Source organism: Mytilus californianus, unplaced genomic scaffold (genome assembly GCF_021869535.1).
Source record: "Mytilus californianus isolate M0D057914Y unplaced genomic scaffold, xbMytCali1.0.p SCAF_9, whole genome shotgun sequence".
Taxonomy (NCBI): Eukaryota; Metazoa; Mollusca; class Bivalvia; order Mytilida; family Mytilidae; genus Mytilus; species Mytilus californianus.
In genome coordinates, this window is record NW_026262745.1 from 51,025,876 (window position 1) to 51,094,660 (window position 68,785).

Consider the following 68,785-nt stretch of genomic DNA (forward strand, 5'->3'; position numbering starts at 1 on the left):
TCATATAAATGAGCTAGGCGATCAATATCTTTACTTTTACATACATAAATAAAAATAAAAATAGAATTAATACCACAAACGATAAGACATAAAACAACATCCAACCAGAATTACAAATGGAACATATTAACTAAATACATGAATGTTGGATGTATAAATATCGAGACACGTCTAATAGCTATGCGAATTTACACTCAGCAAAACAGTCATATCCGGGAATAGGTCACGTTTGGTACTTAGAAGACCTGACGACGTAGATGGTAAACCACAATCTAAGACGTGGTAATAATGTCGTTAGTTAGTTAAGACACAAATACATCGAATAGATCAACCAATTCGTGATGGTGTCCATAAAATCTACGGAGTGTCATTTTAAATCTTTCCTCCTCATAACTCTGTTGGAACAGTTTCTGCGTAAGGAGCACACTCCTGTATATGAAGTCCGTATAGTGTGAACATGCACGAGCATAACGTATCATTCGCGACAAATACTTCAAAATGTAACTTTTTATTCAAATTGATGAATAAACCCTTATTTTACAACTGTTTCACCTTACTTGTTGCCAATTTTCAATCTGTATAACAGTTACATGCAAAAACGCTGACAGAAAATGTAATGTATAGGTGTACTGTGGTTTCAGGTAGCCAAAACATTTGTAGTGTTTGTGATTTGTAGATCAATAAAGAGACAAAACGTAAGATTAACCAAAGTTGACCACCTACAATTGGTTTAAAACCTTTGCAACACAAAAACCAATTTGATCTTTCCACATGTTAGCTCCAAAAGGGTAATTGTTTTGCGCTGCTATTTCTTTCTTTATGAGTTGCTGAAATGAACTTAACTCCACGACACCCATTCACAATTCATGTATTCTTTAGGTTTTGTACAATCTGCTGATGAAAATGTCAAGAAGAAGGTAACTTTAGCGAGAAAAAACGCAGGAACAAGAAATACACACAAAGAACAATAACGGCCAACTATACAAAACTAAACACCAAAAACTGATGACAAAGGAAAATCACAAACCCATATAAACTTGGAGAACTCAGTTTTTCTGGTTTTTAAATTATTCTAGAAATGTGAAACCAATTTGACATTTTTATATTGTCATTAAGGAGAGAGATTTTAAGAATATTGTGAATTCATTTTACATCGTTTTTCATCACATATTTCCTACATTTGACTCTCCTCTGAGAGGGAATGAAAAGCAGAACTGGAAATCGGGAGAGGAAACAAAGCCAGGTCTTGCCTCGAAGGTGCCAAGCCAACTCTTGCTACGCGATATATATGAATCATTGTTCCTTCCGCACAAGAGAATTGGGTGGAAGATAGAAAAATAAATTAACATTAAATGGTTAATTTATTGTTCTATCTATTACATGGTGTCGTTGTTTTTCGTATTTTTGCCATGACATTGTCAGTTTGTTTTCGACTTATGAGTTTGAATACCCATTTGGTATCTTTCGCCTTTGTTTTAGCATTGCATTCAGACTTGTTATTGCATAGAGCTTATAATATATAATATAAAAGCTAGGTAGTGTCCATATGACAATGAACATTTTCATTTAGATGAGTTTGTTTGAGAATAGTCTTCTCCGTTGAATCTGCGCTCAATTGTTTGCAAATAGTCTTCCATTTTGAATCTGCGCTCAAAATGTTTGTCATATTCTAAATTTATAAGGTCGCCATGTATGTCAGATGATTAAGTTTATAATAAATGCAAACAGAACCACAGCAGACATGTCCATGTATGTCAGATGATTAAGTTAATAATAAATGCAAACAGAACCACAGCAGACATGTCCATATATGTCAGATGATTAAGTTTATAATAAATGCAAACAGAACCACAGCAGACATGTCCATGTATGTTAGATGATTAAGTTTATAATAAATGCAAACAGAACCACAGCAGACATGTCCATAAAATTGAGAATGGAAATGGGGAATGTGTCAAAGAGACAACAACCCGACCATAGGACAGACAACAGCAGAAGGTCACCAACAGGTCTTCAATGCAGCGAGAAATTCCCGCACCCGCAGGCGTCCTTCAGCTGGCCCCTAAACAAATATATATACTAGTTCAGTGATAATGAACGCCATACTAAACTCCAAATTGTACACAAGAAACTAAAATTAAAAATAATACAAGACTAACAAAGGCTAGAGGCTTTAGTCTTCCATTTTGAATCTGCGCTCAAAATGTTTGTCATATTCTAAATTTATAAGGTCGCCATGTATGTCAGATGATTAAGTTTATAATAAATGCAAACAGAACCACAGCAGACATGTCCATGTATGTCAGATGATTAAGTTTATAATAAATGCTAACAGAACCACAACAGACATGTCCATTTACTGTAAAGGTTAACATAAATTACTTCAGACATTTTTTTGTATTATATAAATAACATTAACAATGTCAATTGTATTGCACCAGATGCTCAATTCGTCAATAAGCGTCTCCTCAGTGATGTTCGAGACAAAACAAGTCTAAATCAGTCTGTCTTTTCTAGTTTCCAAGGGTCACGATCGTACAAATCGTATTAAATCCTTACGATCAGTTAAGGCCTCGTCAATTCAATCAATTGTCTTTTCTTGTTTTTCATGGTCATGATCGTATCGATCGTATGAAATAGTTAAATCGTTTAAGAGTTGATGAATTCTATCAATGTTGTCATCTGGTTTTCGAAGAGTGACGATCGTATCAATCGTATTTAATTGTGTCGATCGTTTAAGCTATGTTCACACTGCCGATCAGATCAACTCGAAGATCCCGATTGCCCAAATTTTCACGACCAAGCGTAACCAAATTCTTGATAGGGGCTGTTTACGACTTCTATCCGACCACTATCAGACCGTACACGACTCAAACTCGACCATTTACGCCTCCTTAATGACTCCTTCACGACCACTAATTGAATATCAATTCGATGAACCCGGCCAATTCACAATCTCTACATGATTTTTACTCGACTAGCTAGACTAAATTAACTATACTCAATCTCAACCCGATCTCGACCAGACCAGATCGACCTGATCGTGTAGGGATAGTCGGCAATTGGTCTGGTATGTGCAATTTCAGTATATAAACATCTGATGTTTATGCCTCCGCCGCAGCGGAGGGGACCTTAAGTGTTACCCTTGTCCGTCTGTACGTCCGTCCGTACGTACGTCCCGAAATTGGTTTCCGTTCTCTAACTTTAGTTTGCCTCAACCAAATGTGCCCAAAGGACTCTGGTACACTGTACTACAACTACAAAGAATTTTTCACAATCATACTACAGGCCCTCATCGACGCAGACTACAAGTTCATATATGTCAGTGTTGGTTCTAATGGAAGTGCGTCCGACCCCTAGCTCTTCAACCAATCTGAATTAAGGACTTTGTTTGAGGATAACAACCTGGGTATGCCACGCCGTCATCTTACTCACAGCCCGGCGATGACAAAAACAACCAATACTTCTTGATTGGAGATGATACTTTCCCACTGAGAACCTGGATGATGAACCCATACTCCAAACGTAACCTAACCGACGAAGAGCGCATATTCAGTTATAGTTTATTCTTTAATAACAAAGTAAGGAACTGCCTTTAGCAAAATTAAGTAAGTTAAAAAATATCTTAATCCTAACGTATATCTTTTGCTGTTTGAGGGTATCAATTTATCATTTTTTTTTCAAAACAATTTTTTCATCATGGTATTCCCTTTTTAGTCTGTACCGTTACTGATGAATTGCAAAAGAGAAGCAATTGTATTGATTTTTGATATAACAACGAAATTGCAATTGTTTTATTGTTATTAATTTGCCAAAAAAAATCATTTAATTATAATCACACATTTTGTTTTTACTTTGCAGACTTTCCCGTGCAAGGAGAGTGGTGTAAAACATATTTGGTATTCTTGCCATGCGGTTTCAAAGCCTGCTTGAATCAGTCTCCAGAAACCATTAATTTCATCATTCTTGCATGTATTACACAGCATAATCTTCACAGAAATTGGAATCCTTCTATCGTACGCCAGGCCATCGACCATGAGGATGAGCACAATCAATTACAACCTGGTGAATGGCGTCAGGGAAGGCAGATGGCAGATGGTGATCATACCCATGGAAGGAATGCTGTGACATACGCTGAGGTCCGTCTTAGAGACTATCTTAAGAACTATTTCAATTCACTAGCAAGTTCTGAAAGAGAGTACTTATTTAGTTCAGCAGGGTAATTATGCAGTTACTTGTAGTTTCACCGTGAAACCGCCGATGTAGATATTGTTGTAAGACGTCTTGTTCTCATGTGTTATAAAATTGCCAAGATTGTTTAAAAATAAAGGTAATTATGTTCTGCTTTATTCAAAAGTTTAACGTTAGCTTTGGTATATTTTTTGTCTTTTTTGCGTTTTAAAAAAAATGTAGTTTCTTGATTGCACGTTTATCTGGAGATCCTTAGAGTTAAAGAAATCCTTAAAATAATAATAATGATTATAATTTGAACCGTTTGTATTTTCTTATTTATAAAAGTAACTCTTCTTTTCTTGAAAATGACACAACCAGATGAGACTTGTCACCGAATTGGTACCTATGTTAAGCAATACGACGGGTGCAACGTGTAGTGCAGGATCTGCTTACCCTTCCGGAGCACCTGAGATTACCCTAACAAGTTATGAGAGTTAATCAGATCTGCACACCCTTTTGTAGAATCTTGTAGCAGTCATGTGAACTCGTGTATGACCGAGTAGAAATCGAAAAGTGGTCGAATTTGATCCAGTAGAGATTGGGTATTGGTCGAGTTGGTCTGGAATCAAAAACAATAGTAGTCGCAGTGATCAGGAAGCGATCGGGCATTGGTCGAGTTAATCTGAACCACAGGTGAAAGAGGATGGTGTTGGTCGGGGAGCGATCGGATATTAGTCGAGAAAAGGTCGAGATGATAGAGTACTGATCGGGTAAATATTTGTATTCCGATCAAACTCGATCTCTACACGATCTTTTCTCGATCAATTCGACCACTACTCGACGAATTCCCGATCTCTTCCCGAGTGATTGGCTTCTCGATCCCTACTAGAACTTTTTTGACATGTCAAAAATTGTCGGATAGAAAGTCAGAGCGATGCCGAGCAAGGTAGACCACCCCGAACATTCTTGTCGAACGAGTCAGACCAGTCTCCCGATCGCTTAATCTGTCTTGATCGGGCTTGATCGTGTTAATCTGATCGGCAGTGTGAACCTAGTTTTAAGGACTGATCAATTCAATTAACTGTCTGGCTCATCCGGTGTTCGTGGGTCACGATCGTACTGATCGTACTCAATCGTTACTATTGTTTAAGAGTTGATCAATTCAATAAAATGTCTCATTTGGTTTTCAAGGGTCACGATCCTATCATTAATAAATCACAAACATCATAACTCATTTCTTCCTATTAGTACCAACAAAACAATCAGTTTCAACTCAAAGGTTATGTGAAGACAAACTGATCTTGTAATATTTGTTCGAAAAAGGTACAGGAATTCTATTTGTGTAAGTAAAATTGTAAAACTACATTTGTTTCTAAACACTTTATTCAGTTGAATGAGTTATTATTTGTCAATTAATCTTGTTCAACTGTTTCTTAGCGTAACGATCGAGGGTTTGCGATTTTAATTGAGTTAAAGACTTATAAGTTTGAATGTCCCTTTTGTATCTTTCGCATTCCTTTGAAAAAAAAATTTCAATTGCTGCTACATTGATTCATAAATATTGATTGTTTCAAAATACAACAGGCTTGATAATGCAGAGAATAATGCTTTACTTGGTTCCAATCCATTTTGACTTTTAGTATAAATAAGAGGCACTTATACTCAAACTAAACAATCTACAATACAACAAATAGATAAAAACATTACAAAATAACTTAAAAATAAGTTAAAAAGAAACATATATTGCAGGTGTTCTGAATAATTTTTTTTCACGTTATCGTTACAATATTATACTCAAGACAAAACCAACTATTCTGTGAATATAGGTTCGTTTTCACTGTTTTGGCTTTCAGGCGGTTGATATACAGCATTCACATAACTATAATCGGCTTTCTCTGCTAATTCTGTTTTTTTCTTTAATTTGAAGACGATGAATATGACGATACAGAGCACGACTAGGCCGATACTACCGCCGACAATTGTTGATACATGTACCTTAGTTAATCCAGACGAATCATCTGAAAATATAAGAAACCGCATATATTGATAACATATACTGCTACTCATATTAATTTGTTTTACAGTAACATGGTTTGAGATGAACGTGATGACAAGTATGATGGAAAATACTAATTAAAAAAATTGACTTTCTCCTTTTTTATATATATCGTACGGTAAAATACACTTGCATTTTTTAAGTAAATAGTTCTCAATTTAATTGTTTCACCGACTAGGCTTGTATATTTTTATTTTCCCATGATAAAACATTAAAAGAATGATGATATTTTAAATATATGCATACGCCTAAAAAGTGTACAAAACAACACCAATATTAAAAAAAGGAAACATTAAATATAAGTATCTATAAATATTTCGGCTAACAGATATCCGTCATCAGTTTGATTGCCATGATGTAAAATGAATCGTATCAAACTATTCTGATTTAACTGAAACAATCTTTACAGTTATTCAATTAAAAACTAAACAACGCTTGTATAATGCTAAAATTTAAAAAATGACGTAGGTTAATTATTAACAACAGAGACTGTATAGATATGCTTCTAAAAAGGATCATCATGTGCGACATGAACTAGTACAATTCTATAATTTCACAGGCACAACGTGACTGCGTACTTATACATCCCATATTAAACTGGTATAATTCTAGATTTTCAGAGATGATGAAGGCAAAGGAATAAACCCCTTTCGAGTTATGTCCTTTACCGGAAAAGCGCGCCTTTATGACGTCATTTACCAGATAGAGGGGATTGCCTGTAACCCTGCACTATTAAAATTCATCAATCGGCTTCGTGATTGTCATTATGCAGGTAAAACTAGAAACAATGTTCCATAGGTACTTAATCACAATTCCCAAATGACAGCAGTTCTGATAAGCAATTATAAGAATTTAATTTGGCGAATAATTCGTGCAATATTGCATCATATTTTTTTCAACCACTCACTCAACATGGAAAGGAAGTGACGATGCCCCTAAACGCATGAACGATCTTCACTAAAACCAAAGTTTTTGACGGGAATGCAACGAACTCAAAAGTTGTCTATTACAACAGAGACCGCGTAGTAATACAACCCAAATCTTTCCCGAGTGAGTCTGTCTTTCCTAGACCAAGCAGTGGTGTGGTCTATGATTGTAATAGTGAGTCGATTGAGATCTGCTTTAGTATGCTCTATGGATTTCAAATGTCGACTAAGAGGAAGTTCTTGTTTGCATTCACTTCAATGGCAGTGATTTGAAGTGACTGTTAAAAGTCTGGATATTCAGTATTTGCTTGCAAGTCAGACATCGTTTGTGTCCATACACCCTCTTGTAACAGCCAAATGACAAAGAGCCTGATCTAAAGCATAGATCAACTCCACCAGCAAGTCTTTGGCGCTTTTCGGCCTACGGAAAGCTAGTACATGTGTACGGGTGGGTCGAGTAGATTTTGGAGAGTTTAGGAGAGTTTAGAATGTTTTTCGATTTCTTTCCAATTTTAGCAAATAAGGTGTTATAGCTGGTCAAATTTAGGAGTAAGTCAGCACCAACGTGATTCCCTTTAAATTGTAAATTCATCTGGACTGATGTAAGCACGAGAGAAACCTCCATTAACGGCTTTTCTCCTAAAACCTTGCGTTTTAGCTCACCAGACCACTCATTATTAGAGTTATTTCCCTTTGATGACGATTTTAACAAATTTGCAGTTTTTGCCTATTATCTTAAAAACTATGATAATAGATAGATAGAAACAATACTAAGCATAAATGACCAACAAGACAAGATCTACAAATGAGCCAAAATGACCGAAATCTTTAGAATAGTCGCTTTGGAGATATTGCCCTTTGATGATAATTTTTTTACATTTCCCCCTTTTTTTTGCTTATTATCTTGATAACTATAATAGATAATTGGAAACTTTGAATAGGAAAAAAATATCAGCAGGATAAGATCTACAAATATGTCAACTTTACTGAAATTGTCAGTTGACTCTTAATAGAGTTGTTCCCCTTTAATATTGAATATAGTTTCTGTGACCGCGAAGTTCTAATAATCGACTTTTTGCAATTTCATTGGTTGAGCAAATCCGCTTTTTTCGGATGGCCTGACTGTAGGGAGTGCTCTTGGTGCAATGTTTAGAATGTTTAGGTTTAACTATGGGGAGAAAGATGTTGATGTTTGTCTATGGGCTTGCATAGAGGCAGAGATTTGGATGAGCGTCATTGGTATATTGAATGGACACAATGAGTTCTTGCTCAGTATTATCCCACTTCATGTCAATATCTTCGATAAATCGGAAACAAAAGGGAGGTTGATAATGAGAAGAATTGACAATCTGTGTGCTAATTTGCCCATATATATGTATATATAGTTACAATCTTTACCTACAATAATCAAATACCATAACGATACATTTGAAATACTAGTATCTAACCATGTTTTAGACTGTGAGCGATTTACAGCTTTACAGATACCATCGACACCTTCTCATATAATTATACACATTGCAATGTTGATGTTTTTGTGTCGTTGAAATGCTGTCTCTTTGGCATATAGAACACACCTGATTTAATTTACACTTAACAAGTATAATACGACATCCGTAAGCTTATTGTGAAAATAGATCTATGGTTCTTGTCAATTACAAAACTTTCCCAACCCAAATATACATCTTCTGGCTTTTCCTTTTGGCATTCAGTAGAATATTTTGCCTAGCAAACCCTAAATTTTAATGTTTTTTTCTAAACAACACGTACATCTTTTTTACGATTCTAGAAAAAAAAAATTACAATCGTTGTTTTTAAAATATTTTTTGAAACAGATAGACATTTCTATATTTTAACAATTTTTGTCCAAAAAAAAATATATATTTTTTTAAGAATATACACCAAAGGTTTGGCCTCTCTTTGTTTTTCTTTATGATAAACTATTTGACGTTACATTTTTTGATAAAACGTCATTTAATGAATACGTTTTTATTTTGAAATTAAACATTGAATATTTTAATGCATCATTGCCATGTTGTACGAGTAATTTTATAGAATTCAATGCATAAGCCATTGTCAGGAAATAAACTGTCACCTGGTATACTGTTTCTGGAGTTTGTCGAAGAAATATGTCATATAATATGTATCAACATCGGGCTATTCGCATTATGGGGCCATCATACCCACTTGTTTATGCCGCATTATTGTACATAACAAGTGGTATACTCTATTGTCATTTTCAAATTCAAATGTCGAGTTTGGGGGAAAACAGTATGTTTTACTGCCTTGAATAAAACGAAAGATTTATGAACAGCCTTCATTAGGTAACGATTGGAAATAAAACACATAAAACCCGTTAGAACATGAAAACAGAAGGATCCTAACATGTGCATGAGCTGCAGCATTGTTTAAAGCAACTATAGACGCATTTATTATCGTGGATACCAATTTTCTCGGGTTGAGGAAACATGCTATTTTCGTAGATATATGAGTTCGTGGTTTTGCCCAATTCTGCGTACAAGCCTTTAGAAAAGTAACATTTTGTTGAATATCTACGTTCGTGGTTCCTCTCATATCAACGAAACCCACAAAAACGAATACACAATGAATACAAATGTATACACGGTAATTACCCATACTCCTATCTGTGCCTTTGTCTGTGTAGGACTTGGCAGTTGTATCTTCCTTTGTCCGTGTAAGATATAACTCTCCTTTGGTTTCATTAGCCTGTGTTACTAAAAAAAATATGAATGCTGAACATTACTACATTTTGAACATAAAGAAAACGGCTCCTTATAAGTACATGTATTATTATTATTATTATTATAGTGAGATTGGATATTAGAGAATTATTGATATCTGACATAACAAATGTATAAAATTATTTATATATATTCGAATAAAACATGAATAGGGATACCAGGAATCCTCCAAAAATACCACATAGCTCAACATACCACCACAACCACACCTTACTCTTCCAAAAAAAAACCCCTAGATTAACAACAACCAACAAAGCATAACATAGTCTAATTCTCGACTGTATTTTCTGTAGAAAGAGAGACAACTGTCTTTCCCTTTTGTTTACAGTTATACCGAATTGACTTTTTATGTTTACAATTGATTATTACTTTGCTTAAAATTTTAACTCTATAAAAAAAACGGAAAAAAATACAAACAAACATTGAATGAAACAAATTTCAGAATTAATAATTTAAACAAAATAACGTTATGATCAATTGAATGTTTCAAATGTCACAACAAGCTACAAATATATAAAGTTTCTGCTGTAATGACATCTAACGAAAGTATGTAAACACATATACATGTTAAATTTGTATAAATTTTAGATGAGAATGCTTCCTTTACCAGGAAAAATTACGATATTCATGTTCGTTAGGTCTTCTGAAATCACAGCTTGAAGACAAAATGAGTTACTAGTACCTGAATAAAGGTATCAAAAGATGTAATGTAATATCTTTTGACACAAAGATATGTGTTGCTTGTACAATATGAAAAATATGCAAAAGTTTTAAAGTCAAAGTACCATGACAAGCGGGTTGAACTTAATCCTCTCCATTGAAATGAAAGTCCCCATGATACAACAACTGCCTACAAAATATCAGTGACCCCCTTAAACTAACTATACATATTTTAATCATAAATTTAACAATGTTTTGACGCAACCAACGTGGATGCCGCTAACATCACACCTAAGTATCGCGTCTATTTAGCGTAAAGGTGAGAGAAAACAGCATACAAAGCGAGAGAGAGTCATTGTCTGTAGTGTTGACGTATTGACTGCCATTTGTAAATGATTCTTCATTAGATTCACTGCTCAGAGAAGTTGTCATTTGTTTACTCGGCTCTTTTCTGTATGTACTGCTGACTGAAAGTAATAAAAATAATGCTAAAAGTAAATACAAATTGACTGTTTATTATTATTTTGAATCTACTTGCATTTTTGCAAAGCGTAATTATAGAGTGGACAATTTCTCCAGTACTAATTTTTGTTGTGCGTTCCTTTGTGTTGATGTCGTTTTTGCTTATGGACTAAACGGTTGTGTTCAGATCTAAAAACGTAAATAATCTGTCATACAACTTTGGGGATATATAATTAGAGGGATTGAGAAACTTCGTGATTTTTGTTGACACTTGATTTGTTGCTTTCAATGGTTCGTGCCGATCATTTGAATTATTTAAAATTTACCATCTCTTCTTGCATTTACGAATAGTTTTGCGATCTTTATACGTTTCATGAAGATTGAAGATTTAGCTAGGTATTAAACCATGTTGAATCCACAATTAACTTCGGAAAATGCCTCGACCAAGTCAAGAAAATTACAGTTTTCAAGCCGAGTGTTTGGTTTTGTGGTCAAAATTTGTTTGTTCATCAAATACGTATTTTTTTATGATAGATAAAATATGGTCAGGAATTCGTTCAATATATCTCGCCTTATCTTATCCGTTTTTTTTTTCACTTCGTGGTTTCGATTGTGTATAAACGAACTGATATTTGCAAGAAAGAAAAACATTATAAAAGAGGGAATCAAAAACGATAAAAGAAGTTAACTCGACAACATCATGGACAAAAATACTATTAACTGTTACTGCTTAAAAAAAGGTGAGAAGAGAAGTAAAAGTATAGAAACAAATAATTAAGGGAAAATTAACAGACCAATATAAAATTATCTTTTGTGTCAATATGTTCTCTTGTATAGGTTTCAGTCACAGATTCTACTATTATAATTTCATTTGTAGTATTCGTTTGGTGAACTGTTACGGAAGCCGATAAGGGTCATTCGAAAAAAATAATTTATGTCGTAATTACGACATAGCATGTCGTAATAACGACATAACTATGTCGTAATTTCGACATAGCATGTCGTGATAACGACATCACTATGTCGTAATAACGACATCCTTATGTCGTTATAACGACATCGCTATATATATAAACAAAGAGTATGTATTATGATTGCCAAGAGACTAAATGACACAGAAATTAACAACTATAGGTCATCATAATGCCTTCAATAATGAGCAAAGCCCCCGCATAGTCAGCTATAAAAGGCCCCGAAATGACAAATGTTAAACAATTTAATTCAAACGAGAAGACTAACGGCTTTATTAATATACAAAAAATGAACAAAAAACAAATATGTAACACAGCAACAAACGACAACCACTGAATTACAGGCTTCGATCGCTATGTCATAATTACGACAACCTTAGCGTTGTCACTTTTCGAGGCGATAAAAAATTCAAAATGGTCGTCAGTGAGGGCAAAGTTTGTAGCGTAAACAAATTCATCTTTTTTTGGAGAATAATTAACACTAAATGCAATCAAGCTTAATTAAAGTTATTTACTTGCACATACTTTATAATCAAGTCAAATGAGACCCAGTTGAACAGGGGAGCGATTCAGGCTCCTTGGAGCCTCTAGTTATGTTTGGTATGTACAGATTCGTGTAAAATATGACTGCATTTCCATTGCAGATTCTGAAAAAGATGAATTTTAAGCTTTTCCAAATAAAGATTATGTTAAACTTTGGACTCCTAGTGCTCAGACCCATGGACCTATGTACCTTCATTTGTGCACAATTGCATCTTAATGGCCTACTGATGCTTGGTGCAAATTATAACTGTATTGCTACTGTTAGTTCTTAATGAGATTCTTACAGCGTCCTCCCCATTGAAGCCTGTATTAAACTTTGGACCCAAAGTTCTTTAAACCAATGTTCCCCAGGACAACTACATGTATTCCTACAAACTTAGGGGGAGGGTTAGGATCCCGTTAACATGTTTAACCCCGCCACATTCTGTATGTATGTGCCTGTCCCAAGTCAGGAGCCTGTAATTCAGTGGTTGTTACTTGTTGGTGTGTTACATATTTGTTTTTCGTTTATTTTTTTGTACATAAATTAGGCCATTAGTTTTCTCGTTTGAACTGTTTTACATTTGTTATTTCGGAGCCTTTTATAGCTGACTATGTGGTATGGGCTTTGCTCATTGTTGAAGGCTGTACGGTGACCTATAGTTGTTAATGTCTGTGTCATTTGGTTTCTTGTGGCAATCATACCACATCTTTCTTTTTTTATATTTAATCCTCATCATATAAGGATCATCCATTCTCTAAGATTGATCCAATATGGCCTGGTAGTTCTTAAGGAGAAGATTTTCAAAGCTTTTTCCATTGGGGCCTATGTTAAACTTTGGACCCCTAATAATCGAGCCTAATGGATCCCCTGACCTTCACCTATCACCTAAGGAAGTTGTGTCTCGTACTCGAAGTGGTATGCGAGCGATTGCCATCGTTTGTTGTCCGTCGTCGTCTCTCGTAAGCGTGTTTTAAAAATCTCCTTTGAAACTAATGTTCAAATTCTTTAAAAGTTAGTTTAATTTTTCCTTGTTAAATGTTTCCTTCACAAAAGGCGTGCTTTGATTTTCGATTCCTTAAAAACACAGCCGCTGTTATTAACTTGAAAAAATAGGACATAATGGTCACACATTAGTTTTTTGATAATGTCTCGAATATCGTTACATTTTTCTAAGATCTGTTGAGGGTTCATCATGACAAAATGGACCTATGCCGAAAATTTCAGAAAGATCAGTTTGACCCATACCTGAGTTGTGTTCTCTAAAACATTTTTTGGGATAGCTACATGTATTGTCATCACTTGAAGTCCGTCGATTTTGACCGGCAACCAACAGCATGGACACTGTTACTAAATAAAGGTAACAGTAGTATACCGGTGTTCAAAGGTCATAAATCGATTGAGAGAAAACAGTCCGGGTTACACACTAAAACCGAGGGAAACTTATCAACTTTAGGAGGAAAATAAACGAACAACAGGAACACTAAAACGAACAAAAATAAACCCTTAACATACATGGAACTAACTATTTGATAACAACTGTCATATTCCTGAATTGGTACAGGACATTTTAGGAACAAATGGTGGGTTGAACTTGGTTTAATGGCTAGCCAAACCTCCCGCTTTATGACAATGTTAAAAATGTCGCTGAAATGATAACACTACGTGACGGAAATACAGATCAAACACACGCAAGAACATTCATCACAGAGAAACGCACAAACAAATAATATACTACAGTGTAGTAATAGTCGCAAAACATGTAAACTGCAGAACAACAACGAACATATTTCATCAACGACAAACACCACAGGATATAAAAAAACAGTTACGCGCTTACGTAACTCACATGCAATCTCGAACTTTATGCAATTATTTCCACAATGCTATACAAATAGACCACATAGCGAAATAACAGATTTTTGCCTCGCCTGTGATGAACGTCAAAAATAACAAAACAAAGGAATTAATTTTTCGGCGACGGCGGCTAAACTTTTATCAACATTTTGTGATTTTTGTAATCTTTAATAAAAGTTTAACGGTAACTACAGACGACGACGGACGACAAGCGATTGCAATAGCACACATAGTCCTTCGGGTACTAAACACATCTTCTTGATGTGATCTACATACATGCCAAATATAAATAGAGGCTCAAAGGAGCCTGAATCGTTCACCATTTCAATGGGTCCCATTAGACTTGATCATGAAATAAAGTTCTATTATGTGCAGACATATGGAGTAACTTACTTTAATATTAATTAAGCTTGATTAAATTCAGTGGTTATCATTCTCAAAAATGAATATGTTTACGATAGGGTTTTGATACAAACTTTGCCCTCACTGGTGGCCATTTTTAACTTCGGATCAGCTAAAAACGTAAAAACTCTTTTTAAGGACCTGGATACTAGGTACACATTGTATATTAATACTAAGTTTAAACTCAGTCATTTCAGCGATCTTGAGAAGAAGATTTTGAACAATGTTTTTTTCAAAGTCCCTTGGCGGTCATGTTTTTTAACCAATGGGTAACTAAGAAACAACACTTAAATAGGACCTTATAGTGCACACGTATATCAAGTTTGATTCAATTATGATAAGTGGTTCTTAAAATAAAGATGCAAATGTTGTTTCCCATAGTGTGTCGATGCTCACAAAGTAGCAATTCTAAGGTTGTCGTTATAGATGATATAGCGATGTCGTAATTACGATATGGAAGTCGTTATAACGACATCCTTATGTTGTTATTACGACATAAGGATGTCGTTATTTCCACATAATATGTCGTTATTACGACATAGCGATGTCGTTATTTCCACATAATATGTCGTTATTTCCACATAATATGTCGTTATTACGACATAGCGATGTCGTTATTACGACATACTATGTCGTAATTACGACATAAATTAATTTTTTTGAAATCCCTTATCGGCTTCCGTAAACTGTCGTTCCCTTGTCATTGCTTAATTCACCTTCTGTAGACTGGTCTTGTGTTTCATTGTTTAATCCTAAATGTAATAAATTCATTCTTGTTTATAATATAGACTAAAAAAATAAAGGTAATGTTCAGTTTTCTAATAAATGAAGCCTTCCTCAATTATGGTGCCGGAATGTTATCCCTAATGACGACTTTGCTTTTTTAGGTACATTTTATTGTATTGAAAAAAAATGTCTCGATGTTTCTATATATATGAATAAAAATGTGAGATATTTTGATGCGTACTCTCCGAGTCGCACATAATGACCAATCATATTTATTGATACATCACATAAATATAGTTAATAAAGATTCGAGAAAAAAATGACCTAGTACGCAATTCTTTAAAGTGAGCATATGACCGATGAATCAAGTGTACAAACTGCCATTGAGACGTCAGTTTTGAATAACTTATGATATTCGTAAGTTATACTTAATCAATAACTGATTGTCATACAAATTTGTCGATGGGCACTTTACGATCTGATAGTACAGAATGAATAAAATAAGATGTCATTAAGACAGTTACTACAAAATAAAGACAACTATAAAGACAACAGAAGGTCAACTTGCAGCTTCAACAAAATAACGGTTACTAAACAATGTGTCAAAATCTATATCGACACGGTTAGAAATCACATGTCTAGAAAAGCTGCAAACAATTTAAACTAAAACTTTCAAAAATCTGCATCCGCAACAAATTATACAAAGAAGAAAAATAAGAATTTAAGATATGTCATTTAACACATTCTTACGATGTTCCTTACATGAAACTGTTTCATATTTCGATCTTTTTCCTTGATATTGACACAGATGGACAACTTTAAACTAGAATCTACGACAAAGTTGATAATTTCAAATTTCGTATTGTTAACTTTTCATTTCACATCAGATACACACCTGCTGCTTAATCGTATGATGTTAACATATCTTAATTGATATAAAATGCTCGTACATGTTTCCGTAACATTGACTTCATAATAACCTGACTTCCTGACACAAAACAAATCTTCAACAGAGCTCCAAGGAAAAACGAATAAAATCGTAATTTCATAAGTTTTACAATCACCTACACGAATTTGTTGACTGGAACAATGTCTGTGTTCCATTTCCGATAAACATTAAGACTGAGTGTGGACTGCTTGGTGGGATATGCATGTAAAACAGAAGTCGCTAACCCTAGTTGCAAATTAAAGATAACTTTGCTTAACAAATGAAAGAAAAGACGAAAACCGATGGTAAAAAACTAAGAGTATAGACAGTCAAATTTATAGTTACTTTTTGTTTCTGTTATTTTACCTGCATAGCCTTCAGTACCATATTTGGCTTTTATGACATAATTTCGAGTATACGATTGAAGAGTTGTCGTTTCCTCCGCAGTGCTATATCCGCCAACTGTTTAATCGTTAAAGAGATAGATTTAGTCTTTGTCGTTCAAAGTATTTTCAAAATTATAATTTTACATGGGGAATGGTGGTATACAGGGTTGAAAATCAAAAGTTTTTGTTAGAACTAATTTCAGAAAAAGACCAAGATTTAAAATTATCCAGAAGTTCTTTAGAATTTTTAAGAATCCACATATGGTTAATACCACTACGCGAGTAAAATAATTTTGTCGTTCAAAGTATTTTCAAAATTATAATAGAACAATAACATAATGGTATTATAATAGAAAAATAATAAAATGGTGGGATCTTTAAAAGTACAGAGCCACGTCATATGTACCAAAGAAACATATAAAGTCACACGTACAAAACAAACCAGCAAAGATGAAAGATAATACAAACACATTGACGGGATGTTTAAGTACCGAGCCACGTCAAATAAATATCACAGAAAACAGACCTAACAGTAAAAGTGATATTAATAATAGAACAAAGACAAATAAAAGAACAATATAACACGTTATTAAGATGATAAGCAACGTCAGTACGCAGAATTGGAAATGGGAAACAATCGGATTTCAAATGCAAACAAAACAAAACGTATCTGATAGTTGTCAAAATCTTGACATTTTAAATGTACTTAGAGTGTAGAATGGCAATTTTATAGTCGATTGTATTTTTAACTTTGTCGTAAATTAACTCTGATTTGAATGTTCTCAATGGATTTATGAGATAAACATCTGTAAATTATTCTTTAACGGATGACCTGAAATCTTCCAATCATACACTCTTAGTGCACGTCAAATCTTCGGATTTGACAATCAGATATATTATTTTTTTAAAAGAACACTCGACTGCAGAATTCTGAAACGGTCTTAAGATCTAACCTGGTCAAAATCACGCGTTCTTTAATTTGTTGTTCGTAAATTTATAAACAAACGTGCTTTTAGTGCGAAATAAAGAGAACATGATAGACTGTTCTTGTTAACAAAGTAAGAGAAAGAAATTGTATTTAAAAACTGAGAGAACAATACAGAACAGTCAAATTTAAAATTATTTTATGTTTCTGTTATTTCACCTGCATATCTTTTAGTCAGGGATTTGGTTTCACAATCACCTACACGAATTTGTTGACTGGAACAATGTCTCGAGTCCCATTTCCAATTGTACATTAAGACTGAGTGTTGACTGCTTGGTGGGTGATGCATGTAAAATATAAGTCGCTAACTCTGGTTGCAAATTAAAGATAACTTTGCTTAACAAATGAAAGAAAAGACGAAAACCGATGGTGAAACACTAAGAGTATAGACAGTCAAATTTATAGTTACTTTTTGTTTCTGTTATTTTACCCGCATAGCCTTCAGTACCATATTTGGCTTTTATGACATCATTTCGAGTATACGATTGAAGAGTTGTCGTTTCCTCCACAGTGCTATATCCGCCAACTGTTTAATCATTAAAGAGATAGATTTAGTCTTTTATATGTCATTAATTAATGGCATATAGGAAAGGTTCAGTTTCTATGTAATGAAACAAAAGTTACAAAAAGTTCGAGGAATAACTCAATGATATTATTCTTTAAAGTATATATTTGGTTAATGAACCAACCAAGAACACAGACTGCCATTTAGACATCGACATTGACTAATTGAACCTGTATCAATAACTGACTGTCTTTTCTGTCATTTGCCACTTCTCGATATGTTCAAAAAATATTAATTAAAGGAGATATGGAGCACACAATAATAAGACAGTAACCGAACAACACAAACACCCAAAAGACAACAGAATGTCAACTTGTAATTTCAACAAAACACTGGTTTCTAAACAATAAGTCCAGCTCTATATCAATAGTGTTAGAAAGACGAGTCTATAAAAGGTGTAAACAATTTAAACTTAAACTTTGAAAACCAAACGGAGAGAATCGCACGGACTTTCAATGGAGCGATTAAGATGCGTCGACAGGTAAAACTAATTGTATCTGTTTATGTTCATGTTTTTGTTTTTTTAAGAACAAAGGACATGCTAGACAATTTTACAAATACAGTTTATCAGCCGCACATATTCATGCGACTGTCAAACATTCTACCGATGTTCAAATCGCAGACATCTATTAAGAACAAAGCAAGTTTTAAACCAAAACTGGTAGAATCGTATGAACTTCAAAAAAAGCAAATCCGGGTGTTTCGACAAGATAATCAACGACTAATATGCATGCATCATCCGACATGCGAATCCACACTTAGTGAAAATGTTTAAATTGGGAGTGGGAAAGATTCAAATGCCAGCAAAACAGGGACTATCTAATAAATGTTTATATCTTGACATTGTAAATGCACTTAGAGTTTAGGATGGCAATTTTATTACTGAATGTATTTTTATGTCGTAAATTAACTCTGATTTGGATGTCCTCAATGGATTAGAGAATAAAATAGAGAATGGAAACGGGGAATGTGTCAAAGAGACAACAACCCGACCAAAGAGTAAAAAACACAGCCGAAGGCCACCAATGGGTCTTCAACGCAGCGAGAAAATCCCTCACCCGGAGGTGGTCCTCAGCTGGCCCCTAAACAAATATGTGTACTAGTTCCGTGAAAATGGACGTCATACTAAACTCTAAACATATAAATGAACTAAAATTAAAAACCATACAAGACTAACAAAGGCCAGAGGCTCCTGACTTGGAACAGGCCCAAAAATGGGGCAGGGTTAAACATGTTTATTGAGATCTCAACCATCCCCCTATACCTCTAGAAAATGTAGACTAAACAAACACACAGCACTACGTGCATAACATCTGTATACTACCCTTTAATGGATGACTTGAAATCTTCCCATCATTCACTCTTAGTGCACGTACAATTGTTGAATTCAGAGTTTTGAAACGGTCTTAAGATCTTACAATGCCAAAATGACGCGTTCTTAAATTTGTTGTTCGTAAATATATAAACGGACGTTTTAGTGCAAAAAAAAGAGAACATGATGGATTGTTTTTGCTTGTCAAAAGTAAGAGAAACATATGGTATAAACAAAATGAGAGAACAATACAGAACAGTCAAATATAAAATTATTTTATGTTTCTGAAAATTCACCTGCATTACCTTCAGTCACATATTTTTTTTTCATATTTTCATGTGTAGCATACGATTGAAGAGTTCTCGTTTTCTTTACAGTGCTATGTCCTACCTCTGTAGACATATCTTGTGTTGCATTGTTGAATCCTAACAGAAGATAAATTCGTTTTATATAAATAATAGTTAATAGCATGAAGGAAATGTTCAGCTGCTTAGAATGAAGCAAAAAAGGATAAACAAAAATACCGACCTCCAGGGTAAATTAAAAAAAGGGGAAATCCATAAAAACTGACAAAACCAAATGCTCGACTATATACACAAACGGCGGATCGAATGGAAAACAACTGTCAAATTCCTGACTTGGCACATGCATTTTCAGGAGAAATTACAAAATTTACAAAAACCTAGAAAAATACCGACTGACGTAATTTGTTTAAGTATGATTCTCACTGAACCACATAGGTACAAAGACTGTCATTTAGACGTCGACATTGGATAATTGGTGATATTCCTAAACTGGACAAAGGCAAGAAGATGTGTCTAAACAAGATGTAACCAACTGAATCAAAATGTTCAAAGATCTGCAATCCGTAACCAATTTTCTAGATAAGAAAAATAAAAAAGATTGCTATGACAAACGATTCTCTTTGACGATGTTTGACTTGGAACTACGCCATATTTTGATCTTTTCCTTGACATTAACACAGTTTGAAGACTACAAACTAAAACCTATGACAAGCATGATGATTTCGGCATTTTTGTTGTTTTACTTTTTTCCAATCGTCAAATTCCAATTTATTAGAGGTAACATACCATCTGCATAATCCTATTGGATGAACATCTTTGAATTGATCAATATTGCTCGTGCATGTGCAAATTATATTGACTGCATTTACAAAGGTGTGTTCTTTTCAGAAAACGTGTGTAGGAGAAGAAATCAAATTAAAATTTCATAAATTTTACGGTCATCATTACGAATTTGTTGAACCGATACGAAATTTGGTTTGTATGTTCTTAATTGGTTTTTGATATTTAAACATAGGAAATATACTGTTAACTCAAATTTAGGACAAACACACGAACATGGATGATACACTTTTTTTCTTAAATTGTCAACCCTACCTTGATATATCTCGAAGATTGGGCTTAACAAATGTACATAAACAATGATTGCAAATCAATACTAACAAGAAAAACACAACTCTATAATAAGGTTGCTATCAATAACCATACTCAAAGTAATAGGAAAACGGTATTTCATCATATTTTTCTTTTCGGAGAAATTGAGTTCAGAATTAAGATCGTACTTGGTCCAAAAAAGCAGTCTGAAAGAAACTTTTGATCAAATTCTAAACAAACATTTTATTGATTGATTGTTATCAAAGATGAAAGAGAAGAAAACAGGATAGAAAGTACTGTAGTAGTATTTTTTTTTAAATAGTCGTCTGATCAGTAAAATAACCGATAGTGTCTTATTTTCGCTTTTAACATTTTGACTGAGTATAGATTCACATATCGGTCGAAATACTCATAGTAGAATGTGCTTACCCTGTCGATGCACCATCTCTCGTTCTGTTCATTCAATTTTCAGTTTTATTTTCATTTGTATGTTTTTTATACATTGATAAAATTTCAACATCGTTAAGCTCTTGTTGCCTCAAATTTTGGAAAGACACATAAATATGTGTCTGGTTATAAATCTTTTTTCGATTACTCTTTCTTTTTTATCCCCGCGATACAACTAAAGCGACAAAGATAAAACATGAAATAAATATCGGTACTAACAGGAAAAATTTCAATACTAAAATATGGTTTCAATACATAAAGAAATCATAAACATAACTGCATGCAAACAAAATTATAGGGAAACGGTATCATGACGTTTTTTGAAGCAAGCGCAAGCTCAAAGCACTTGATGGATTTACTGATAAATGTCCGGATTGTGACAATCGGAGATGATTGTTTTTATTGAAGCAGCTGAGTTCAGAATTTAAAAATGTCCCCATGATCGATATAGGTCAAAATGAAGAGTTCTAAAATTGACTGTGGATAACATTGCAAACAGACGTGTTTTGTTTCAAACTAAAGATCGTCTGATTGGTTGCTGGTTCTCAAGTTACCAAAGATGAAAAAGAATAAAAAGAATGGAGAGAAAAAACCTAAAAAATCGTCCTATTTCAAATTATCTTTTGTTTCAGTAATGTTACCTGCATAGCCTTCAGTCACAGATCTGGCCTTTATGTCTTCATTTGTACTATAAATTTGGTGAACTGTCGTTTCATCGAGAGTGCTTAATCCTTCGTTCACAAATCGATTTTTTGTTTCGTTGTTTACTCCTGAAAGAGATCAACTTATCATTTCAATATATCATTGATAAATTGTATAAAAGGAATTTTCAATAAAAGAGAGGCGCAAGATACCAAAGGGACATTCAAACTCATGAAAGGAAAATAAACTCGTTTCCGATGAGAACGCCACGTTTTCCATTCATACAGAGTACAGTAGCATGGTTTTGTTCAAGTAAGCAAATCAATAATAACTAGAAACTTAGTATGAAACATCCCTGGAAAATCTCAAAGACCAAGTTCTAGTTGTTATCCATTCGTTTGATGTGTTTGAGCTTTTGATTTTGTCATTTGATTAGGGACTTTCCTTTTTGAATTTTCCTCGGCGTTCGATATTTTTGCTATTTTCTATTTTCTAACGTCATCAAATGTTGTTCATATAACAAGCCCAGAAATATCGCTTCTATTTTTATCGAAATGTCAAGAGTTAATATTATTATTTTGACCATTGCCCCTCATATATAAGTAAAGTGATGATTTATGGTATAGATATGTTGTCTAAAAAACCGTTGATGTAAATTGATCTTCCGCGTAATCATTTTGGTGTACCGTGCCTATTGTTATACGTTCATGAAAAGTCATCTTCCTTTTGATGGGATATTAAAGAAATATTCACGGTACTTTTATTTTCGCATTTCTGTTCTTTCCACAAACACAAGATTTCACACGCTGAAATGTCTCGCCTGTCTTACTTATCACTGAAAGTCTGTAACAAGTCTGAGAAACGGACCTAATCATGTAACTTTAACCTTGATCACTGATCCATGAAATGAGGTCGAGGTCAGGGGAACCCTGTCTGACACACATATACCAAATATAGTTATCCTACTACTCACAATAAGTGGGAAATTTACATGACAATACAAATTGTAATTTTTTTAAGCAGTCGCTGAATCATGAAAATGAAGTCAAGGACAATGGACATATGACGTACGGCTACTTTGTAACATAAGCTATCTGCACACAAGGTATGAAGCATCCAGGTATTCTCCCTTCTGAAATATAAAGCTTTACACAAATAGGTTTACGCCGCTGCCTCCGCTACTGGATAGTATTATCTATGTTTCGGATCCAGCAACTTTCGTCGCAAGAGGTTAAAACTGAAGACAAATTTTCCTAGTAGATTTTCATAATTATCCTGGATCAAGCTGATGGCCTGCTTGGCATGATCAGCCATACCCAGACAATGTTTGAATATTGACATTTATTCATTCTTTGAAGTTGTTAAAAGCGGAAGCGTTGTTATTTCTATATTTGATTGAAAGAAATCAAAAGGTTGAGACACTTGACACATCGTATCGGGCTACCAATTGTGATGGTTACCGTAAAATGTATGTAGTGTCGTTTTCAATCGTTCTACCTAATAACTCTGTTTGGCGAAGTTTTCATGAGAGGAGCGCTCGTGTAAATTAAGTCGTAAAGTGTGACCCCACACAAGCGTAACATTTTAATGTAGATATGCAAATGCTATAAGATAGGGTGAGTGTTTTAATTTTTCAAATATTTTTGCATCGCACCACACAGAAGAGACATTAATTGTTGAAATGCGTATCTGGTGCAGTAACATTGAAACCATTAATGTTGTTACTACAACTGTTTTTTTAACTCTTCTGAAAGATGTTTAGCCCCCGAAAGCTTCAGCAAGCTAATCGCTTAGTACGTCGGTACTTGCAAGAAAACAACATCGTTCTAAATTTAGAAATGCGTCTTACTCATGCATAGGTCTAGATTCCCTTTCCGGTTTTTTTTTACTGTCAGCTCTTCAACGTTTGCATAATGGTTTTCATTTTCAAATAATTGGCCCCGAACATCATTGATGAGACAACGATTGTCCAAATGGAGATCTGTTGCAGTAATTTGTTACGGTTCGTGTTAGGTTAAGTTGACTTGTATTTTTCCAATAGAGCTTACTGTCTTTAAAAACTTACTGTATAGACAGCAACAACGATCAGTAAGGCAAGATACAAAAAAGGTCACAAGACTGGAAATGTCACTCGATTGTAGGTTTGAATAATTGTCATTGATAAAAATGTCATGAACTTTTAATGTTTTTTTTTTAAAACAATATTTTAAAATAATTGTTAACAACAAAATGGATAAGCAAGCACGCTACAAATAAAAAATTACAAATCATTTCACACTTAAATATGGCGAGGACAACTTTAAGGTGGCTACGTTTACTATGTCATTGTCTTTGAATTTCATTGTCAGCAACACGTTGTGAAATTTTTCAATCCTGTCATAATCATGCTCATTGTATAATATTGTGAATTTCAATGTAATATTTTTTTTTTCTTTTAGTAATTAAATGTCAATTGTAATGTCAAAACAGTCAAATTTTTACCTGAAATGACAATTTGTACACTATTCTTAGCAGAAAAAAATATAGGCCAATGTCATACATAAAAAGATATTTCATCTACATTAACATTTTTGTTTACGACCCATATATTATCATGATATATAAAATCTCAAAATAAGCTATATAGGCTATTTTTTTGTATAGTTAATATACAGTTTCTAATTAAATTCAAGAAGTCTGACGCTCTATAGCAAATATGTTCATGTAAAAAATATAATGAATATATGTATTATATATGACAAACTTATACCTTGTGAACCAGACCTGGGGGTATTTAGAATGAACTGGTAATTTCCTTACAAATAAAATAGAAATTCAAAATAAAGTGTAATTGATCATTTTTAAATTACAACGAATTTGAAGTAATGAGTTAATAATTTTTTTCGTGTACTTGTGCAATACTTGTTTATCACTTTCAAACACATTAGCCGGGTATTTGCTTGGAAGTCCAAATATAAAAATAAGAAGATGTGGTATGATTGCCAATTAGACATCTCTCCACAAGAGACGAAATGACACAGAAATTAACGACTATAGGTCACCATACGGTCTTAAACAATGAGTAAAACCCATACCACAAAGTCGGCTATCAAAGCCCCCGAAATGATAAATGTAAAACAATTCCGTGAAAAACTGAAATATCTATATCTAGGAAAGGACAGTTATTACCGTTTATATTTGATTTATAGCATGTTCTTTAATGTACAAACACATGTAAACTGCATTTTCCTTAAATCATTCAGAATCACCTGATATTTTGAATTGTTTTATACATGTTATACTTTGATTGGAAATAATTATTATTAATGAAAATCGAAAATCAAAACATAATTTTGCTAAAAATTGCAAATTTTATTAACATGTTTAATAATCTTTCTTTTTTGTTTCTTAACATTTGAATAAAAAAATATCAAAAACATACTAATTTATTGACATTATATTTTATAAATTTGTTTTTCTAACCATTAACGATAATCATATCCTCTAAATAAATTATTTAACAGAACTAGTTAACCACGAACATGTCCCTTGATTATTGTGTCAAAGACATTATACTTCGTGCTTACAAACTAATTCATGAATTTACATATGAACATAAAATAATTGGTGCAACTGATTTGTAGCCTTATAAATACCTCGCAATGTCAAATACTTATGTTTGTTTGGATAAATAAAGGATTTTCAGAGTAGAAGTAATGAAAAGTGATAAAAACAACGAAAACACTTGTGAATCGGAATAAACTAAGGAAAAAAATCACCAGGTTTCAAAAATGGCATGAAATACAATTAGTTGATGTGAGGCAAATTAAAATAACAGATACCTTTGAAACATATACCTATTAATGTTTAAATGTTACCAATCAGAAAAAAATATATTTCATAACTTACAACAATTCCAGTACAATGGTTTTAATATCAAACAATGTATGCACTATAATTATAATACTGGTTGGTTCACATATGATGCTATTATAAAGTCCTTAGTACAAACGTAATTGACGTGTACTTGCAACATTATTAATTACATTTCAAAGTTGTAATTAATTGAAAAAAATCAATATGTAATTGAAATGTATTTTAAAAACATACTTTTTTTATATAATTGACCCCAGGTCTGTTGTGAACAACTGACTGTGTTATAATAAGTTATAATAAGGTATATGTATAAAACATATCTCATTTATGGTAATCAAGAACTGAAGAACATAGCCTTATTAAACCTTCTCCTTTGTTATAAAGCATTTTTGACAATTCAAAAAACATTTTAAATCAAATGTTCACATTAAATTTTCCTTGGCTATTTGTCCTCTATATTACAAAATCAATCTGTGGTAGTTAAATTTTGACCACGATTCACTTGCATTTCCTGTGATTTATTCCCCTGTGCTCGTGGAATCATCTGGAAAAATAAGAATTATTGAAACAAGAAGACGCAGGAGTAATTACTACAAAATGGTATTGGGTTATTAAGGCTATTTTCAATAGTCGCATTGATATCATATGAAGTCAGTGATGGATAAACGGGAACTGTTTGAACTTTCGACTTCGTTATTGTGATTTTGTTTTTGATATTTTTTGTGGCTCTCATTTTACCGAAAGATAACGATGCATGAGGAAAAAATACATATAAATAGTACGGTATTTTTTTTCAAACAGCAAATGAAGACTTTATTCTAAATGAAGTGAAATGATTATAAACCTATGTCGTATAACACATGTGCATTGCCAACTATCACAAATTCAGAGCACATGTAGCCAATAAAATCCATTCCCTAAATTTTCAAGCTATCACAAATTCAGAGCACATGCTGCCAATAAAATCCATTCCCTTAATTTTGTAAATGGATGTCATGTCTTAATCCTGAAAAAAATTCATACTGAACGAAAACGGATCGTTTTTAGCGCCGCAATATACGAAAAAGTAAATAAACAAAAATACCGAACTCCAAGGAAAATTCCAAACGGAACGTTCCTTATCAAATGGCAAAAGAAAAATCTCAAACACATCAAACGAATGGAAAACAGCTGTCATATTTCTGACTTGATACAGGCCTTTCCTTATGTAGAAAATAGTGGATTAAACCTGGTTTCGTAGCTAGCTTAAACTCTCACTAGTATGACAGTCGCATAAAATTCCATTATATTGACAACAATATACCCTCTTTAACGGAACCTCTTTAAATGATAGCTTGAGAATAATACATGGCACTACTTGACATGCCCATTGGTAATTATATATAATTTGTATTCATGAAAAGGAATTAATGTTTAAAGTCACTTACGTGTTACACGAAGAACCAATGATTGTGACAATTCGTTAAAAATTGTTCCAGGCTGGCTTACAACACATGTACATCGCTTGCCCTCATGAGCTGCAGTTGGAATAAATGACATCAGTGCTATTACGGCGTCTGGTGATCTAATTAAAAAAAATGTTTGCAATTCGCCATCACAAAACCATTTTGCATCTGGCTTTGGATTACCACCAGCAACCCGGCAAATGAGATAAGATCGGAGTCCAGCCAAGAGGTCAGTGGAAGACACTGTCACCTCATTTACTGAATCTGTAATACAGAAAAAAGATTAAGATGTGCAAACTGTATGCATTAGAACGACATGTTTACCCAAGAGCCAAACATGAAGTAAATAAAGGGGACTTTTTTCGATTTCCACAAAATATATTCGTGAACCAGCAGAAACTTTATCTACACACTATCATTTCCATTAACATACAAAACAAGTGACAGAGAAATAAAATTTTAACGATTGTTTTAAGTTTAGCATGCTAAATAAATGCAACAGTAGTATACCGCTGTTCAATAATCATAAATCGATTAAGCGAAAACAAATTCGGGTCACAAACCAAAACCGAGATAAACACATCAACTGAAAGAGGAAAACAACGGAACAAGAGAAACACTGAACTACAACAAAAACAAACGCCAACATAATTTGTTAACATCTGCCATATTCCTGACTTGGTACAGGACATTTTAAGAACAAATGGTGGGTTGAACCTGGTTTTATGGCAGGTCAAAACCTCCCGCTTATATGACAATGTTCATCTAAGAAAGAGTACAACACAACACATTGATTGACTAATTAATGAAAGACATCAAAGCGAAATGAAATGGGCTTTTGTTTACTCTTAACAGTAACCAAATCAATCAAATATGAATAACAATTACAATATCAATCTCATATGAATTTACTCAGTTTAGATTATTTAAAGCTGACAAGTTGATTGATTCATTTATTTTCATTGGTACAAATTTCGTAGATATATGATTTCATGTTTTTTTTTAAATTCTGAATACAGGCCTATAGAAAATTGTACTTTGTTTAACATTTTTTGTGCTTCACTTTTATCCACGACATCCATAAAAATTGGTATCCTACGAATAATGATGAATCCATGGTACATTTTTTGAATGAACACAGATAAAAATAAAAGAATAATATGTCAATGGGACACAGATGAACCCGCTTGTAAATATGCAAGAGTAAATGTACTTTATGTTTTTTCTGAAACTGATTAACACGACAAACTTGGCAATTTTCGATTTATAAAGGGTGTGAACAAGGTTGGTGAAAGTGACGCCACCCAAATTCACACTTGGTCAGTGTTTTGTAGTAAAAAGTATTGTGAATACGTTTCATACCATTTGGTTAAAGTGAACTGAAGTCTGTTTCAGAGCATTTGGTTGGGTCAAACCTAAGTTAGAAAACAGAAACCAATAAATCAAAACCTAAAGGAATAGCATGAGTTCCATTAGGAACGAGATTGATTGCGTCCACAGGGTTAGCATCTCTTCCATACATGTTTCACCCGTCGTGCAAATCAACACTCAGTCACATTAGAAAAATGTAGTTTCAGACACAGAAATATAGAATCGGTCAACCAAATAATGGTGATGACCATAAGGCTTATTTTTGACGATTGCATTTGTTCTTCCTCATAACCCTGTTGGGGCAGTTTTTGTAAGGGCACACCCCTGTATGTATAGTCCATTGAATTTAAACATGCATGAGGGACGTAATAATTCAAATAATTATGTAAACTCCAGACGATAGGGAAAATCCACAATGGTATCAAACTGGATAAAATGTTAAGTTAACAGGGGCAAAGCTAAAACTGTCACGTTTGTCATCTTGTTTGAACTTGTTCATTAGCGTCGCTATCAATCAAAAACTTAAGATTTGAAGCAGGCCTGCTTAGTCTCGGTAGTATCTTTCATTAAAAAATTCACAGGGATTTTTTAGATTCAAATTCTCCTTTAAATGTGGGTCACTACAAGACAGGATATCATCAATATATCTTAAATTAAATTTTAAAAATTTGGCAACGCTTGGCAAGATGATTATTTTTCTGTTTGTCGTTTACTTACCATGCTAACAGAAGGTTTTGAATAATGTCTCATTTAAGTAAAAAACAGAAAGAAGGGGTGCAAAATTACTACTCATTTGAAAACAGACTTCCTGTTGAAATACTAATCCATTACCATCATATTTTTTGTTTTTGTGATCTCGTCCTAAACATGCAATGCATATTTTCTGCTCAACGATACGCAAACACCATCTAACCAATTGCAATTCTCAAGTGACAAATAAATATTTAAAAATAAGCATAATAAGTACATTTTTATATATCATACCGTTTTATCTTTTTAAAATCGTGCTGCATGCTTGTTATATTAGCCAAAGAGGCTAATAAATATAGCTTCATCGTTATCATATTAGTAAATAGCAATTTGGATTTCATAATAAAAATTTCATTGACTTCAAACACTTGTTTTGAACAATAATTAAAGGCAAACCGCTCTTTTAGGATACATTACAAATTAGAAAGGGAACTGAACATCTAAAATCTTGCCAAAGCTATGGGAAAATAGCCGGATAGATTGGAGAAGGAATAACTCCAAAATCAAATCGGTTAGATAAGGCTCGTAAATTTTGGTAGACAGCTTATCTAGTTGAATGAGACATAGAGAACAAAATTCCTGGCCCTCCAATTTGGGGATTGAGCGCAAGAGCGACTATCTTGCCTTGTAAAAAAATACATTTACAGAAACATTGTCATCTAAAGATGGAGCATACACTCAGTAAGTGAGACATTTACCTGATATTTAAAAATGTGATGTGGTGTGAATGCCAAAATAACGTGGATATAAGCAATTATAGGTCATCATACCTGTATATTAAAAATATTAAAAAGACAGTTACTCACATAACACATGCAACACTGCTGGTTTGGATATTTCTTCAAACGTTGTGTTAATTTGCCTCCCGATACAGGTACACGTTTTATTGTGGTAATCAGCAGTGGGTGTCAAATACAAGATCGAAGTAGATGAATTGTGTGTGACAACCGATGTGACATTATCATATGGCATTCCGCTGCATGTCCACCAAATATCTGGCAAAGGATTTCCGTCAAAAACCTCACATGTCAAAATGTCTTGATGATGTTCAATAAGAATTGGAACTGTTACATTCAAATCACCTCTTACAGGATCTAAAATTTAAAACAAAATCAAATTTCTATGAAACTTAAAATCTTTAAATTTTTAAAGAATTCCGTTTTTTTTTAAGTAAATGAAATTCCGATTGTTAACACAAAAACATATCATAGGAAACTCAAAGGTGATTTCAATTTGGTTTGATGTGTAATACATTACATAAACGAAGATACTTTCCCATTTTCCCTCCTTTCGGAGTTAATGTTATTCTGAATTTGTTTCATATCCGATTTGGTTTTCAAGATAGATAACTTTTAATGATTTGTACTTATCTTTTATAAAGTTCGGAGTTCAGTATTTTTGTTATTATACTTTTTTTTATAAAGCTTTTCGAATATCAAAAAATTTAGTACACATGTGTTGCTACAGGGTATTTGGTATCTGTTAACGAATTTATTTTAATTATTGTTCTATTGTAAATACAGCTGAAGGCAGGTTTTGCGTGTAATACCTTTGAAGCATATCATAGACCGCGTATTAAACATCTTTTGGAGATTGAAAACCCGTTCGCCTCTTTTTACTTACTCACAACATGGAAGCTGTAAAGGCACCCTGACACAGACGATGTTCACTGTGGTGCACAACTTCAGGAGTTCGGGTGTCAATTTTTGTACGAAACCCTACACTATGGAACTATAATATAGTTTACACCGTATTAGAGATCGTAACAGATTCTGTAAAATGCTGTGATTACCACCTTGCTTCAGAGCGAACCACACATTTTAAGATATGTGAAGTTTGATACGGGGAAACAAAATTTATTTGAAAATAACTTATTTCCCTTAGAAAACATCAGTTGACAAATCTAAGCATTTTGCCTATTACCATGATATATAGACAGAAAATATGTAGTAAAGAAGTAATAATTAGTGCTAACGTCAATCACGAGTTGGTCGTCGTTACCGAGTTAACTTTTTTTTAAGTTTTAACATGGTTAATTCATATTGTTACTATAGGGTATTTGTATGGAGTTCTTACACGAATGTTTTCATAATTGTTTGGATTGTAAAAACTTTCAAATATCTTTCATGTATTAACCATTTCATGTGTCATGAATTAGATGATATATGAAGACAGGAAATTGTCCTCAGCATGTGATACAAGGTAAAGAGGCTGAAGCTTCATATTCCATTGTGTACAAGTGAAGCAGGATCTGCTTACACTTCCGTGGCACCTGAGATAACACCGGTTTGGGTGGGGTTCGTGTTGCTCAGTCTTAAGTTTTCTTTAATGAGTTTTGTGTTCTGTTAGTCTTTTCGTCGTTTCTAGTATTTGTCATGACATAGTCAGTTTGTTTACGATTTATGAGTTTAAATATCCCTTGGGTATCTTTCACCTCTCGTTTTTGATCTCACATTCAAAATTTAGTGACATGAAAAAATTGACACCTGTCTATAGATAAAGTCCTTTAATGACCTCTTAGTGTCATTTGAGTTTTTTGTGTTGTTTGGTTGCTGGCTTATTGACGTTTACCCTACATCTTTTATCATTCATATTACGCTGTATATATTTATAAGAACAGTTTTCGGCTAGGAAGATTATTTACGTCCCTGTGATGAAACAACCCTTTGTTATTTTTTTTGCATTTTTTTTTAATATATAAACCATCCAAACACTTACAATACACTACAAGGTTTTCTGCTTTTTGAATTTCAGGAAACGTCGTCTCAGAATGATGAACAAAACACGTACATGTCTCTGCATTACATTCTCTGGAAGGCATAAATTCTAAAACTGACAATATCTGATTCTCAGACAATACCACATGTGTAGCGTTGTCATCATTACAACAGTTCCACCAAATGTCAGGCACTGGACTACCACCGGTGGCAGAGCATGTTATATTCACAGGTTTATTAACTATCATAGGGGATGGTACTTCTAACTCCACTGAAGAATGTGTTGGATCTAGGGATATATAAAGTGGTTTAACAAATAAGTTAAATATTCCTTGGGTAGCTTTCGCCTCTCGTTTTTTTATCGGACATTCAAAATTTAGTGACACCTGTCTATAGATTAAGTCATTAAATGACCTCATAGTGTCATTTGAGTTTTTTGTGTAAATATTTATATAGCAACTTCAATACAAAAAATGCTGAAACCGTATGATGATTTGTAATTCGATAAGATAAAAAATTTAGGCCGTTAGTTTTTCTCAATTGAATTGTTTCATATTTTCCATGTATGGGCCTTTTATAGCCGACTACTAGTATACGGTATGGGTCTTTCTCATTGTTGAAGGTCATACGGTTGCCTATAATTGCTTACATCCACTTCATTTGAAGCTTGGTGGTCCGTTGTCTCACTGTCAATCATAACACATTTCCTTATTTTTACATGTAAATAATGGAAATTAAATGGAAGAATACTTTCTTTCATATCACATATATCAGTTTTTTTTTAAAATATAAAAGTATCTCTGTAGAAAATGTAAATGCAACAGAACCATTTAAATTGCAAGAAAAGATGCATTAAAATTGAAAACAAAAGAATGATAATATAGTTAAGATCAGTTAAGGACAAATGAAGTGTGAATTACATCTTAGTGTTGGCATCATACACTTTGTCATAGTTACAATATATTTAATTGTTTAAGACTAGAGAACTTTCCAATATTTTTATTCGGCACAATCCTGGACCAGAGCATACTTGAGGTTGTAAAATATGGAATTTTGTAGACAAATTGAAGTCCTACATGTATAAATAAAAAAAAGTTTAAAATTTAAAACATTTATTTTTCGAGATGTCGAGTGTTTGTGGTTGTAGTCCAAGTTGATACAATATTCAAACTTGCAATGTGACATGTATGAAGGACTCCATCACGAGTTGGTTGACCGTTATTGAATATCTGTTTCATGGATGACGACTGTTATGTTCCGATTGTCGTTCCTATGAATTAGACTTATCACTGGGCATGTACTTACACGAGCAACAAGACTGGTGCCACATGTGCAGCAAGATATATTTACCCTTCCAGATCACCTGAGATTACCCACGGTTTTTTAGTGTGGTTCGTGTTGTTCAGACTTTATTTTTCTATGTTGTATTTTGTTTACTGTTTCTCTTTTGGTCGTTTTTTGTTTTAAGCAATGGCCTTGTCAGTTTTTTCTCGACTTATGACTTTGAATATACCTTTGGTATCCTCCGAATTTTTTGTACTGTTCAATGTTTTCCTTATATCACTATATATTTTACGTTTTTTTAAATCACCAACGTTAATCCATGTTTTACTTTATTCTGTCATTGCTTGCTTTCCGGGATCAGACATAGAAAATTAACGGTGTCTTAAGTAAAATCCCTTGTTGTTTTTTGTAGTATTGCAATCATTTAGCGCAGCCACTGCTGTTGGTCCGAGGTCAAAGTATACACACACCCTACTGATACATTAGATGAACTACTTAGACATAGAAAAACATGTCAAGTTATGAAAATATATACTATACCACAGACGATAGCTGCTTTCGATTCACTTGGACATCTTACAGAATAACGTGGACAGAGTACAAGCTTTGTTTCATTTCCAGTACAGTTGAAACTTTCTTGATATATGTCGTCTGATGATGTATTGCATGTATGCCTTGATACTACTACAACATGTCTTCAAGAGATAAAAATATATGATATAAACCTGAAATAGGACTGTCAATTGGCTTCTTTCGACAAGCGCCAAACGTTGGTTTAAAATGCATAGGATAAAAAGTTAAACGATTTCAACGTCAATAATACGGTCGATTTGATATTAATTTGCCATGCACATACATTTAATATTTCAAATTTCAAAGTCACACGCTCCGAAAAATCAAAGAGCTGAAAGCTCTGGGGAAAAATGACGCCATTGTCTCTAATATTGGAATATTTTTCACATAATTTACCTACTGAATCTTAGGAGATTTTTCAGTTCATGGTAGGTAGGCTGACTGACAATAGAATATATATGAATTGTTTTCAATGTCTATGGCTTTTTTATTTGTTTGTCAAGATATATATATATATATATATATATATATATATATATATATATATATATGTGTGAAGTGATTATGACTACTGGTTGTTCTTTTGTACAAAGAAATAGATCAAGACTACCTAAAAGATCTACAATATTCAAAGTAATATGTGAATTTGTTTCTTGCAATTTCATTATTCTTAGTTAAGGATACATTAACAGACTATCCCCTTCTTTGTAGAATTATTTAACAAAATGATTATGAAGAGCCTGTAGTAAGCAAGCTCTTATACCCCACATAGTCCTTATTTAAGAGATAAGTTACAAGTAACCTAGTGGCATTGTTATTTCTGTTACTTGAAGCATGATCCATTTGTGTAGATTTAGACAATAGTATTGTTATACTAGTTTGACAATTACTAACATAGTGACACCATTTATACAACCAAATTTTATTGTTGATATATATATAAACTGAAATCTTAAAATGACAACATAAATTATTGCAGAAATGTTTTTTTTTCAAATGATTTAATGTTTGTTAGTCATTTATTTCAAATAATTAACCTGTACTAAAATAAGGAGATGCGGTATGATTGCCAATGCGATAACAGTCTGATAACTATCCACCAGAGTCCAAATAATGCGGATGTTGACAGTTATAAGTCACTTTACAGACCTCAACAATGAACAAAACCGGTTCATTGTTTTCAGGCACCATAGGAAAAAGAGGAGTTGTGGCTTGGTGGCTTACAAGAAAATATAAGAAATATAATAATAATAATATAAATACGAAAATAAAAAAAACAGGACTAAGCCACTGGACTATATAAAATTGCTACATTACTAATCCTTAGAGGAGCTGCTGATCTATACTTAGATAAGAAAGATGTTTAGGACTTAGGAACAACAGAATAGATGTGGGGACACCACATATACAGGCCAATCTGTCCTATTTGCTGCCACCTATTACAATTAATGCCAAGGATGGTAATTAAACCGATGTGCATTTAATCTGTTGTTCTCTATGAACATATATGATATATATTAAATGCAAAAAAATGCAGCTGTAATGTAAATATGGTAATTTACATCATTATAGCCTCATTTTTTTTATAAGGACCTAGCTAGACCTATTTCTTAGGCAAGGTGTATTATATAACTCTGAAAGCAATACAATCCCTTTGTAAATACTAATTATATCTGATGTTAAACAATAATAACAAAATAGTGGTTATTTCTAAGTATGCAGTAACAACAATGTGTATTTTAAGTAAACAAACATCAATGAACGACCACGTGTTTGTCTGCAATGCTTGAATTATAAAACAACCCATCAGCTTTATTTACACAAATTTTCGCTAAGACAGACGGTTAAACATGTCTGTTTACATTATAAGTCTTATAAACAATTATTTGTTGTTATGACTTGTGTATGCATGGAAATATCATGAAGATAATATTGATTTTTACCGTAAAAAATTGAATACACAACATTCCAGAGATGTACACACCAACCACATCCTACTTTTGTAACGATGGATGGTAACGTATAGCCACTTATATAACAGTACATGTAATTGGATAAGCTACCCGAAACAATAAATAATTTGCATATTCATGGCCGGCACGCAAACTGTGTCAGCTTTTGTTTTGATGGGAAAATGTAAACATTGGAATCCGCCATTTTGACGTAGGAAACAAACTTATTTTCAATCTTGGATTAAAGGACATTGCGCACATTGCCAGCATATCATGCTTAATCAGTCATGTAAAGATATATCTTTTAATTTGTTTTCTACACTTACTATTCTATGTTTAAGTTAATTAAATGTTTTAATTTCCAACAGAACAGAACATCGTTCTCAAAGACGATGAAGAAAAAAATATAGGTAGCGCTGTTTATGGGCGTGAACATTTTACATGCGGGTACTTTTGTGTCGACCTGTCTGCAGCTATAACTTTGTAAACGAAATACATACGCACCGCGTGGGTTTAACCGTATTACTAATTTTCGATTCTTAAAAACTTCGTAAATCTTGATAAAGAGCAGCATTATCTTTCGTAAGGATATCAAGATGATTCCGATTATTATTTTTTTTAATGATTTTAAAGTTCAACTGACAAGAAAGGTTGACATTCTTTCATGAACTATTTTGTCTAGCGATTGGTGATCATTGGTATGTAAAAAGTCCAAAACCATAACAAAACAAATCTATTTATATTATGATTTTTTTTACGGATTGTAAAGACATCCACATAAAAGCGAAAGTTCGTATAGATATGAAAAATATACCAAAGGGATAGCTCAAAATACCATTTAATAACAATAAACATATGGACAGGTTAATAATGACATTCTGTATAGTACATAAGGATGTAAAATACGGAACCGAGTTCGGAAAGCGGCTTGGAAGCGGTAAATGACTTCTGGTCACCGGTATAGGAAAATTGACTGCGTCATTTTCCAAAAATTATACATTACAATAAACAACTGTCATACAATTGGGAGGTTTAGCTAGCTATAAAACCTGGTTTAACCCACCATTCTCTTCGAAAAAATATCTGTACCAAGTCAGGAATATAACAGCTATTTTCCATTCTTCTTCCGTTGGTTGATAAAGTGTGACCTTTGATTTTGTCAGTTTTTATGGACTTCCTCTTTTTGAATTTACCTTGGAGTCGGTATTTTTGTTTTAATTTTTATCGTATAATACGTTATAAAATTCCCCGCCTGACATAATGAGAAACAATTCGAAGACAAAGTGTTTTCCTCTCTTGTAAGAGGTTTGGGCATTTGTTCCCTTGCCAAACCCTTGTCCGATGCTTATTGAATTGAACACAATAATAAATTACCTAAAAAGTTTGGAATACTAGTAGTGCAAAAGCAAATCCACTTGGCTTTCAATAATGCAGGTAATACGCTTTGCTTCATGCATGTTTAAAAAAAATAATATGACAAAATAAAGAATAGTGGGGACTTGCGAAAAATTGAAATTGGATTTTTTACATATACTGTTATATTTTTGACCATTTTGTAGACGAGGAGAATAATAGTTTTGTTCCTGTTCTAGATTTAAAGCAATATAATAGCTTCATAAACTACTGTTGACTTACCGGTAATTACCGTTAAATTCCCGACAAAAGACGATGGCATCTTTTTTATCGAATCCCAAGCTGCATATATTGGTTCTCTGTTTCCCTAACATAATCTGAGCTATTCCTTCATTCGGCTTATTGCCACCTTCAAGTGTAAGAGCCATTTCATCTGGTGAGCCTATATTAGATTAACGGTTAAAATATAAATAGACCTGGGCACTATTCTGACATCGGACTCGGACTTCTCTTAAACTGATTTTTACTGTGCGTACTGTTGTACGTTTGTTTTTTCTACATTGGCTAGAGGTATAGGGGGTGGGTTGAGATCTCAAAAAACATGTTTAACCCCGCCGCATTTTTGCACCTGTCCCAAGTCAGGAGCCTCTGGCCTTTGTTAGTCTTGTATCATTTTTAATTTTAGTTTCTTGTGTATAATTTGGAGTTTAGTATGACGTCCATTATCACTGAACTAGTATACATATTTGTTTAGGGGCCAGCTGAAGGACGCCTCCGGGTGCGGGAGTTTCTCGCTGCATTGAAGACCCATTGGTGGCCTTCGGCTGTTGTCTGCTCTATGGTCGGGTTGTTGTCTCTTTGACACATTCCCCATTTCCGTTCTCAATTTTACTGGTTAATAGATAATCGTCAATTAAACAGCAACCAAGCGAAACCAAGGAAAAACAAGACATCAAGATATCAAGAACAATAAACAGGCGTCTATACAATATTATAATCTTGTTTACTCCCCCTCCATCCGCAACAAAGAGTTGTGAAGGCATATACCAAAGACTGTTAAATATCCACCAAAAGATTCGTATTTTACTAATGAAAAACACATTAAGGACCACTGAGGAAGTCGCAGGAATAACCGCATGTATTGATGTTGCATTATTTGTTAGACCTTTAATCACCTCTTTCATCTGTTGATTGATTGACTGATTGTTGCTTGTCTAACGTCTAGTGACGAGAATTACATACATATCCAGGTTAAGACGAAACGAAAGTAATAAAGCAGCCAACAGAGTTAATATATAATGGTCACTACATAGTGGTGGCGTCCGTAGAACTTACAAAGATATATCTTCAACTAGTACTTATCCGTTTATAATCTTTTGTTGAATAGCTTCTAATTCATTTCATCCTATATCATGGAATCTGCGATTGGATGCGCAAGACTTTCAATAGCGTAACAATTGTATGAAATATACTCCTATGCAGGAGTATCAAGAATGTTGCGTCTTAGAAATGGGAATTTTACCATTAGAAATCTCGTTAGGCGAGTTCTCAATCGGCCCTCACTTACGATTTTGTTTATGTTAGTTTAGATATAAAGCAAACCTAACTCATAAGAATGGATGCAATTACAATGGTAACAAAATCTTTACTTATTCAGAGAGAATGAGAAGACCTTAACAACAAGGCGGGCGCTAAGTTTAGGAGCAACGCATTTTGTTTAATTGTTCCTGAATAACCTCTGTATAAAGTCAACGAGTAGAGGAATGTTTATGCTACTAAAAGGTAAGCCTACTGTCTGTTTTGTCTGTTAAAGCTCACAAAACGTATCAAATATATGGTGTAGAAAGAAAGGAATACTATATTTGTTTGCATCAGAGTGGTTCTTTTTTGTCTACAGTATTATCACGCCCACTAAGTGTAACCAATATAAAAAAGGCAATCTTTTCTGTAAATCATAAAGGTTTTAACACAATTTTTATCTTTTCTTTCCTAAAACAAGATAATAAATACTTATGTAATATAGGTATCCAGTAACTAGTTCTTCTTTGATTAATAGTCCAAGGAACATATCCGAAATGTTTTCTTAAGATTTGTTAGAGTATATTTTAGGTTTTAAAATGAATTGCCACTACCTAATTCCAGTATCGATTAGTTGATACATGTAGTATACTGTTTTCACGAGAAATAAAAAGGATATTGTTACGGGCTTTGGCAGCGGGACATAAACTTATCTCTTTTAGAATATACGACAGGTATTTTGAAACATTTGGAATTTTTTTTTAATCTAATTCTGTTTTATATTGAGTTCAGTATCTATGATAAGTTATCCTAATATACCATTATTTATTTTAAAAAAAACTCAATATATAAAAACAACCAAGTTTGCAAGTTTAACTTTGTTTTTCTCGTTGTCGTTTAAGGTGGAAAATGCAGAAAATATTTCATTTAGATCAACACATGATTTGATGTGAAAATTACGTTAAATATAAGCAATATGATTTTAAGACAATTTTAAAATATTTGAACTTATATATGTTGCAGATTAAAAGAATACATGTTTAGCCTTTAAAGAATGATGGGAAATAACAATAAACGATCATTAAAGCTGCAAAACTATATTTAGAGGTGTGGTTTATCACACCAGTTACATTCACAGAGTGCGACAATAAATGTACAATGTAGATACTTGATTATTCTAAATAATCTATTTCATGAATTTCTTCACAAAATTTGTGTAAATTGATTACAAATTATGTTCTTACATTGAATACCAACATCTTCTCTGTGTGTGGTGTCACAGTTGTGAGTATTCCAGGACGTGTGTCTGCATTTTACTATACTTGATTCTCTTCCGGTACAGACAATGTCGTCTAGTAGGTAGTTTGAACCGGCACTCCAATCTTTAAACTCGTAGGAAAACCGTCCATTCCTGAAGTGTTGCAATGACAAGGATTACAAATTCAAAGTTCATGGCCAGATAGGTCCAATTAAGCGGGTTATTTTTTCCCTCGTTAATGGTAACATTGAATGTGAGTTATCACAGGGTTTGTATATGCCATTGTCATCGCAACGTTGCCTCTAGAGAGGCATATACAGCTGCTTACCCCTTTGCGCATCTAAGTCGGGTTATTGCTGGCAAATCGTTAGATTTTGGGATGGTGTTTGTGGATCATTTTACTTTTTCGACATAATATAATATTTTCGAACCTACTTTTATCTAGATAATCTAAAAATTAGAGTGGTATGAAAGCGCGTACTATAGAATCCGTATTGATAAAGATTTCTGTATAAAAGCACAAGTACAAACAAAACAATAACAATTTTTACCATATTAAAGAATCCTCGAATTTACTAAAACCAAACTCAAAGTAAACTCAACTTGCGAATATTAAATCATCAGATCAATGTCATCAAAAGAACTTCAAGACATCATTTTATGACATGTTTATGGTTTTACATGAGAAATAAGAACTTAACTGACCAAGATAGTTCTAAATATCTGCAAACTACAGATGCCTGGTCATCGCCGAAACCATCATCACAAACAGTTCCCCACTGTCCGTCATGATGAAGCTCTAATCGTCCATTGTAAGGTGTATTACCGTGTGTCAGTCTCTGCCCAAAGCCTGAAAGGTAAAACATATACAACGGAAAATAATCTTTTGATTTTGGAACTAATCTTTTTTAAAGTTATTTAATTATACTTATATACATTATATAACAACTAGAGCTGTAAGCTCTTTCTCACTAATAATATTCCCGCTTTAAGTTATCGGTAATCAGAAAGCTGAAAAGGAAAGAGTATGAAATCACATTACACTGTCGAACATGTTCACATGAAGCCTGATAACAAATTTCAATTAGCTTTTATTTGTAGTTCCCGAGAAAATGCGACGAAATTGCATACATGACCATAATGTTTAGAACATATAAGCATCCGATAAATAGGAAGTTGATGAGCTATGAATCTGAAAACGCGTCACACGGTATTGCATGTTGAAATGATTCCATATAACAAATTTCAGGAAGCTATTATTTGTTGTTTCCAATAGCTAGAAAAATGCTACACAAATGTCATGCATGGCCATTATTTTCAAAATATTTAACTATTCGAAAAACAGGATGTTGATGAGTAAGTAATCTGAATCTGCATTACACTGTACAGCATGCTGACATAAAGCTATATAACATATTTCAGGAATCTTTGATTAACAGTTTCTGAGAAAAAAGAAACAGAAATTTCATGGGACGGGCAGACAAATTGATGGACAGACCGTGGTAATACTGTATCTCCATTCTCCTTTGTAGCGGGGGTATAATTATAGATGTCTTATAATTTTCGAAATAAGAGGGTTTTGTTACCAGAAAGTATAAACTGCATAGATTATTAAATGTTTTTCAAGATTGATATTTGAGTTTGGTTTTTATTGAAGTGACCTACGAATAAGCATCATTAATAAATGATTGTACACCGAGATTGCTTTTAGCTGAACTCTTTCGATATCACATACAAAAGAGGCTGAAGATACCAAGGAGACATAATCAATATATGTACTATATATTGCTGCAAAATCATTTGACATTGCACAGACAACAATGTCATTTACAACACTTTAGTTCATGTAATCAAACTGTACTGGTTTAATTTGGCGTTTGTGGTCCCATTAATTTCTATCGGATGACTGAGTGTTAACATGCATTCTAAAACTCATTCTTTTTTGAAATATTAATCATTACATTAGATTACATATCTGAACAAAATAGAGGTTAATATATGCAGTATTGTATAAGTAAACATAACTATTATTTTGTGCAATGGTATGGCATAGTTATTTTACCCCATTAGTGACTAGATGAAGTAACATTTTATTTATAGTTGAAGATAACTTAAGGTGTATTTACTATTAGTGGAAGATCACGTGTTGCATACTTGATTAGAGGCAACATATGTCTCCAGATATGCAAATCTCATAAATCCATTAAGAAAATACAAAACAATTAATCTCACATCTAAAAGCATTCGACCTAGCCTTGCATTCACCCAGTAAATGAATCGTTCTTTTGCACTGTGATAACAGCATTTCGGTTCCCTTACAGTTCAAATCCACAAAGCGTCGAGCTTTCTGGGATGAAGGAATGACATCGATGGCAAAATCTTTGCTGAAAAAAGGAGGTTGGAATTATTGAATAAATGAAAATTGGGCTGTTTATAAAACTGCTTCATGCACTTCTGTTAATAGGAACGCAGTAAAAGGATGTAAAAAGAGTTGCTTGTTTGATAAAATATGATATCATATATACAAACGAAGAAAAAAATATTATTCGTGGCTTTCTTATAAAATCTAACGTAATACATGTCTATTACGTAACTAGTAACCCTCGTGTTACCAATCAAGGGAAATATTCAACATCAAATCTTTTGTTTTTTCAATACGCAATCTTAAATCGGTAGATTTTTACATTTTATATCAATTATATCAGTAACATTTTGATTTCTTTTATATAGGTTTATCCTGTTATCGTTTTGTAGAAAGTGTAACGAAAATACCTGTTTTGTTATGGTATACAATAATTCCGGGGAGTGAAAATGGTTAAAGCATGTCAAGCTGTTCATTTGTTACATTTAGTTCCTCCTAAATAAGGAGCACACTTCGTTAAGTACTGAAACACCCCTTTTATTGATAATAGACTTGTTAACAGTCATGTGATAAGTATACCTTCTTGACAACCCTTAAATTGGGACTTGGACTCGTCCATTTAGGTAGTATATAAGACCGGAGAGAGAGCAGTTCAGTGTCAGTGTATAGACCATTCTTAACGGATATATTTATATATAGTGAATAGTGAGTATAATTTGTTCTTTGGATTAAAATAGTGAATTCCAAGTGAAGTGTGGATTATTAGTAATAATTCTAAGATTCGGAATTCTAATAATATATCCAGGGAATAAATAAGTGATAGCTATTTGACAATGAAAATATATAGTGTTCAATTTGCTACTTTATTTGGTATAGTTGGGTTAATTGATTTGAATAGTGTATAGTATAAATAATTCATTTAGCAAAGTTGGAGTATTCTGTTATTGTTGTATTAAAGTGATTATAGGCTATTGTGTTCATTTTGCTACCTAGTGATCTATTTGACAGATAGTGCAAATTGATAGTGAGGTTGACTTGTTTTGTTCCATTGTGCTGTGCAGATTGACAGTGCCGTATGACTTGTTTTTCTTTCATTGTGCTGTACAAAGATATATTTGAAAAGTGTGTTTGTTATCTAAATTCTACTTGGCTGTGGTATAAATCAACCGTTTTATAGTGCGCTTGCAAGTGTTTCTTGTGTCATAGTTATATATATGTGTTTTGGTTATCATTGTTTAATATTGGAGTGACTTGCAAATAACGATTCTGATTGATATTTCGGGATATACTTTGGAAACTAGAATTTGTCTATTTCGGTACGAAACCATTTGATCGCTCGGGTTTACACGTTACAAATTGGTTGCAGCAGGGTGGGATTCTAAATTCTTTAGAAATATATCTTTCATTTGAATTGTGTTTTCTGATTTTTGTGTTCGTTTAATATCATTGCTATAGTATATATAATTTGATTGTGTTTTGTAGTTAGAGAGACTACGTTGTGTGTCAACAGTTTAAAGACCGAACGAGTTATAAAGCTGGTGAGTAAATTTATTAAACATGTCTGATTTAAATAGTGAAATAGGAAATATTAACATCAGCTATTGAACACCTTGAAAATAGTTTAAAAGAAAGAAAAAGTTTTATGCATTCAACACCTAAAATTGGTACTAATGCACAGGAAAGTGATTCTGGGGTTGAAACAGCCATACAAACAAACCCATTGAGATCTGATGAAGCGGGGCGCACAGTCATATTTGGTGCATGGTCTAAGGTCACATCAGAAAATGGCATTTCAACAAATTCAGAAACTCTCCCTTATAGTAATAGTTTAGATAGAAACTCTGGTGACAAGCAAGGTCATATTAGTCAGCCCCTGAGTACAAATATGCCACTTAGTAATTCGAGAAATTCGAATTGGGGTATTCTAGTAGAGGAGAAACAAAAGTCTACAAGGGACAATTCTAGTGAAATGAAAAATCCTAACCAAGGTGTTAAAATTAAACCCGCTACGTATGATGGGGGTAATTCTTGGATCGATTATAAATCTCATTTTGATATGGTTTCAAAAGTCAATGATTGGTCACATGAACAAATGGGTTTGTACTTAGCAGTGTCATTACGAGGCAAAGCACAAGGAATATTAGGTGATTTATCAACAGAAGTTCGAAGTGATTATGATAGTCTTGTGGTTGCATTGGAAGAAAGGTTTGCACCACCAAGTTAAACGGAACTATACAGGGTTCAGTTTCGGGAGCGTAGAAAAAAGGCAACAGAGTCTTTGCCTGAATTAGGCCAAGTGTTTCGAAGGCTTTCAAACTTAGCATATCCAACGGCACCTAGGGACGTATGTGAAACGCTTGCTCTAGAGCAGTTCATAGATTCCTTGTACGACTCTGATATGAGATTAAAAATAAAACAATCAAGACCCAAAAGTCTAGATGAAGCAGTTAAACTATCTGTAGAATTAGAAGCTTTCAATAAAACCGAAGAATCAAACAGAGCTCATCGTGGTTATTTGCGATCCGCCGATTATAATAGTAAAGAAGAGGGGAATGAGCTCATCCCTGTTGCAGCCCCAGATACAGATACTGCTGTAGAAAAACTAGAGCAGGGCATGCAATCAATTCAAAATATGATTAAGGAACTTACAATTGAAAGGGGTAAGTTAAAAGATGGAGAACGCTTGCGGGGAAATCTCACAAATGACAAAAAATGTTACATTTTTGGTAAAAGTGGTCACTTTGTGAGAGAATGCCCACAACGAAAACCACACGACAATTCATTCCATAGAGGCCGAGGTGGTGGATATAATAGACGTGGACGAGGGGATAGATACCAAACCCCTCGATCAAATGACAACGGATCGTCTAGTGTCATTAGTAGAATGAATAATGGCAGAAAACCAAACGTATCTATAGTTGACGAGGCTTGAATGTACATTGAAGTGCATATGAATAATAAAGATGCAAAGTTTCTAGTTGATACAGGAGCGACTCTTTCAATTATTTCTTCTAGTTTCTATTACCAGCTAAATAGAAAGCCTAATCTTGAAGAGTGCAACAAACAAATAACCTCGGCAAATGGAGGTCTCTTATCTGTGAAAGGGAAAGGAATTTTAATGTGTGAATCGGGAATACTTTCTTTCGGTTAGAAGCTGTTGTAGCTGATATTCGCGCCGATGGTATTCTAGGCTTAGATTTTCTCAAAGACAATGATTGTGTTATTGATGTGGTAGCAAAGAAATTGATTGTTAGTGGGAAAGACTATCCTGTTCAATTTGAGGGTAAGCTTGGATGTTATAGAATTGTCGCATCAGAAACGATTAGTATGCCACCTGTACGTGAAATGGTTATTTCTTGTGTAGTATGCGTACCGAAGGGACAAACAATGAAACACTTCGAAGGGATAGTAGAACCTTTGGAGAACAAACTGGAACAGGATGGACCATTAGTTGCTCGAACACTGGTAAATACCGATGATCAAGTGCCTATCCGACTTATGAATTTGTGCAAGGAAGTGCAAGTTATTCACAAAGGGACAAGTATAGGACAAGTGCATGAAGTCATAAGTATTTCAGATCAGAAGCAACATAATTCAGATCCGGAAATTTCTCTCAGGCCGGATTTACAGAACTTGCTGGAAAAATCAAGTAAACACCTCAATAGTGACCAAGAAAGACAGCTACGAAAACTAATTCTTAGATATAAAAAATCATTTGCCGAGACTGATAAAGATCTTGGAAGAACTAAAAGAGGGACGAAAGATACCAGAGGGACAGTCAAACTCATAGATCGAAAACAAACTGACAACGTCATGGCCAACTAACCTTATCAAACACAAAATAAATACAGGAGATGCGCCTGCTTTCAAAGAACCACCCAGGCGTACGCCGGTACATCTACAATGTGAATTAGACAAAAATATTTATGAAATGCTAGAGAAGGATGTAGTTGAGCCATCCAATAGTCCTTGGGCATCAGGAGTGGTGCTTGTCAAGAAGAAGGACGAGACATATCGATTTTGTGTTGACTATAGACGACTTAATAAGGTAACTCCCAAGGATCGACGATTCTCTGGAACAACTCTCAGGGAATGCTTGGTTTTCCACTCTTGATTTGTGTAGTGGTTATTGGCAGGTAGAGTTAGACCCAGCAGATCGTTACAAGATAGCCTTTGCAACCAGGAAAGGTTTGTTTCAGTTTAAAACAATGCCATTTGGATTATGTTGTGCACCCAGCACGTTTGAGCGGCTAATGGAGACCGTGCTTGCTGGACTACAATGGAATATTTGCTTGATATATTTAGATGATATCATAGTTATGGGAAAAACATTCAGCGGCATGATTCAGAACCTGGAAAAGGTGTTTGGACGCCTTCAAAAGGCTGGTCTGAAATTGAAAGCCAAAAAGTGTTGCTTGTGTGTCAAAGAAGTTCTTTTCTTAGGACATGTCATTTCTGAAACTGGGATTGCCACGGACCTTTCAAAAATAGAGGCTACAAAGAATTGGCAAACGCCATTAAATGTTTCTGAATTAAGATCCTTTCTAGGGTTATGTGGCTATTATCGGAGATTCATAAAAGATTTTTCAGCTGTGGCTAAATGTCTCCACAGATTAACTGAGAAAGGTAGGGATTTTGTTTGGAAACAAGAATGCGAAGATTCGTTTAAATTCCTTAAGATTAAATTGACCAGTGCACCTATTCTAGGGCATCCCGATTTTTCACGTCCATTTATACTTGATACTGACGCCAGCAACCAAGCTATCGGTTCTGTACTTTCTCAAGTTGGTGAAGATGGAAAAGAAGTCGTCATTAGCTATGCAAGTAAAAACATTGAATAAAGCCGAAAGACACTATTGTGTGACAAGAAAAGAACTTTTGGCTGTGGTTTATTTTGTGAAACACTTTAAACATTATCTTTATGGGAAAAAGTTTACTGTCCGTACTGTCCATGGTTCCCTTCGCTGGTTCATGCAGTTCAAGAATCCAGAGGGTCAAATTGCTCGGTGGCTTGAGGTTTTGAGTGAGTTTGATTTTGAAATTTTCCATCGACCCGGCCAAAGACATAATAGTGCTGATGCTTTAAGTCGGATACCATGTAAACAATGTGGATACAACTATAATTGGGAAAAGAAATTGCAAAACGAAAAGGGCATCGTCCGAGCAGTCAACGATAATCTCTCTAATGAGCTTTCGCAAGTCGAACAACTTACTTTGAAGGAATTGCAAGAAAACGATAAAGACATTCAATTTATTAAAGAGTCTTTTCTGAATAAGAAGAGACCCCAATTCTTAGAGATATCGGGAAGGAGTTTGTCTGTTAGATGTTTGTGGTCTCAATGGGATATTCTCGAAATCATTGAAGGTATACTTTACCGACGATTTAAAACCTCTGACAAATCGAAAAATCGGTTACAAGCGATAGTGCCATATAATGAGAGGAGAAATGTACTCTTTCAGTGCCATGATAATAAAACTTCTGCACATTTGGGAGTTCGAAAGACAATTGAGAGAATTCGTCAGAAGTATTACTGGACTGGATTACAAGCTGATGTTCGTAGATACATTATAGGATGCGAATTTTGTAACCGAAGGAAAAATCCTTGCCGAACCAATAAAGCTCCCATGCAATTGGTTCAAAGTTGTCATCAAATGGAACGAATTGCTGCTGATATTTTGGGAGAACTTCCAGAAACGGATAACGGCAACCGGTATATTCTGGTAGTCTCAGACTATTTTTCTAAGTGGACTGAAAGTTTCGCCATGCTGAACATGGAAGCCGTAACCGTGGCAAATCTAATTGTTGAACAGGTAGTGGCACGGTTTGGCGTCCCATCATACCTACACTCAGATCAAGGACGACAATTTGAGAGCAATTTATTCAGTGAAATGTGTCGTTTGTTAAATATCAAGAAAACAAGAACAACATCTTATCATCCTCAGTCGGACGGACAAGTTGAGCGTTTCAATAAAACATTGGATACCATGCTTAGTACATATGTGAACGAGCATCACAAAGATTGGGACAAACACCTTCCGTATGTGATGATGGCGTATCGAAGTGCAGAACACGAGACCACTGGTTTTACTCCAAACTATCTCATGTTGGGTAGGGAAGTTTCTAAGCCAATTGACTTGATGTATGAGATTCCTGTTGATGTACAGAGTTTTCTAGGTAATCAATGGGCGTTGGAGTTGAAAGAACGTATGGAAGAAGCCCATGAGAAAGTAAGACAAAATACCAAATCTTCCATGTTAAGGCAGAAGAGGTATCATGATTTGAAACTGTCATGGCAGGATTTTCGGAAAGATGACGAAGCCTATGTTTATTTTCAGGTAAAGAAGGTCGGACTGTCATCGAAATTAACCTCTTATTAGAGAGGTCCATTTAAGGTACTCGAGAAGTGTACCGATGTGACATATAAATTTAATTGTGGTCAAAGAGGGAAAACTCTGATCATTCATGTAGACCGTATGCGAAAACGGAATCCTCAAATACTTGAGGGAGAGAGTGTGTAACCATTAGAACCACCCGAAACTCTAAGTGATACAAATGAGATAATTGTAGAAAGAGAGCCTGAGGTATTAGAGCATGCTGAGAGTGTCCCTGTTGAGGGTGGTGAACAGCACACTATAGAGGATGTACCACTGGGAAAAATAGGAACAAGTTCAAATTTTTTCAAACTGGAGTGGAAGAAGGAGACAGCCACCCGTTTGGATGAAAGATTACAGTGATTAGATGTTTAAGTTTTAATTTGTAAATAGCTATGTGATTTTGCCTCTTTTATTGTTACATCATTTTTATTTGTGCCAATTTAGTATCAGTGTTTTTCTTTATCATTGCAGTTCAAGATGCCAAAGACAAAAGTGACGCCCAGAAGGGGGAATATTCCTATCTCAATGGAAGTTGACGCTAGTGAGCGGATGCTTTGTCCTTTCTGCCCTCCACCTTTAGGACCAAGGAACAAAGAAACAAGCATATAATTGAATGCACAGATTCAAGATTATTTTGTGACTTGTGCTCGTATAACACCACCAAACGGGTATATCTTAATAAGCATATCAAGAACATTCATTGCTCAGCTGAACCCGGAAAGGAAGGTACGGAAATCGAGAATAACGATAAGGCTGACAATAATAATAACAATGTGACTCAATCTTCAGAAGAAAAGAGAATTGACAAAGACCACAATAAGATAGATCAGAAGTACCCCGAGAAGGTTGATAATAATAGTGAGTCTTCAAGCTCGGAAGAAGATACCGGCAAAGAAGAAGTGGACAATTCAAAAAGTCTATTTGAGGACATTTCAAGTGATGAAGATATTGTTGAGATTAGTGTTGACAAAGTTAGCCGGAGGCGGCTAATATGGCTGATAAGCCAACAACTTCAACTGTAGAGATTGGACGAATAATAAGAAAGGTTACGAGACCAACTCCGGTGCACACGCCAAGAGGAAAAGTACAGGATCTTAGGCAGAAATTGGCAAAGACTTTGGCCCCTCAATTAGTGAATACACCTAAGATTCACACTATAAGGGGAATGGAAACGGTTGGTGCAAAGGAGCAGTCTGCAAAGGAACCAAGACTAGTGACCAAGTACATCAAAATAATAATAGATTATGAAGAAAATGGCAAAAAAGATCAGAATCATTGAGAAGAAAGTGCCAGCTGATTCAATATAGACAGTTTACAGTGTACTGACATTCATTTTGTTTCGTTAAATAAAGTCAACAAGAGTTTGATTGTATAGATAATGTACTCTTTGTGTTTTATTGTGTTGTCCAGCCCTTTTATGTTCTGGAGTCCGTCGGATGGGGACGTTAAATCCGAGGCCCCATGTACAGGAACATGTCACGCCCTGTGCATGTAAAAGACCCCTCCTGCAGATTTCGTTAAGAGTAGGCTCCTTGGGGCCGCTGCTGAGGCAAAATTTGTTAGGGACCTTTTAAATTTATTCTTTGGCAGTGACGCTCAAAATTACAGACGTTAATAGGAAAGAGGTTAATGTTAGAAACAGGGATATTTTGAAGTAGGAAGTTTTAAAAAGTTTTTTCGGACAAAAAGAGAAATCCTGTCAATAGTGTTTGTGCATAAGAAGAAAGTTCAATATGGTTGATATGGCTGACTGGAATTTGGACATATAGGTAGACTTTGTATCTACGGGTTGTGTCTTGTGATGTCATCAGTTTTGATCTGATGGACAAAAGGGTAGCCTGACATTATTGTCGGATGTAATGGTGCCTGACGTTGTGGTCAGAAGATATATATATAGTTGAAGATATATATGGTCAGAATCTAACCAAAGTTGTTTTGGTATTGTGAAGTGGCAAAGCGGGAAAAGTCTTTGTCTTGATGTATATATGTCCAATGGAAATAGTGCCTGCACTATGGTAGCGTTTGGGTATGAAAAATGACCACTTTGATAGATGATTTCTCAGCATGTCAAATGTATTCAAGGAGTCATGCGAGGACGCATGGTTTTTGAGGCGTGGGTAATGTAACGAAAATACCTGTTTTGTTATGGTATACAATAATTCCGGCGAGTGAAAATGGTTAAAGCATGTCAACCTGTTCATTTGTTACATTTAGTTCCTCCTAAATAAGGAGCACACTTTGTTAATTACTGAAACACCCCTTTTATTGATAATAGACTTGTTAACAGTCATGTGATAAGTATACCTTCTTGACAACCCTTCAATTGGGACTTGGACTCGTCCATTTAGGTAGTATATAAGACCGGAGAGAGAGCAGTTCAGTGTCAGTGTATAGACCATTCTTAACGGATATATTTATATATAGTGAATAGTGAGTATAATTTGTTCTTTGGATTAAAATAGTGAATTCCAAGTGAAGTGTGGATTATTAGTAATAATTCTAAGATTCGGAATTCTAATAATATATCCAGGGAATAAATAAGTGATAGCTATTTGACAGTGAAAATATATAGTGTTCAATTTGCTACTTTATTTGGTATAGTTGGGTTAATTGATTTGAATAGTGTATAGTATAAATAATTCATTTAGCAAAGTTGGAGTATTCTGTTATTGTTGTATTAAAGTGATTATAGGCTATTGTGTTCATTTTGCTACCTAGTGATCTATTTGACAGATAGTGCAAATTGATAGTGCCGTTGACTTGTTTTATTCCATTGTGCTGTGCAGATTGACAGTGCCGTATGACTTGTTTTTCTTTCATTGTGCTGTACAAAGATATATTTGAAAAGTGTGTTTGTTATCTAAATTCTACTTGGCTGTGGTATAAATCAACCGTTTTATAGTGCGCTTGCAAGTGTTTCTTGTGTCATAGTTATATATATGTGTTTTGGTTATCATTGTTTAATATTGGAGTGACTTGCAAATAACGATTCTGATTGATATTTCGGGATATACTTTGGAAACTAGAATTTGTCTATTTCGGTACGAAACCATTTAATCGCTCGGGTTTACACGTTAATTACAATAGAAAGCTTGGACACAATCAGAAATAGTTTTAAAAAATTCACTCCATAACAACCCACATAACGTTTTAATACATCCGGTCAAAGCCTAAAATATCTAATGTAACATTTTATGAATTACATGCATTTGCAATGTATATGCATCTAGCTGTTTAACATTACAGAAAGGATTATAGAAAGGTACGTATACAATACTACACACCGATATGATTTTTTCTACGCGATTGAGTTATTCGTATGATAGTTCCATTTTGAGGGAGAGCCTAACTTTATAGAAAACATGTTGACTTATTTATTCGAACATATATATAAGAGTCTATAGAAAACAACCAACCAGTAAATTTAATACATACTGGACAGTCTAACGACTGTACAGCACAAACAAACACACACAATTATAAATGTTTAAAGTCTTTAGATTCTTGCAACGATACTAATAAAAGATGAAATTATACAAGCAAGATGAAATAAATAAAGCTCTTTAAAAAAGACAAAGACTTCATTGTTTTGTCACATTTTGAAAAGGGACCGACACTTTGTTGGGCCGAAATATCTACGATATAATATAAGTATGTTAAGCATTACACATGTCGTTTACTTTAATCTAAACCTATCAATGTATGTAAAATTTAAATATTAAATTGACAATAAATTCGAACAGATATTTGGGATATTTTATGAAGAAATTGCTGTTAGACACGAGGCATTTGCTTTAGTCTTTCAGATAATATCTATGACGGCGAGGTGCAAAATATCACTGTTTCTTTTTTTTTTAATTTTGGTATTTCACGGAAATATTTTCTCATTACCCAACCTTTTCCCCCACTACCTAGCAGGTTTGTCTTCGAAATTCAGTTGATTAATGTTTAGTACCTTTCAATACCAAGCATTTGGCACACCTTTTCGTCAGCAACATTTGTGTTACACACTTGCACATAGGAATTATTCATGAAAAACTCAAGTACTACGTCTTCTTTAAATCTGCTTATTCTCCACATCTGCTCTGTAAAATAATTTTGATTATAAACATTTTTTATCTATCATTTCAATCAGAACTATTGTAATGGCGATGATATACCCCCAAAGATAAAACGTCTTGTAAGTTTTAATGATACTGTAAGCCTTCCCATTACGAATAGATATGAAGACAAATTATGAATGAGATATACGCTTCCTTTTCAAATAAAATGGAAGACTCATTGGTCAATATTATAAAGAAAAGATAAAAACATAGAGGCAGAAAAAATTTTACCACATCGAACGCCTACATCCTCTTCGTGATTGCAGTTATGAGTTCGCCAGGTTGTATGTTTACAGTCCATTATGTCCTTTTCAGAACCAATACATGTAACATCGTCAAGAGTTATTGGCTTATTTCCATAACGATAATTTAAATTCATCACCGCATTACTGGAAAACAAAGATATACAGTACAAATGAAAGATGACAAACCTTCAAAAATTATGTTTGTATATCGGGAGTTCAATCTTAATATTTCTCCTTTTTAAGTTGGATTTTGTCAGTTCCATTTTGCACTTCCATCATGACATTTCTCTCTTCCAACTTGATAATTCTCACTTCCAGCTTGAAATTTCTTACTTCCACGTTGATATTTCTCACATCCAACTTGACATTTCTATTATTTACTAGTACATGATAATTATTAAAATGTCTGACAATCATCCGGCAAAAGAAACAGAAAAGAAAAACAAACTAGACGACCCTTTTTAGAAAATAATGAGAGACGGGAAAACGAAAAGATAGCGCACTAAGAAAACAAAACAATCATATATGGCATAAACAACTTTACAATTCCAAAGCAACCACCCCCCCCCCCCTCCCCCCCCCCCCAAACCATTGTGTTAACTTATCACATAACCATAAATTCCCCTTTTTTATGTCAGCGTAGGGTAAGGGTGTCGGTAAAATGTCTGCATAGTTAATTGACTTTCTGAACATGTCTAATATTCGTTGGAAATATCATTGTATCGTCCTCTTTTTCTGGTTTTTGCTTGCTATGTGCAAAGGGTATCACTAGTGGAGCGTTAACTACTACTATTCCGAGAATAGGCGTTACTTCACAGACAGGAAACAAGCATTCTAGTCTTAAGATTTGTGCAACGATACTGATGTAAGACGTACGTATATTACAATTTTACATCAGTATCTTTGAACAAATTTTAAGACTTATATGTATAAAAAAAAAAAAAAAAAAAAAAAAAAAAAAAAAAAAAAAACAACTATGGTATGCCTAGTAGTTAAAGTCACAAATATAATACTTTGTTAAAAAAAATGACTTGTAAGAATATTTGAATGCAGATACACTTTTTGATTTAATAATTTCACTGGATAGTGAACTGCACACTTTTGGACCAATCCTCGCTAAACATCAAAAATAATATAGGACTTAAAACTAATACAGGTGTACCTGTTTCTAATGTATATACATTTGAAAAATTGACTTAAATATAGAAATCGTCAAGAATTTCAATTATCTAGGTGTATAATTTTCAAGAACTTGAAATTTTAAGACATGTAAAGTTGCCACAATCTTTCTGTTGAATGTTAAAGGACCTTTTTGGCAAACTTGTTTAACAAATTCTACTATATGGTTGTGAACTATGGGGATTAGGTATTATGCTTGAAAAGGTTCATCTGAAATCTAAACTTATACTCAACGTTTAGTCTACGACACCTAACTCTATAATTTATGACGAGTTGGGCAGAGATACCCATTAGATATTGATATTGAAATAAAAAACGATGATGATGCTGATGATTATGGATGGCTGCTTAACATCCTGTGGCAAATTAAATTTATATTCAGGATGAGAACACGTTAATGTAATATGAATGTTAAGCCAGCTTTGCACAAGACCGATAAGCTGGGCTTGACTTTTAATGTGCTAGTTCACAAGGTTACAGTCCGCAGGAAAACGTGTCATCCTACCCGGTGACATTATTCCGAGCCGACCAGTCTTTGCTCTTACTCTTTAATGCCGCGGGTTTGGCGGATACGCAGCAAATACCAGTCTTTGGTTTGACCCGGCCGGGTATGAACCTACGATCTCTAGCACTCATGGCGAACACCTAGGCGTTATATCCTAAACGAATGTGGACTTTCTTTTATATGGACATATTAAACTCTTTATGATGCTAATAAACTTAAGCGTGCTGTTAAAGCTAGGTTCTGAAATACAGAATCCTTGCAAAAACTATGAATTACCGACTGTTTAAAGAATTGCTTACAACTGAAAAATATTTCGATGTACTAAGTGAAAAAGATATGTTTAAATTCTGTACAAGAAAGGCATACACTGCAAATAGAATGCGGGAGGTAGTCTAATACCGCAAGATTAAATCGATCATGTCCTTTATGTGAAGATGGCGATATTTGTGATGAACTCCATTATCTTCCAGATGTTAGTTTTTTACAACAGAAGGAAAAGAAAACAAAATCACGAAAAATTGTAATTCTCTTAACTTCATGGAAATTGTGAATACATCCAAACAATCTAAGCTTATAAATTTGTGTGAGTTATAATCGATGAAGTTGATTCTGTCAATTAACCTTCTTTCTCATATATATATATGCATTATACATTTTTAACATGTAAACATATTTATTGCGAGGATTCTATCAATTCGAAAAATGCGACTGAGTGAATATTGCAATAATAAGAACTCGCATTCTGATATTTGATGCAAATATTTGTATGCACCTTTTCCTGAAATCGCAATAATTAATCTCGCATTTGTGTTCATTTTTCAAAAATTGCAATAATAAATTTCTGAATTTACAATATCTCTATTTTGTTCCTCGACATATGTATACCATAAAGTTTGTATTCTTGTATAATTTCTATGAGATAATAGACCATTTTCATATTACCGACTTTTTTTACTCCGGGTTCTATACTTTTTCGACAGGTTACCTACTCCATAGTAGGACATCCTGGTACTCGATCAATTACGAGCAACCAACAGAAGTAAGATCAAATATTTAATCGGTGCAATTTGGGGGAAAGTTTACTGTTTTCCGATGATTTAGTCATGTATAGAAAGTATTAAACAGTTAGCTTTCCCTCAAAACTGTACTGATTAAAAGCTTGAATTTACTTATTTACGTTGCTCTTGTCTGACCGAGTACCAGGATGTCCTAACACAGAGAAGTTAACCTGTCGAAAATAAATAAATTCCGGAGTCAAAAGTCGGTAATATGAAAATGGTCTATTATATAACCGAAATGGATACGACTTGATAGCTATCGGCCAAATATCAAGTAAACCAATGTAGTGAAGTATGATATTTTCTACATTTTTTGTAATTTATGATCCAAAATGCTTTACACTGATCCAGAAATATCGCCTCTACTAAATCGCCTTCATCAACGACTTTTAGATGTAACGATTTATCTTACAAAGACGGCATAGCAGTTTGACAGAAATTTTGTTATGGTTCGTACTAGGAAATTTATCTCAAAACCGGTGATTTTGAAACATAAAATATTTCAAAACATTCGTAACATATAGTTTAAATCTGGTTTGCAACAGGCAATTTGACAAAATAGCTTACTATTGTTTTCGACCATATTTTTACATCAAACTATGTTTTAAAAAGAACTGCACACAAGAAATAAAAATTCCTTACTTAATCTTTAAAACTTTTAATTTACATTAAATGAAATTCCCGTCGTTCATACTAGTATATGAAAAAAAAAATAGAGATTATATTGATACTAACCCTTCAAATCCCAACATTCTACAAACCACTCTAGCTGACGTCTGATTGAAGCCATTATCACAGACATTGCCCCATTCGTTATTGTAAAACACCTCTAAGCGTCCCTCATAAACTTCAACGCCATTTTTGTAAAGGGATTTTCCATCCACAAGTCTAACTTTTGATGCATCTGGAAACCATAATATTTTATATGTAAATTTTTGATAAAAAGCAATAGACAAATCCTGGTTTTTGCACTGAAATTGGTAGAACATGATTTAAATTCGAGAGTTATTAATTGGGTTTGACATCGAAAAGGGGAACTATTTGAAGCTCCCCGGAATAAAATGTTTTGACTTGCTAATACATAATTTCCAGTACAGCAAAAAGTTAAGATTTCTGTTTATGATCTGAAAAGATATAAAAGACAGGGTTTGCATGACTAATTCTGGTTCAACTGTTTCTTCTTTCTTTTTGGGGCGAGGGAGTATTTAGCTATGATGGTTCGATTCCATTAGAGCAGGTTCTTTAATAATACCTTCCCGACTAGTCGGTGTGCCTTTCAATTATTTTCTGGCTGTCCGCATAGCCTGAAATTAGTAGTACTTTTGCTAATTAATATTCATAATATGTAAATGAGAATTGTACCACGTGATAATAGTTTGAACTGGACTGGCTTGATATCATTAAAATCTTTATAACACGGATATTATAAGTTGCCCGTCACATAGTCCTTGTTTATAATCACTCTGATATTTGCGTAAAGTTGTCAGGCGGTCAAAATCAAAACAATGAACGCGAATTTAGTGAATTTTTCGTGTTTTCGTGAGTTTATTCTTCTTGAAATAGGGGCATTTGACTTTACGTGGGAACCTAGAGTTCAACGACTACACATACAAGGTTTGGACTTGCTTATTCTTTGGACATTCAAGTTTCATCCCCGCAACCTGTTTTTGTAATGACCTTGTTAGCCAATTTTCAACACGAAGTTTGCAAATTTGACGTTTAAGCCATTTTAGCCTGTATTTTATACTGCAATGTTAAAAGCCTCTCGCTTCGATTTTTAAAATAGCTCAGGAACCTTGATTTTTACAACGACAGTCATTATGTTTCGTTTAAATGGTGTATATTGTTGTGTATATTTATTTTCTGTCCCCGTAACCTGTCTATCACTTTAATTAAAGTTAAAACAGACATTTTTTTTTTAAATTCCCTTTCATTTCAATATAATTTCAGTGACCCGTATTCGATTTCTTTAGTATAATATTCAAATAAGCAAAGTGGCGTTGATTTCTGGATATGGTTTATAACGTATGCTAAGTCAAAATTACATCATCTGATTTCAATCATTAATGTGCACAGTGTTTATATTCATATTACGAAGGTCTGTGTCGTCTTTGTAAAAAAGAAAGAAAAAAAGTGACAAAAAGTATTCTTTATTTTGGTTAAAAAGAGGTTTTAATAGATATGTTGTTTTCCTAATATTTTGATGAAAAATTATAATATAGTTTAATGATCTTTAATATGCTATTCCAAATTTATTCTGGGAGTATCAAATTTGCGGCATGTGAAAATTGAAAAAAAATGACTTTTTTTGTGAAAAAAAAAATAATTATGAGAAACATCTTTTTATTCATATGTGCTAGAATTTCAACAAAAAAGATGTTGTTATAATATTGAGGTAAAATATAGAATTCCAAATTGATTCATAGTGTCAAGTTTACGGTAAAAAAAAACGTTTTTTTATAAGAAAAACAATAAACAAGCATAAATTTGATAAAAGACAAATTTCAAGATCCCCCTTCTGTTCTAGGAATTAGATTAAACTGAAATAGGTAAAGTATGATATTCTCAATTAATTACCGGTGTCCAACTTGCGGTACAAGGATGGGAGTTTATAGTCATATTTATATAACCCACTCAATCATTGGGGAATTTCATCAATCTAGATTCACTTTTGAAAATACTTAAATATTAAAGAAGTATGAGTCAGAATTTCACATCTAAGGACCGCATAGCTTTTTAAATAATAGGTTTGAGGTAAATACTGTGTTCTGTAGTAAGGAAAATAACTCCCGTTAAATGCAGATATTTGATTCTTAATTGCACTGTTATTTCAACCAGCAATAGGAGCATATCATCGTATGCAAAGGTGATCATTTATCCAAGACTTCCTTTCCATACGTGTCACATTTATTTCAGTGTCCTATAAAATTTGCGGCTCATAATAATAAGACACTAGCAACAGTTGAGGCTGCAAAAAAAAAACAACGATTACATTAGAATAACATGAATAAAATAAAAAGATATTGATGAATTAGAAATAAGCGCGTCTTTGAAAAAATATCTATAAAAATAAGCGCGTCTTTGAAAAAAAATATCTATAAAAATAAGCGCGTCACTCTTTGGAAAAAAGCATCTATTTCTATTGCTTAGAAACGGGAATAAATTGCGAGATTGCTTTACAGTGTGCTGTTTTTAATCTTGCACACCTATAACTTATCTTTGTTCTACGATGCAAACATTGTGTACATATACTTGTGTAAAATAGTTAACATTGCACTTAGGCGAACAAGTACCGTGTTGTAGTACCGGATATTGTACATGTGGGGACGTGACATCGGTTGACCTGTGTAAGTTCATATTAATCGTTTTATTATATTCAATGTATCTGGTAAATCTAATAAGTCAGCTGTGATTTATACAGATAAAGATTTTAGCATATACAAATAAGGTATTTACCGAACAAATAAAAAAACTTTGAGGAATACATGGAATTTCCATTTCCGTTCTCAATTTTATGGAATAGGGGATATATAAGATTTTTACAAATACATTAATTGTTTTGTCTAAGAAATTTCTCCAATAACAAAGATTATTGTACAATACATTACCAAAGAAAAGAGGACGGATTTTGGTTACGGCAAAACATATCCGTCGTCATCTGTTGCACAGATACTAAAAATCTCAACCAAATTATGAGGGCGTCCATAAAACGTTTGAAGGGGGAATTTAACTCTACCACAAGGAACCTTTTGTTCAAAAGCTGCCATGTAAACAACAATCCTTTATCAAAGATATAATGATAGGTAACGCAAGCTCTGGTGTATCAACTTATTAGATTAGATAAGAATCAAGCATCGATATCAACTCCATACAAAGGATTAGGGGCCATAATGTCCATCTGGACCAAACTTTAGTGCTAATGTAAAAATCACCATACTTGAGCTTAACTTTGCCTCAACAAAATTAAGATATATAAATAATTGTAAAAATAAAAAAAAAATTTCAAATATGACGAGTTAGCATGATAACAAACCATTACGAAATAACTTAATATATTAATAAAGTATAGTATATAAATGTTTTGTATCAACTTTTGTGTTTTTTGGGGTTGGAAAATTACGAACGTACAAAAATAAAAACCTATGTCTAGATCTGGATGGAAAATATAAATGGCTATAATAATTGTAAAGCCTCGCTTGGATTATTATGATGTTATTTTCCTGCGGCCAATGTTTCCAAAAACGAAATATGGATGGAAATCGGCTGAAAATTAGCCTTTTCATTACTTTTAGAACTTAATAATCAGCATGTTTGGACATAATAACGACGTTATAACATGATTGTTAATCTCGTATGATTGATTTGTATTTCTTAATTTAATGCATTTTTTTTTCATATTTTGAGATAGTTAGATAGTTCTCAAAAGCTTCATTTTCCTGGGTCAAAAAAGGGACTTTAATGTTAACCCTATACACAGTTATTTAACAGATGATTTACTACATTCGCATGCAAAACATTTAAATCATTACCTGTTACTTGTCTGGCAAAACAACAAGAGACAAGATAGAATATAATCCAGCTCATCTCTGCTGCACAGACGTCTGCAAGTTTATTTCAGCTACTCATTAGTGAAATAAGATCATAATGGAAAATTTGCTGAAAGATTCTTATCAATTAAGTGGTCTAATATGTTATCCCATTGAAACAATTAAAAACGAAGTATTCACATGACATGTGTATCAAGTGTGTTTGTCATGACAATTTGCGGAACGGGGAACAGGGAGAAGGGTTCGAGTCACAGGGCATATTTTTGCACTTACCAAGGTACATGTTGGTGACCAGTCTGGTTTAAGTTCTGACCATAGTACTAGTATTCAATTTGGCGGTCTCTTTTGATAATGCTGACCCTTGGTCGTATAGTCTTACCTTTTACTTAAAAAATGTACCAAGCTTAAAAATTAGTACATCTCGCACACGTTTCGTCTGCTTAAGACTCGTCAGTTGCCAATCAAACCAGTTCTCTGGGCGGTGGCGTTGACGTTCGAGTCGGCATCGTCAGCATTTAGATTCAGTCTGTGGTTAAGGTTTTTAAGACATCAATAACCTTATCAAACTTTCATTGAATTTATGAAATTTGGACAGAAGCTTATTTATGACCAATAGACAGTATCCAGAGCAATATTTTGAAAATGTTTATTTTCATTTTTTGTATTTCATTGATAAATGGACTTATTTTTTTGACAGTTAACATCTAGATTTAGTTTGAGATTAAAGTTTATTAGTCATCAATTACGCTGTCAAACCTTTATAGAATTTTATGAAACGTTGACAGAAGCTTTTTTTATAATTAAGACATAATGTCTGAAGCAAACTTTTGACGATATATTTATTTTTTCAGTTTCAGTATTTTTCTGATAAATGAACTTAGTTTTTTACAGTAAACATTTACAGACAGTCAGGGATTGAATTTTTTTGACATGATACATTTGTAAACCTAAATGGATTGTTATGAAACTTGGACAAAAGCTAATCTTCAAGATCAAGAAATAGCATCTTAAGAAAAAGATTTTTAATGCTATATTTTACTAAAAGTATTCAGGTGTCATTTTGAATAAAGTTACATGTACTGTTTTGCTTGGTTGAATAAACAATATCACAACTTCAGAAATGAAGTGCCCACTTCTGTATGTACTTATTTCAGTCCATAATATAGTGATTGTCGTTGGTGGCTGCCATTTGTATTCGTGTATTTCTATTTTTCATAAATCAGGCAGTTGGTTTTCTCGTTTGAATTGTTTTGCATTATGTCATGGCGGGACATTTTATAGCTTACTATGCGGTATGGAGGTGGAACATTGTTAACGCTATTTTTATCTCTGGTGGATAGTTGTCTCATTGGCAATCGTACCACATATCCATATTTTCATATGTGTTAAAGTTGATCATTTAAATTGCAGCTAAAAGGGAACATTTACGTCAAATATAAAACAAAATAGCTAACATTCGGAATTTCTACATCCTTAAAAATTATATGTGTTGCTCTTAACTGTCACGGTAACTTTGGATTAAAAAAGATACAATTAAAATCAAAATCACGGAATGGTGATCCTATATTGGTGTTTACGTCCAGTGGCAAATATTGCATGCATATGAAGACGAGAACATGTTTGTGTGATATGTATATTGATAGTAAACATTCTTGGTACAAACCAAAAAACGCTGGGTCGGATCGACCAGTCTTTATTAAAAAAAAAGGAGATGTGGTATGATTGCCAAAAAAGAGGGATACTCGAACTCACAAGTCGAAGACAAGCTGAAAACGCAATGGCAAAAAAATACGAAAAACGACTAAAAGACATCAAACAACAATCTACAAACCTCAACATTATGTTTAATAATATAACATAAACCATTGCAGTTTGCTATGTTTATTAATCACGGCTGTTAAACTTTTTGCTTTAAAACAAAAACAAAACATTCTGTTTAATTTTTCATAGGTTCCAAAGGTGGAATCTATGCAGCAGACCAACTTGTTTTAACAACCATTTAACTTATTAGAGCAAACATTATCGAAAATAAACACATTTATTGGGTGTTTTGTTTACCGAAGCTCGGTGGTTACTCCAGCGTCATCAACCAATAAAAAAAAATGTTGCCATGATATAGCTATTGTAGCTGAAATAGGTCGTTTGCTCAAAGTAGTTCATCTACAGTTCTCATTAATTAGGCTGTCTACTATGAGGTGGTCAGTCCAAACTCCGCTTCTGGCGAGGTGTGTTCGACTCTGTTCTTAATTGACAAGGATTGTCAGTTCTTCCCGGCATTCTGATTCCCTGCATCATGCAACAAAACCTGGCATACATGATATAGCCATGGTAGCTGGAAGTGACGATAAACGCCAAATTAGAAATAAACAAATTATTTGTGTAGCTACCTATAAAAGGTATTCCTTTCCGCCAGGGAGCAATTAATTCGTGTGTTGCTGGATATTGTTTTGACATATTCGAGTAATAATCAAATAGTTACATTTATAATTTGTTGTTACAGTTGTCTGTTAGAAGCCATGCAAGATATATTTATATTATTTCTGTATGCTGTGCAATGACTGAATTGGTACGGTCTTGTTTCAAAGAGTTATATATTTCAAAACCTTAAAGTGTATTGTTATTTTTTCTTGATATATAGTCATTATTAATATTATTATTATTATTATTATTATTACTATAATATTATTATTATAATTTAAACTTTCAAAATATGAATCTCGGACATGAACATACCGTATATAAAATGTATAAACAAACATATGGTGACATAAAGTTGCTAAGCTCATCGTCCTGTGGTCTTTTGCTGATAGTTACATATGATTATCAGTGAAAATGTTACCCCATCTCGTTATTTTTATACAAAATAGGGAAATTTTTAATTAAAAAATAATACAACACAAACCAAATGAGAGTGAATCGTAATGTTGCATGGCAACATTTTGGAAGTCAAATGCTGTCCTTTGACGGGGTTAACTACCATTAAAAGGAATTGTCTTAAAGACTTATGCAAAAACGCATGTGCTGCATGATGAAATGAACAGCGAAGAATATCTGCGGACTTGTTGGTCTTTTTTGTCCACAAAGTAAGCTTCACCTACTATGTCTTTATTAGAACCAACCATTGCTGAAGTGAACAAAGTTTTAATGGTAATAGTCCTTTTGTCGTTCTTAGCAAATATCAAAAGTCAACATAAGTTTTTTAAATAATCAGTCGTGGTAAAATGTTAAAGAGTTTTTGTGAAAGAATCGAATAATGATGTTTTGTTCTTTCGTATGTTCGAACAAATAATGCTACGAAAATATTGAAACATAGTCTTGGAGAGTCGCGCATCGTAAATTATAGTTAACATTTTATCCCACAATAAGTGCATGCCTGTGCATCTGTAATTAATTGTTAGGAATGTCATATCTACAACTCTCTCATTTCAGATCTCTGGTTAGCAAATTAACAAGGGAAGGATTGGAACTGCTTGCAAGGAAACTTACATCAAACAGACAAGTCATAAGAAAGGCAGAACAGTTACTGAAGGACTACTCTGATCATACATTTCACCTAGATGAGTACATAGTTGTGATTGATTATGTCGTTGGTCGAATGGACGCTTTAGACAAACTTGCTCGTAGTTACTTTGTCGATGCTGCTGTTCAGCTTGGATTATTAAGTAGTGTTGGACTTGGTATTTACAACACGGTTGTTACATTGATTGGTATTTTTATTTGAAATAAAATGTAAAAAAAGAGACAATATGTATAGCTGTATATTTTTTTTATTTAAGGAATGTAGTCGGAAATAATTTCACGTCTTTCCCTTCGGACTTTTCTTTGTCCTCGTATGAAGCAGAGCTTACCGAAGGCTGTTGGGCGTCACTGGATTTGTTAAATGATTGGCCGAATCCTTAAAACTTTACATTCGCTACATGAAAATTATCATAAGTATAGAGATAAATTACATCGTATCTATGATGTATGCATAGCAGGAGACGCTGACCCTGTCGACGCACCCAACCGGTCTTGCCTCTTTTGGAGTTCATGTAATTTCCCTCATGTTTTGTTTGATGATAACATGACATGTAAATTCTTAAACGATTTGTATCAAAAAATACTAATATTCCTTAACCTTCATTAAAGTACAATAAAACATGCCAAAGAAAAAAAAAACAACATAAAATGTGTTTTAAAACAGAATTTTTTTCTCAGAATTGTAATATATTCAAAACTTTACGACAAACACGATTTTTTAATATTTTTTTAAAACAATAATGTACTTTTCTAAGTAAATATGTGTGTAGGCGTTTACATTTCATAGTTCCATCGTTTCACAGTTGGCCATTCAATATCGTGAGTGTTTTAACTACAGGGATAAAATGTGATTTATTTCTGCTTAACGTCCAGTGTCAAATATTACTAACATAATCAAGTCGATAACATGTCAATTTCATATGATACATTTTGTTTGTAAGTATAATTAGGTTTATAGTGATGATTTTTTGACCTAGCTAACCGGACACATTTTTCTGTCTTCTAGCTAATCAGTCTTTGTTCAAAATACACGTACCTCGTAGTGAATTGAAGAAACGGCAATTTTAAATCTTTATTAAAAAAAAAAAAAACAATGATAGACCAATCGAACTGCTGCATTCGAGACGATTCTGCTAACACAAGACGATGTTTCTGCAGTGTTGTTATCAACATGGATAAGAATTTCCCTAATCTGTGTTACGTCTTAACTGAGGGTCTGGATGGGGGGTCCTTCAATTCTGTATTCTTTAATTTTTTCTCTATTCTTTATATTTTTTGCCCATTATTCTCTATTCTTTATATTTTAGCACTCCGCTATTCTCTATTCTTTATTTTTTTTGGCCGATTTTTCTCTATTCTTTTTTTTTTTTTGCCTTTATTCTGCACTTTTTATCCATAATTCTCTATTCTGTAAACCCCATCCAGACCTTCTTAACTAGGTTCCAAACATCACGTTAACACTTGTATGGTTATCATTCAGTTGACTATTGGATATGAATAGAATGAGATGTTGATTATACGTAAATAGGACAGCAACCCAACGCCATTTATAGTCAAGAAGTATGAAAGCAAAAAACAGTCTTTCACAATAGACATGTGTCTATACGTAATTTAAAGCTCTATAAATCGTCCAAAGTCTATGAAAATTATGAACAGATTAAAAAGAAATAATTATAAAAGATCTGCCTTTAACACTACATTTTTATAACACAAAAAATTTAACATCGGACATAGAATAAGCACTGACAGAACTCTTGACTTACGACAGGTACATGAATATGTGGTTGGGTTAAACATGTTAAACTAGATATGTGATACATCAATCCTCGATCGTCTTTTTTGGTCTCGATCGGTGAACTACATGTACGTCTTCTAATCACAGTGTACAATCCGGCAGAGGTTAGAACCGAGATTTATGGCAAGCCGTTTTACTATTTATTCTAACTTCAAGATATCTAATACACTTTATAAGATATCTCATATAGTTTATTAGGTATCTTATATAGTTTATAAGATATCTTATATAGTTTATAAGATATCTTGTATAGTTTATAAGATAATCTCATATAGTTTTCGTTATAAGATATCTTTTAAACTCTATAAGATATCTTATAAACTATATAAGATATATCTTATAAAAACTAGAGTATACACGATATCTGATAAACTTTATAAGATATCTTATATACTTTATAAGATATATTATAAACCTTAGAAGATATCTTATAAAAACTAAATTATATAAGATATCTTTTATATTTTATGATATATCTTTTTATAATATAAGGTATCTTATATATTATATGAGATATCTTGAAGTTATAATAAATAGTAAAACGGCTTGCCATAGAGATTATCCGAAGTTAGGTTGATATTGCAAAAACTACATAGATTATTTCCTGTATATACCCTATAAGATGATAAGTTATACATCTTTTACAAGTTTTGGGGCGTCCTGATGAAGATCCAGAAAAGCGCCTCGGATCTGAGATTACTATTACGCATTGTGTTATAGTAATCTCAGGTCGGATGTACCCAATTTATTAAGTGTTATTTTCATTTCCAAACATGGCTTCTTGTGTTGATATATGAGGGTCTGGATGGAGTTTACAAAATAAAAAATAATGGGTAAAAAGTACAGAATAAAGGGCAGTAATTTAAAGAAGAGAGAAAATTAGCAAAAAAAAAAAAGAATATATAAATTTGCCAGTTGTTTATATATAGTTCCGTTATATTGACAAAATTAAGTGAGCAACCCAAACAGATATAATATGTTATTGTGACAATAATTGGGATCCAGTAGACAAAACTGTGTAAACATACATAGCAGACATAAAACACAACTGACTAAAAAATTCAAAGAAACCTACAAATTAATCTAACAAAGACGCCAACAAAAAAGTTGTTGTAGTTGATTGCACATATAAACGTATATAGTAAGCGCTTTCTCGCTGAAGTGGAAATTAAATAAAACATAATTACAAGGGTAAACAAACTGAAAACAACACTGTAAAACCCGCTTGCGTCCGAATCGCACCTTAGGATGCACCTGCATCAGCAACGCCCAGAATCAAAAATTAGATGGCGAGATGCATAAATACCATTTCACGCCAAAAGAAACATAATAGCACGAAGACAAATTAACGAGAAAAAAAAACTGTCAATTAAATGATTAGATATACAACTTCAGCACCTTGAATCTATAACTCAAGACCATCTTGTATTACTTGTCAAGTAGACACCGACTATTTATCTATTAGGTCTTGGTACTTTCCGATGAACTTTTTGAGAAAAAGGACGAGACGTTCTTTGACCATGCCAAGAAATTGTCTCCGTTGAAATTTTGCAAATATCCCATAGAGCAAATTACACGGATGATTAATATTGACCATTTGGTATATGACTGTGTTCTAAGCGACACGTACTTGCAGGTCATAAATTAATTTGTTGAATGAAATCAAATCTTTAACTACTAATGGGTGCCGTAGGAGGTCGACCGGAGTTTTGAGCGAGGATTTCTTGGCATGAAAACCCTGGCTCATTGATTGTTTGCTCAGACTCCCGTGACGTTTTACAAAGTCTGAGGACCAGTTGATGCAAGCTCTTACTTAATACTAAACCCCTAACAGGAGGGATTGTGCCTGTTATTCATATGGATGAAGACATAATCTTTCATTCAGTTTATTTGAGGTCTGGAGCTGGCATGTCAGTAACTGCTAGTAGTCTGTGTTATTTATGTATTATTGTCATTTTGTTTATTTTCTTTTGTTTCCTATTCTGACATCGGACTCGGACTTCTTTTAAACTGAGTTTTACTGTGCGTATTGCTATGTGTTTCTTTATTCTACATTGGCTAGAGGTATAGGGGGAGGGTAGAGATCTCACAAAACATGTTTAACCCCGCCGCATGTTTGCGCCTGTCCCAAGTCAGGAGCCTCTGGCCTTTGTTAGTCTAGTATTTTTTTTAAATTTTAGTTCATTTATATGTTTTGGAGTTTAGTGTGACGTCCATTTTCACTGAACTAGCACACAATTTTAGTTAGGGGCCAGCTGAGGACCACCTCCGGGTGCGGGATTTTCTCGCTGCATTGAAGACCCATTGGTGGCCTTCGGCTGTTGTGTGCTCTTGGTCGGGTTGTTGTCTCTTTGACATATTCCCCATTTCCATTCTCAATTTTATCAATGAGAAACTCCAGCATACTGATCACTTGTTCTTCTGTGTAACATGTTTGAATGAAAAGCAGAAATCATGAATGTTGAACACTAAAAAGGTGAAACATGATCACTGAATGTGCATGCCGAAACATGATCAAAATCCGCATTTCATTTGTTCATTATTGATAATTAATGTTATCAGTTTTACCTTTATCGTTATTTATGTTTTATAATTCGAGTAAGTGATAATGTGTTATCATTTTTCATTTCTTTTTTTTTCATTTTAGATGATCATGTTTTGAAAAAAAAATATCCAGAACTAGAACTTAATTTTTTTATTTCCTCATTTTCTCCTTTGATCGCTTTTCTCTCCTTCTCCCCCTTTTTTCTCCTTTCTCTCGCACTTTTTCTCCTTTCTCCAACCACTTCTTCCCTGTCTATCTTCATCCTGTCCGCCCCTTATCTTCCGTTATCTTTGTAT

General features: G+C 33.6%; 1 protein-coding gene across 3 annotated transcripts; it reads right to left on the reverse strand.

The window, feature by feature from the left end:
• Positions 1 to 5,594: 5,594 nt before the first annotated feature.
• Positions 5,595 to 60,710, reverse strand: LOC127715984 (uncharacterized). Of its 3 annotated transcripts, XM_052222087.1 has the most exons (18): positions 60,613 to 60,710; positions 56,819 to 56,987; positions 53,328 to 53,485; positions 52,949 to 53,078; positions 42,489 to 42,640; positions 40,962 to 41,106; positions 40,243 to 40,409; positions 37,763 to 37,922; positions 34,143 to 34,297; positions 32,320 to 32,607; positions 30,408 to 30,695; positions 27,463 to 27,744; positions 22,180 to 22,308; positions 18,227 to 18,343; positions 16,813 to 16,908; positions 10,916 to 11,044; positions 9,789 to 9,890; positions 5,595 to 6,191 (listed from the first exon to the last, which is right to left on the reverse strand). In XM_052222087.1, the coding sequence occupies exons 1-18, from the start codon at positions 60,665 to 60,667 to the stop codon at positions 5,983 to 5,985; spliced, it is 2,931 nt and encodes a 976-aa protein (XP_052078047.1). In that variant the 5' UTR covers positions 60,668 to 60,710; the 3' UTR covers positions 5,595 to 5,982. The 3 variants fall into 3 exon arrangements, with proteins under 3 accessions (XP_052078047.1, XP_052078046.1, XP_052078048.1); XM_052222086.1 differs by lacking the exon at positions 60,613 to 60,710 and having other exon boundaries at positions 56,819 to 57,222; XM_052222088.1 differs by lacking the exons at positions 16,813 to 16,908; positions 60,613 to 60,710 and having other exon boundaries at positions 56,819 to 57,222.
• Positions 60,711 to 68,785: the final 8,075 nt, after the last annotated feature.

Excerpts from the sequence above, each read along its gene's own strand:
- LOC127715984 (XM_052222086.1), bottom strand. The coding sequence starts at position 57,072 with ATGTTCTACCAATTTCAGTGCAAAAACCAGGATTTGTCTATTGCTTTT. Across the intron at positions 37,923-40,242 it reads AGAAGATGTTGGTATTCAAT|GCTCACCAGATGAAATGGCT; the intron begins GTAAGAACATAA and ends AATCTAATATAG. Across the intron at positions 16,909-18,226 it reads TAAAATAACAGAAACAAAAA|TTGGCGGATATAGCACTGCG; the intron begins GTAACTATAAAT and ends ACGATTAAACAG.